The sequence below is a fragment of the Chlorocebus sabaeus genome, chromosome 20 (genome assembly GCF_047675955.1).
Source record: "Chlorocebus sabaeus isolate Y175 chromosome 20, mChlSab1.0.hap1, whole genome shotgun sequence".
Classification (NCBI taxonomy): Eukaryota; Metazoa; Chordata; class Mammalia; order Primates; family Cercopithecidae; genus Chlorocebus; species Chlorocebus sabaeus.
Window position 1 is genome coordinate 120,761,711 of NC_132923.1, and position 69,373 is coordinate 120,831,083.

Consider the following 69,373-nt stretch of genomic DNA (forward strand, 5'->3'; position numbering starts at 1 on the left):
GGGGAAAGGAGTTGGAAGGAACCCTTATGTGGATGCCATTGTACAGATGGGAACGCTGAGGCCCACGGTACCGAGGAAGCCAGTGACAGAGCCAGGACTCAAAGCAGGCATCCCAATTCCAGTATCCTTTGGAGACACCACCCGGTACAGGGGAGCCACTAACTGAAGGAATGGGTGGATGGACGAATGAAAGAAGTCAGGCTGAAGGACCCCATTTTGCAGTTTTGAAGAAACGGGCTCAGGGAGGTTAAGTGAGGCGCTTGGTAAATATTTATGGAATTGATCACACATGGTCAGAGGGCAACGTGCGCTAGCCAGGGGCTCTGAACCTGTAGTACCTTTAATCCCTGCCCCCGAGGGACAATCAGGACAGTTTCTTGCCCTGGACAGGAAGTTGTCATGATGGAGTAGAAAGAGACGCTAACTCTTGGCCTCATGAGGGAAGGAAGGCATTTCTTTGGCTTTGGTGTTAGACAGGCTCAGATCCGTCACAGATTCTGAGACACAGGAGGAGTCTTGCTAAGCTCTTAAACTTTCTAAGCTCCAGACCCTTCTGAGACGCTATAAATGCTGTGGCCTCCAGCCAGTGGTGAGCTGGTAAATGTTTAACAACCTGCTCTCTGAAAGGAAAAGAGAAAAAAAATAAGAAGGGTAAAAAGAAGGCCGGGTGTGGCGGCTCACGCCTGTAATCCCAGCACTTTGGGAGGCTGAGGCAGGTGGATCACTTGAGGTCAGGAGTTTGAGACAAGCCTGGTTAATGTGGTGAAACCCTGTCTCTACTAAAAATTAAAAAAAAAAAAAAAAAATTAGTCGGGCATGGTGGCAGGCACCTGTAATCCCAGGTACTTGGGAAGCTGAGGCATGAGAACTGCTTGAACCCAGAAGGCGGAGGTTACAGTGAGCCGAGATTGCACCACTGCACTGCAGTCTGGCTGACAGAGTGAAACTCCCTCTCAAAAAAAGGAAAAAGAAGAGTGTCACTGCTGGTTGCTGTGGTGTAAATACTCCCACTACAGTTGACTTCAAGCAGTCAATGAAACTTGCCTTGCAAAATGCATGAAAATAGAACAATCTACTCTCCCTGAGCCCACAAGAGCCAACTGGGCACACTGCTCAGTGTAAACTCAGACAAATGCTTCCTCTTTCTGTGCCTCATTTTCCCCATCTGTAAAGTGGGTGGTAATGATTGCTACCTTCAAGGCTCTTATAAGGAGTCATTTCCATGTTCCAAACTAGAGGTGGGAGGATCTTCGGGGACTGGTGAGGACAGGGGAAGGTCACATTTTGCAGCCCTTGGAGGTGCGTCAGGGGATGGCAGAAATGGGGCTGGTGCCTCACCCTTCATGGTCCGGAGGCTCCTGGGAGCATGTCTTTCTTTCCCTACCGGCAGAGGTGACCATGTGGCTCCCTGCCCTTCTCTTTGGGCCACTTTCAGAAGCCACGCAGTGGGGAGGTCGGAGTAGCCAGGCGCTGGTGACAGAGTTTGCCCAAATCTGGAAAGACAGGCTCTCCTGTCCCTACCTCACTAATCCTGCACACTTACCCTGACTTTACTGGTGGGGCTGTGGGAGATGGGGATGGAATGGGCCCCTGCCACCCAGGCTGCCCCTCCTATCCCTGCATGAACCCTGGCATGACCCCGGACACCCAAGAAAGTGCACTTTTGACAATGGGGCACCAGGTCATGGTGGCACCTCTCCCCTTGGTGGTGGCATCTGGGGCTCTTGCACACAGGGGACAGGGAACCCGAAGTGAAGGGGAATTGACCTATCAAGGCCACACTGAGGACAGTCCTTCTCACTTTGGGAGAGGAGATGGCACTCCTGGTCTGATGTTCCAGAATGCCTCTCCGTGGAAGGAGAGGAGAACACCATAACATATTAGAGCAGAAAGGGGCTCCGTGGCAAAGGCGAGGCTTCTGTTACAAAGATGGGGAAACTGAGGACAGCCAGGGGAAAAGTCATATTCACAGTCACACACAGACTCAGAGGTCGAGTTAAGACCTGGGCCCAGTGCATGGGTGGCCAGTGTCTCTTCTCTATCTCCTGACCTTGTGATCTGCCCGCCTTGGCCTCCCAAAGTGCTAAGATAACAGGCATGAGCCACTGTGCCCACCAGTCTCTCTTCTCTCTTCTCTACTGCCTGGCAGAAGGGGCTGAAAGGTGGGGGCCCAAAAACTTGGCTGTCCTGGGGGAGGGGCGACCAGCCAAGGCAGGACATTTTCCAGGGTGACCCTTGCGCTGGGTGACCACCTTAGGAGAGGGTACATCACCTCCTAGGAAGCAAACCATCCCTCTGAAAGATGCAGGGACCTGAGAAGTGCAGTGACTGTGGGTTTGGGGATGTCAGTAATGTCACTTGGGAGTGGTGGACCTGAGTTGGCCTGGCTTTGCCCCTAACCCTCTGTGCAGTGTTGAGCAGGCCATGACCCCCTCTTCGGCACCAGTCTCTGGCTGTAGATGGGTGGTTTGGGCCAGACCAGTGTTTTAAAACTTGTCTTAAGATGCAGAATTATTTTCTAGATGCTTAGTAGAGAAAACAGACACAGGAAGGGCAGATGCAGGGGCAGTGGGAGCTTGGAGGACGAGGACAGCGGAGGACAGAGCAGTCAGGTCCTGGAGACGCCCCCTCCCTCCCCCGGAGCGGCAGACCCCCGACATAGGGCTGTGGCACGCCTGGAGATTTTATGGCAGGGGCCTGGGCCACACCCCGAGGGAGGCAGTCTGGTACCTCTCCTGACTCCTGAAAGCTGCGGAAAAAGAAATAGAGAAAGAGACAGAGAAATCAAGAGATAAGAAAACAAAGAAAGAATGAGGGAGAGAGAGAGACAGAGGCAGAGAGAAAGAGAGAAAGACAGAGCGAAAAACAGAGAAAGGATGGTACAAAAAGAGAAATATTCCATGATGAGATGGAGAAAGATAGGGAGAGAGGGAAGGGGGAGAAAAAAGGAACACATGTTTCCACTCAAAGTTCTTTTTTGTTTAAAATAAAACCAACCCAACAATCTCTGCTGCTGACGGTTGGCCGGAGCCCAGGCCCCAGGCGGAGTGTGACCGCGGGCCTCCTGGCACCCGGCCTGGAAACTCAAGTCATCACTGCTTGGGGTTTGCTCTCCGCAGCCTCTGACATGGTGACTTTTCCCCAGACACTGGCTCAGGTCTGAGGGTCATAGGAGAGACTCCCATGCAAGCAGGGCCCCTGAAGCCTCTCCCAGGTCCCCCAAGGCTCCTACCCACCACGGGAGCATTTTGGCAGTTCTAGGCTGGAAGTGACCAGCCACCATGAGGCCCGAAGCAGAGGGCCAAGCAGAGAACTGTGCCCAGAAGGAGGGCCTGCCTGAGCAGGGACAGGCGCAAGCTCGGTTTTAATTTGAGACCTAATCAGCAGGGGGTTGGCATCCACCCCTCCCTGCCCCCCACCAGCTCAGAGGCCCCTCCATTCCTGCTCTGGAGAGGGACATCCCGGCCCCTGCTGCCCCAGGCCCAGGGCCCCCGAGGTGGGGACTGTGGAGGGTGGGATGGGAAGAAGAGCAGACCCGTAGGAGTCATAGGCCTTGCCTCTCAGCACACCTGCCAGGCCTGCACTGAGCCCCCTCCCACCCCCTCCCACCCCCTCACATATATTTTACACTCAGTCCCAAGATTGTTCTGGCCTAAGCCCCACATACCCAGGCAAGAAGGAAGCTGGTCTAATAGCAGCTGCCCCAGGCCCTGCCACGTACTGAGTGCATCATCTCATTCAAGCCTCCCGCACCCCGAGCGATTCTAACGTCCACTTTACAGATCATGAGACTGAGACTCCGAGGGCTTAAAACACTTGCCCGAGTCTCATGATGAATAGAATGTGAGATCTGAACCCAGGTTCGCCGCCCACCATAGCTCCACACCCGGGGGTAGCGGGGAGCTTCTGGGGTATGTGGCCAGCCCCGGTACCCCAGGGTCCATGGAGAGAGTGTGGCCACCCCTCAGGCCCAGGCTTCCATCCCTTCCGGAGCTGAGAGAGGCAGGCCTGAGAACAGCTGATCCCCCGGGTTTTGTTCTTGGCACAAAGGCGCCCGGATCCAGGCTTAGCAGTGAATGGCGAGGGGCCCGCAGCCCCCTCCCTCGGGCAGGCCTGGCAGGCTCAGCCCCTGCCTGCTTCCCCACAGCCCATGAGCCCTCAGCTTCCTATTCAGAACCCCGGCTCAGCCACCCACAGGAGTATCAAAGGCTGGCAGATCTGCAGGGATTAAAGGAGGCAGTGAGGGGCTGGGGGTGGTTGGGGGAGAGCTGGGGGCACGCATATGGGACTCCCCTTTTCCGAGAACCTACTATGTGCTGGGTAGATGAGAATGGGAAAGACCAGAGAGGGGAACGGACTCGCCCAAAGTCACACAGCAAGTCAGAATCAGGGTGCAAATCCAGATGGCCCTGCTCCCAGTCAAGGCCTGTTTTCATCAGACAAGTTTCTTCTGTGCTTGGGACACCCCTGTCCTGTGGCCTCTTCCTGGGATGAAGAGACAGAGAGAAAAAGACAAAGGCAGACAGAGAGGAGAACCTGGCTGGGCAGACACAGCGGGAGGGAGGATTTCCTGTGGGAAGCTCCTCCCCTGACTGCCTGATGGGGGCGCTGAGGGCCAGGGCTGGAAGGATGCAGGTCCTGCCACCCGCCAACCCCGCCCGCCCCCCGTCTGTAAATGCCTGGTTGGCTTGAGGGGCAGACGACAGGCAGGGTTCCCCACTTGGACAGAGCTCCAGGAAGCGGGGAGACGGAGCCCCAAGCAGGGGAATTGTGGAGCCTCCTGCACCAGGTCTGGCCCTGGCTGGTGGGAGTAGGATCTGGGAGTCCTCACCGACCTGGGGTACAGACTTGCCAGGGGGGATGGGGAAGTGCGGGTCTGGCTAGTGAGGCTCTGGGTGGGTAGACAGGAGGGCAGCCGTGATGGGCACTCAGACCCTGGGGCCTAGACCTGCTGTGTGGCCTAGGGGAGGTGCAACTGCCTCTCTGGACTTCAGCCCCACTCTAAGGCCCCAGAACCAGAAGACCCCCTAATTCTATTATAGGGGTTAGGGTCTGCTTCATGGAATCCTCATGGCGAGGCAGGCTGATGCTGAGCCCCGGACGGGCGCACTCTCATTCAGTCCTCCCCATAAGCCCACCAGAAGGCTACTGCTATTCTCCCCTTACCTTACAGGTGAGGAAACTGAGGCTCAGAGAGGTCTTGTTCAAGTCACATGGCTGGTACAGATTTCAAAGCCTCACGACCTCACTCCATCCCCCTGCCCTCAGGATGCTGGGCCCTGACTCCTGGCTCCCTTCTTTCTGCCTGTGGCAAGGTAGCAGAGGCAGGTGCCTACCTGCCCCCCATCTGCCCCCCAGCCACAGGCACGGTGCCACGGCACCCCCCAGGAATGTTGCTGCATTCCTGTGGCAGGGGTGTGGTTGCCGTGGCTCTGTTTGCCCGAGGCCTGGGCTGTTGCTAAAGCAAGCCCTACCCCCAGGCGCTGAGTCAGCAGGCTGGGCAGCCCTGGCACTCCCAGCCGAGCCCGACCCTCACCAGGAAGGTGGTGGCAGGACCAGAGGAGGAAGCTCCAATTCCCATGGAGGAGGGAGGGGTGCCTGGGGCAGGAGTGGGCCAAAGGCTGAGAGTAATGGGGGAAGTCAGGCCCAGGAGCCCAGGGAGGGGAAGGGAGATCCATCCCCCAGAGAAGCTGGGGAGCAGAGTGAGGATTTCAGACCTGAAGGAAGGCGACTGCTCCGCTGAGCACTGTCTGTGTGCCAGGCCCTGTGTCACTGCTTTGTCCAGCCGCCTTATCTCATGTAATAAAACTGACTCACTCTCCTCACCTTCTGTCTTTCATAAGGGGAACCTGAGGTGCGGTTAGTTCTTCTGCAAAAGAACACAGACAGGCCTGTGATGCTCAGAAAGGCTCTGCGTGCCCCAGGTGGGAATGGTGGGGACACGACTCCCCCACACCTCCTCTGTCAGGCTGGCTCTGGGAGCCTGGACTCCCACTCTGGGCCTCAGTTTCCAAGCTCTGCTGGGGTCGGCCAAGAGGGAGAGGCCCCGTGACCTCCTCCTCAGGGCTGATATACTTGATTAGGGACAAGTGACCTTGGCTGGCCTCACCCACTCCAGGTCAGACATCGATCTCCCAGCAAGATCTTCCAGCAGTCTCACAGAGGGTGCCTCCATGCTCAGATTCCTTTTTCTTTTTTTCTTTTTCTTTCTTTCTTTTTGTTTTTTTTTTACTGAGATGGAGTCTTGCTGTCGTCGGCCCAGGCTGGAGTGCAATGGCGCGATCTCGGCTTACTGCAATCTCCACCTCCCGGGTTCCAGCAATTCTCCTGCCTCAGCCTCCCAAGTAGCTGGGATTACAGGCGCCCGCCACCATGCCCAGCTAATTTTTGTGTTTTTAGTAGAGATAGGGTTTCACCGTATTGGCCAAGCTGCTCTCGATCTCCTGACCTCATGATCTGCCCACCTCGGCCTCCCAAAGTGCTGGGATTACAGGGGTGAGCCACCCCGCCCGGCCAGATTCCTTTTCCATTATGGGCCATGCCCCTAGCCTGCCGCCCTCACCCCACTCCATCCCCTGCCACTTAGAGATGCCGAGGCAGAAGGCAAAGAAAGCCACAGCCCAGGAGAAACAGTAGGGTGGAGGGCCCAGGGCCAGGAGGGGCTGGGGACCGAGGGGGCCTGGGCTGTTGGCCTCCTGGTGCCAGCTCTGCTCCCTTCTGGGTCTTCCCAGGAACAGAATTGGCAGGTTTGGGGCACTGGGTGCCAGGGTGGGAAGACGGGTGAAGCCGGGTGGGGCGTGGGGGTCACGAGGCCGGGAGTTTCGATGGCGGGTTTTGGTGGTTTTTGATAAGAGAACCAAGGGGTGGTCAGAGTCCGTGGGAGACAGGGCTGAAGTGATCCAACTCCTGGCCAGCCAAGCGCTTGTGCCCCACTGTCCAGGGCCTCAGCCCAGGTCTCAGGACCAGCTGCTCCCAGCCGTGGCTGCCCTCCCAGGTTTAGAGTCAGCGAGACTCCAATACCTGACATGAACCTGGGGACTTGGGGCTGAGACAGGCGGTGTCTGTTGTGCAGATGACCCTCCCTTGGAGACATTCACCCTAGAGCTGCTGGACTGAGCTGAGGTCCCAGTCTGATGGGGGAAGGTCACCTCTGCCCTGGGAATATCCCCACTCCGATGCAGGACCCACAGCCTCTGTCCTCAGGGAGCTCCTAGTCTGATAGCCGAGGCCTGGCCTCTGTCCTGCCTCCACTCTCATGGGGGAAGCCACAGCCTCTGCCCTCTGAGGAAGGGACATGTACTCAATTTCTGGAAGAGCCCTCCAATCTGCTAGAGGAGTCACCACCCCTTTCCCTCCGGGAGTTTGCGGTCTGAAGGCAGAGGCGGGCAGACTTAGCGCTGACTGGCAGGGCTGCCCAGAGCCCGGGACCTTCACCTGCTGGGCCTGCTGAGGCCAACTTGGAGGTGAGGAAGGCAGGGCAGGGCCCAGAGATCCCCACTCCTCCCAGGGATCAGCCTAGGGTCAGGCTTGGGCGAGGTCTGGCCCCGCTGCCCTGACTGGGGGGTGGTCTCTGCAGACAGGCCCCGAGGCACATTCTCAGGCTGTGTCATGAGGCAGTTCTGCTGGGCAAAACAGTTATTACCGCCGGTGGCTGGCGAGACAGGGAGGGTCTATTACAGGGTTGGAGCTGCAGGCAGCCCCCACTTCACTCCACCCCACCCACTGCACACACACACCTGCGCGCACACACACTCCCATGGGCAGACTCACTAGTTGCATGATTTTCAACAAATCCCTTCACTTCTCCAGGGCTCAGTTTCTTCATCTGTAAAAGGAGGATAATAACATAGGCTTGCCTGGACACGTGACACCTGTGTATGCCAGAGCCTCCATCCCTTACCAGGTTCCATTGCACAGGATACACACTCTCAGACGTGGACACATATACGACCTTGAACACTCACCTGGGAACTCCCATACAGTATGCACACATGTCCTGGCTTGCATGCCTTCACCCAAGTGCACACACACCTGTATAAGAAGTTAGAGGGGCTGGGCATGGTGGCTCATGCCTGTCATCCCACCACTTACAGTTGCCAAGGCAGAAGGATTGTTTGAGCCCAGGAGATCGAGACTGGCCTGGGCAACACAGGGAGACCCTGTCTCTATAAAAACATTTTTAAAATTAGCTGGGTGTGGTGGTGCACATCTGTGGTCCAAACTACTCGGGAGACTGAGGTGGGAGGTTCACTTGAACCCTGAAGTTCAAGGTTGCAGTGAGCTGTGATGGTACCACTGCACTCTAACCTGGGCAACAGAGTAAGACTCTGTCTCCAAAGGAAAAAAAAAAAAAAGTTGGAGGATTGGGGCAAAGACCGCAGGAACCCAAAGGAAGCTCTCATACGCCCTCCACCAGTAGCATTCTGTCTCTGGGGCAGCCTCCCACATCTACAGGCTCAGTGCCCCTTCCTTACCCTCTCTCCAGGGGAAATGCCAGGTTAACAGGGGGAGTACGAGCATGGTGAGAGCCACGCAGATCTGGCTTCAAACCCCAACTCTGCCCCTGAGTCTTAGTTTCCTCATTTATAAAATGGGGAGGTGAACAGTCTTTGGGAGATCATGAGGCAGCAGGTAGGGGTGAATTCCGTGAGATTATCTATATCAAGTGTGTTGCACATAAAGTGCCTAGGAAATAGTAAGTGCTCACTAAATGCTGCTTGGATTGACTTGGGAAGGCAGGACCTCTCTGGAGTGTGGAAGAAAACAGATAATTACCAGGTGTCTTCAACAAACTTGTTATGTCCCAGGACCTGAGCTGAGTACTGGTCCTCAGATCAAAAACAAAGCAAAAGCAAACCAAAGCCTGGTCCGTCCCTTCCCTGAAGATGCTTGTCCAATATTGGAAAGTTGTCAACATCCAGTTTTAAGTCAGCGTGAAATATGTTGGGAGACACGGCCAGGTGCAGTGGCTCAAGCCTGTAATCCCAGCACTTTGGGAGGCTGAGACAGGCGGATCACGAGGTCAGGAGATCGAGACCATCCTGGCTAACACGGTGAAAACCCGTCTCTACTAAAAAAAATACAAAAAACTAGCCGGATGAGGTGGTGAGCGCCTATAGTCCCAGCTACTCAGGAGGCTGAGGCAGGAGAATGGCGTAAACCCGGGAGGCGGAGCTTGCAGTGAGCTGTGATCCAGCCACTGCACTCCAGCCTGGGCGACAGAGTGAGACCCTGTCTCAAAAAAAAAAAAAGAAAAAGAAAAAGAAATATGTTGGGAGACACAGCAAGGCAGGAGGGCACAGGTCAAAGAATAGGGTTGCCACTTGCCAGGGAGTAATCTTAGTCAGTGACTTTCTTTCTTTAAGCTTCTGTTTCCCTCTCCATATAATGGGCATGAAATAACCACCTCCCTGCACTGTTGTTCATGTTCATGAGGTTTTGGGGACATGGCCGGGCACAGTGGCTTATGCCTGAAATCCCAGCACTTTGGGAGGCCGAGGCAGGCAGATCATTTGGAGTCAGGAGTTCAAGACCAGCCTGGCCAACATGGTGAAAACCCATTTCCACTAAAAATACAAAAATCAGCCGGGCGTGGCAGCGCATGCCTGTAATCCCAGCTACTCAGGAGGCTGAGGCAGGAGAATCACTTGAACCCAGGAGACAGAGGTTGCAGCGAGCTGAGATCATGCCATTGCACTCCAGCCTAGGTGACAAAGTGATACTCTGTCGCACATAGCCAAGATCACTAAGTAGAAGGGATGGTGACTGTGGTATTGCTGCCCCGGAAGTTGTCTCTGGGCCCCTTTCTCCTCTTCTGAGCCAGTGCTGGGAAGGGTCTGAAGGTCTAGGATGAGGCTCTCTTTTCATGGCAGAGCTGGAGGTTTCCCCGCCGAAAACCCAGTCCAATAGACCTCAGATCTCAGGATCAGGGCAAGGGACTGGGGCACCTTGGGGTGTGCTTGTGCTTGGAGAGACATGGTCAGCCTTTAGCCTGGATTTGGGCATTTCTAGTGATCACAGACCTGCGGGAGTAACAGAGGTGTCCTAACCCTTAGCAGTGTCCAGTCTGACAGGAGACACACAGCCCCTTGCCCCCAGGAGCATCCAGTCAGAGGAGGGAGACAGCACAAGAAGTCACCCTCTCGATAAGCTAAGATTTCACCATGGCAGAGCTGGAAGGCCCCTTAGAGATGTCTCTTGAGTCACTGGGAGCTTGGTCTGGAGAGATTCACTTAGGGTCCCAAGGGTGGGGACGCAGTGGGGGGACAGAGAGTGGGGGGGTGCGATGCAGCAGGGCTGAGGTGAACTAGAGCATGCATATCCTGACTACAGGCCTTCAGAGTCAGAATGCCACGCTCAGCCTCTGCTCAGACAAACCTACGCTCTCATTCCCACCCTTGTGTGGCCACTCGGCAAGCGCCTGGTGCGAATTTCCCTTTTTACAGATGGGAACACTGAGACCAGAATGAGGAGGGAATTTTCCAGGTGTGAGACCTTGAGCAGACCCCTACCAGCTTTAGTTTTCTCATTTGTAAGTATCAACAGAAGTGGCCTCTCTATACAGGGTTGGTATGAGGACAGAAGAAGATGGGGGTGAAGGAAGCACAGAGACAAAGCTCAGCCAAGCCTAGCTACGATGACTGTGATGATGAATTACTATTGTTATGAAGTGTCAGTGGTGCCACTGGGCATGGTGGTGGTGGCTGAAGGCTTCCTGGAGGAGGTGACTTTTAAAGGCAGGGGTGGCCGAGTGCAGTGGCTCATGCCTGCAATCCTAACACTTTGGGAGGCGGAGGTGGGCAGACTGCTTGAGTCCAGGAGTTTAACACTAGCCTGGGCAACATGGCAAGACCCTGTCTCTGTAAAAAAAAAAAAAATACAAAAATTGCGGAGCATTGCCGGGCCCAGTGGCTCATGCCTGTAATCTCAGCACTTTGGGAGGCTGAGGCAGGTGGATCATGAGGTCAGGAGTTTGAGACCAGCCTGGCCAACATGGTGAAACCCCGTCTCTAGTAAAAATACCAAAAATATTAACCGGGTGTGGTGGTGTGTGCCTGTAATCCCAGCTGCTCAGGAGGCTAAGACAGGAGAATTGCTTGAACCCAGGAGGCGGAGGTTGCAGTGAGCCGAGATCTGGCCACTGTACTCCAGCCTGGGTGACAGAGCGAGACATCGCTACACACATACACAAAATTAGCCAGGCGTGGTGGTGCATGTCTGTGGCCCCAGCTACGGGGAAACTGAGGTGGGAGGATCACCTGAGCCCAGGGAGATGAAAGGCTGCAGTGAGTCGTGATCGCACAGCTGCACTCCGGCCTGGGTGACAGAGCGAGACCCTGTTTCGAAAAAATAAATAAATACATTTTAAAATAAATTTAAAACAAATTAAGGCAAGGGTGATGGGTTTGGGGAGGAGGGGCAGAGAGAGAGGCGGGCCCAGCGAGGCTGGCGGGGCTCAAGGGGAGGAACCTGCAATGGTATGCAAAGTGCTTGGGGCTCCCCGGGCCGCGGCTCCCCAATCCCGTTTCCATGGTGATGGAAGTCGCCGCCCCCCAGGCCCGGACCCCTTTTACGAGATGCAGAGGCAGTTCCTCGCCGCGGGGAAGGGGCTCTGGCTCCGCGGTAAACTGCGAGGCGGCGACCCTCAAAGGCGGCACCTGCAGAGCCGGAAGCTGGGGCGGACCGGGGTGCGAGACTTGGGGGATGGGGGTGAGGCTGGGACAGGGGCCGCCCCGCCCCGCCCCGCCCCGCCCCGCCCCGCCCCGCCCCGCCCCGCTTTCTCTCGCCTCCTGCGCTAGCTTCCACACAGCACTTCCCACCCTGGGACCCTGGCTACCCCAGGACCCGCTCCCAGGGTAGGTGGGGCACCCCCCCCCCCCACTCCCAGCAAGCCCTGCAGGACCCGGAGTTCCACCCCCTGCCCCCCACCGCACCCCCGGCTTGCGTCCCTCCTCTAGTCCCGCTCCATTGTCCTGGCAGCCTTGCTCTCTCCTGCCTCCTCCCACCTCCTCCTCCTCCACGTGGCCCGGGCTCCTTCCTGGGCTTTCCTGGGCGCCCAGCATTCTTCATCTGCCACTGTGTCTCTGTCTCTCCAAGTCTCTTTCTGCTGGTCTCTTGTCTCTCAGCAGCAGGAAGAGGAGAGGGAGCGGTGGTGGGGAGTGAGAGCCCTTTGAGGGAGGAGACTGGATGACCCCAGGCAAGGGACTTCCAGGGCTGGGGGAGCCTAGGTCCCCAGCCATGCTGGTCATTAGTCAGGCCCCTCTTAAGGAATCAGGAAGTAAGAATGGAGGCCCGGCACAGTGGCTCACACCTGTAATTGCAGCATTTTGGGAGGCTGAGGCAGGTGGATCACCTGAGGTCAGGAGTTCGCGACCAACCTGGCCAACATGGTGAAACCCCATCTCTGCTAAAAATACAAAAATTAGCCTGGTGTGGTGGCTGGCGCCTGTAATCCCAGCTACTCCGGAGGCTGAGGCGAGAGAATCACTGGAACCCGGGAGGCGGAGGTTGTAGTGAGCCAAGATCTGGCCACTGCACTCCAGCCTGGGTGACAAAGCAAGACTCCATCTTGGAAAAGAAAAAACAAAACCAAAAAACAAAAATTAGCCAGGCGTGGTGGGGCAGGCCTGTAATCCCAGCAACTTGGGAGGCCGAGGCAGGAGAATCGCTTGAACTCGGGAGGTGGAGGTTGCAATGGACTGAGATCACGCCACTGCACTCCAGCCTGGGTGACAGAGCGAGACTCTGTCCCCCGCTCCCCACCGAGAATGGAGGTGGGAGAGTTTTCCAGTCGTATATTTCTTTTTGAGCAGGCCATTGATGCCTACGGTGCAACAGACCGCAGTGTGCCCCCTACCAAGAGGTTCCCGGTCTCCCTGTCCCCCATCCCTCCCCAGCTCCTCATCCAGGTCCCTGGCCCTCTGCTCAGCACAAGGCATGCTGGCGGCCAGAGACATATCTACTGACATGACGCATGCCCCCACCTCCATAGTACTGGCTGGGGGATACCACAGGGGCCCAACTAGGGAACATGTCAACAGTGACAAGAATGGACAAGTGGCCCGTGGCATGATGGATGGGCTGGCAGACAGATGGATGGATGGGTTGGTAGACAGACAGACAGATGGAGCTGCTAGGAGGTGACTACCTGGCTGGGGAGGGCTGTCTGGGAAGTGATGGATGGGATGCAAAGAGGGCTGAGAGGGGCTGGGCCAAGGTGGGAAGGAAGGAAGGACAGATTGACAGATGAAGGACACAGCTGAAGGGGTTGGGGGATAGATGGGTGGGGTCTGGACAAATGATGAGAGACCCTGCTGAGGACAGGGACAGGGTCTTGCAGGGGTGTTGTGGCAGAAATGATGGACAGGGCTGGGTGAGGATAGACTGCTCACTGCAGGGCTAGCTACAGGCAGACGACAGACAGATGGACCCATGTGTGGATGGACCGATGGGCAGACGGATGGAGGGAGAACAGGGAGGGAGTGAGCAGGGGCCCGCTGGGACTGGTTGATGAAGATGGATGGACAGACAGAGGGAAACAGGGCAGGAAGCGGAATGGGAACTGGGGGAGGGAAGACCATGTCCTGTCCCGAGGTGGTCCCTACAGAGCCCCTGAGACCTGGCCATTAGGAAAGTGTATGCGAGTTTTCATGGACAGGGGTGTGTGTGTGTGTTCGAGTGTGCACACAGGCATCTGTGGGTGCCCTGGCGTGGCTGTGTTCCTGGTACTTCCTGGTGTGTGTGGCCTTGTGAGGGCCCAGGCCTGGTGATGGGCGTGGAAATAGGGGCCTGGAGGAGTGTAAGCTCTCTCCCCTTCTCTCAGGGGCTAAGGGGGTCCTGGTGGGTTTATCCAGGGAGCATGGCAGCCAGGGGGCCTGGGGCAGATGTCTGGTGAATGGGGGCCTTGTGTGTTAGCGCCTGCAGGGAGGGGAGGGGGCTAGAGTTAGACTAGGAGGTTCTCAGAGACAGAAAACAAACAGAGGGGCTTCCCTGACCCCTTCCTCCCTTCCTCCCTTCTTGCTTCCAAGCCTCCACCCAGGCCTGCAGCCAAACTGTCAGGACTCAGGAAGGGGGTGGTACCTGACAGGTACTCTGCCAGCCTGGGGCCCCCAAATACGGTGTCAATGATAAAAATAATCCTAGCTGACATTTACGGACTACTTGCCATGTGCCAGGCACGTTGCCAGGTTTTTCAGGCTCCCATGTCTCCCCACAAGGTGGGTATTGTATTATTTTTATCCCCACTTGACCGAGAAGAAGAGCTCAGGGCAGTAAAGCACCTCATCCAAATCTCCCAGTAAGTGGTGGCCCTGGGAAGCCAGAAATTTGCCCTCAGCCCCTGGCCGACAACAGCTTGATCTTCCTCTGCACATCTGCCACGGGGACACGGGTTGTCAGGCTGACCCTCAGAACACAGTGAAAGGAGGAGAGGAGGGTGGAGAAAAGTTAGCAGTGATGTCCAGAGGCCACGTGGTTAGCTGAGTAGCATCAGGGCCTTTAGAGCTCAATGGCTTGGATTCAGAGCCTGACTTTGCCACTTCCTTGTGCAATGTCGAGCAGGTCACTTCACCTGTGTAAGCCTCAGTTTCCTTGTCTGTGAAATGGGGAGTGTGCTGCTCACAGAGGCTGCTGGGAGGATAAAATTAGGTAATATAAGAAAAGTACCTGGCAGGTTGGAAGGCCCCAGGGTCACAGAGGAGGATCCTGGGACAGAGGTAAGGGCACTTCCTGGGGGCCCCTGGGCACCGGTCGCCCCACCTTCTGCAGCAGCGGGAATCCCCCATTTGTCATTGTCTCTGGATTGTATCCTGGGCCTCTGGGCATGACGTCATGCTCTGTGCTTGGCATATAGTAACTTGTGCCATCGTCATACTGCTCTAAGAGGCTGAGCTACTGTCATCTCCCAAAGCACTGATGAGGAGAGGAAGGGAAAGACACCAGTGACTAGCCTAGATCACGCAGTGCAAGCATTCATCACCCGTCAGCTGGGAAGCCACCACGTTTATTTGCTCATTCATTTAACAAATTTGTAGGACAGACGGGGGTTGGGGATGGTTCACGACTCACAGAGCAGCAGCAACTCCAGCCCTTCTCCTGGAGCTTACACACAAATGGGGGTGGTGGGTGCAAGGGGAGACAGACAATAGACAAATGAACAGTAATCTCTGGAGTGTGGCAGCTGGTGGTGGTAATTGCTATGGAGAAAAATACAGCAAGGAAGGGGGACAGCGAGTCCAGGGGTGGAGTGAGGTGAGAGGCTGCTATTTTATTTTATTTTATTTTATTTATTTTATTTATTTTATTTTGAGACAGAGTAGCTGGGATTACAGGCATGAGCCACCACGCCCAGCTAATTTTGTATTTTTAGTAGAGACATGGTTTCTCCATGTTGGTCAGGCTGGTCTCAAACTCTCGACCTCAGGTGATCCACCTGCTTCGGTCTCCCAAAGTGCTGGGATTACAGACTTGAGCCACCGTGCCCGGCCTGAGGCTGCTATTTTAAATATGGTGGTCAGGACATATGGCACACATGAGCTGAACTTCAAACAGGGATCTGAAGGAGGCAAGGGAGCCAGCCCTGAAAATTTGGGGGCAGGGGCACAAAAAGATCCAGGCAGAGGGGACAGTACGTGTAAGAGCACTGCGGCAGACCTGGCCTATTTTTCAAAAAAAAAAAAATTTTTTTTCTGAGATGGAGTTTCGCTCTTGTTGCCCAGGCTGGAGTGCAATGGCGCGGTCTCGGCTCACCGCAACCTCCGCCTCCCGGGTTCAAGCTATTCCCCTGCCTCAGCCTCCAGAGTAGCTGGGATTACAGGCATGCGCCACCACGCCCGGCTAATCTCGTATTTTTAGTAGAGACGGGGTTTCTCCCTGTTGGTCGGGCTGGTCTCGAACTCCTGACCTCAGGCGATCCGCCCGCCTAGGCCTCCCAAAGTGCTGGAATTACAGGCGTGAGTTCCTGCGTCCGGCCCGCTTTTTCTTTATTTTATTTTTATTTTTTCACACACATTCCGTAGGATGAGATGCTTTTTGATTTTTTAAAGAACACCTCGTTGAAGACTGGCACTCAGAGGCCGGAGAAAAGCCTGTGGTTCCGATGGTCAGGGAAAGGCGTTGGGGGTCGAAGCTGAATTGGGAGAGAGGAGGATGTGGCCGGATGGGGAAGGCAAGGCCGAGCAGAATGAGAGGCGCCCTCAGGGAATCGGGGATGTTGGAAGGGGGCTGTGAATACAGGCGGGAGGTGGGCGGAACCCGCCGAAGCTACCAGGCGACCGCCTCCCCAATGCGGGCCCAGGCTGAGGCCCCGCCTCGCCCGGAGGCTCCGCCCGCATCCAGGCCCCGCGGGCAGGATTTACCGAGAACCCACTTCAAAGGCTCCCAGGAAGCGCGAGAGAGCCCCAAAGGAAGCGGCGCAGCCTCTAATCCAGCTCTGGGGGTGGGGGAAGCCCCGCAATTATTGGGGGGCTTCCTCCCGCGCTACCCCCTTTAAAACCCGGGAGCCCACATTTAAGTCTCCCCGCCCCCACCTCAAATTGCCTCCTTGTTGGCGGTGAGGCGGTGTTCAGCAAAACTTTTATTCAGACGAGTTCACCCCAGAACCTCACCTGAAAAGCTGAACAGTCTCTCTTTGCGGCTGCAACCGGGGAGTGCTTTCTTTTGAAAAAGATGGGGCCCTAGTTACCGCATGTGTGTGTAACACACACGTTTACTGGGCACCACTGTATGCCTGGCACCATGGGGGATGGCAAGATGGAATAAAATCAGGCCTCTGTCCTTCAGGGATCCCCCTGGCTAAAGAGGAGGGAGTGAGAGCTGGAATTATTTATTTGGCCTGGGGGAACCCAGTTGGTTCTTCAGAAGTGACTTTCCATCCATTGTAAAGGTAGATAGCTGAGATTCAATGCACATTCACTGTGTGCCCAGCACTGAGCGAAGGGCATTAGATACATGATGGTCTCACTGAGTCCCAGGCAGCAGCCCTGAAGGGTGGAAACCAGGATTATTGCACCCACGTGGCTCCACCAAGGCCACACAGTGGCTTACATGGCACAATCCAGGTCTGCTGGTACTGTTCATTCATTCACCAAATCTGTGTTGGGCTCACACTATAGACCAGGCACTTTCCTACCCTTTGGCACTCTGTTCTCCTGTGTTATGTATGCCAAGGCAGGTCGAGTAGGAGCTGCTCAGATGGAAGGGGCATCCGGGGAGAGGGCACAGCTGGGACAAAGGCATGAAAGCCCAGGATGTGTTCAAAAAAGAGCAGGTCGACTCGGCTCTGGGGGAGACACACTTAACTTCTTAGTTCCATCTCTGCCACGTACCACTGTGTAATTTTAGTCATTTCTTCTCTCTGAGCCTCACATTGTTTCTGCAAAAATAGAAGAAATATTAGTTTTTCCTTCCAGAGCTAGAGAGGATTGAATGAGTTCACAGAGGTGAAGTGGCCTGGCATAGAGCAGGCCTTCAAGAAATGTGGATTGAAATGAATGGAGGAGGCTGGGCGCGGTGGCTCACACTTTGGGAGGCTGAGGCACTTTGAGAGGCTGAGACCATTCAGAGGCAATGATCCAGACGTACCCATGACAGTGTGTGCTGGATCTAGCCTGTCTGGGCCAGAATCCCAGCTCCAAATTTTACTTCCAAATTTGCTGTTCTGTAAAATGTGTACAGGAGCAGTGCCACCTCATTGAAAGTGTCATGAGAACTAAGTGGATCGCTATCGAGAAGTGCCTAGAACTGGGTCCGGGACACAGTAGTGCTTTATAAGTATTGGCTACAATTCTTTTCTTTTCTTTAAAAAAAAATTTTTTTTTTTTGAGACAGAGTCTCACTTGGTTGCCTGGGCTGGAGTGCAGTGGTGCAATCACAGCTCATTGCAGCCTTGACCTCCTAGGCTCAAGCAATCCTTCTGCCTCAGCTGCCCGAGTAGCTAAGACCACAGGTGCTCACCACCATGCCCAGCTACTTTTTTTTCTTTTTTCTTTTGTAGAGATGGGGTCTCACTGTATTGCCCAGACCACATTATTTTTTTCTGATGCTCTTGGCCAAAGGCAGGCACAGATCAAAGGTGGGTTAAGTGAGGCCATGGCTTCAGCATTCACCTTTGTCATCTCCTTGACCCCAGTCCCCAGCTCCAGCTAAGTCCTAGCAAAGGTGGGCCCTTAAGCAGACTGGTGGGCTGGAGGCAGGGATTGGTAGGGGAGGCAGTCACACACAAACACACACTCACTCAAGTTCCACCTGCCTGTACAGGAACCTCGTCTGCTGCAGTGGTGCTGAGGCCCTGAGGGCTCCTTGGGGCCTTTATGGGGTAATTCCATCTCCATTAGGGCTGATTGTATCACTGTAAATACCACGTTTTGGTGCCGCTTTATAAGACTCACTGAAAAACTTTCCTCCTTAGCACCCAGTCACCTAGAGCGGGAAGGACTCTGAGTCGGACAGGAAAAGAAGGAAGGGTGTGTCATTAGATGGGTGACTAAAAGCCAGGGAACGGCCCCCACCCCATACCCTCTTGCTGCCACCTGACATACCACTCCTTTCCATAGGCCTCTGCTCACGTCACACGCTGCAGATGTGCGACACCCTGCCCTATGTTCTCAGCCCTCAACTTGTGCATATAGTGCTGGGCACGTGGCCCACAGCCATCAGGGCCTGCCTGCACCCCACCATGTGCGTGTGCTTGGATCCAACCTTTTGAGGCCACACATGGAAACCCACACTTGTCACCGGAAGGACCGAACAACACTATAACACTACGTACAGAGAGTTTCATGCAACACAGAACTTGCAACACTGTCATTCACTCAGTTCATTATTTAGCGGAGGCTTGCTGAATATCTAGTGTGTATCAGGCACTGACTGTTTTCTTTTTTTTTTTTTTTTTTTAAACTCTCACTCTGTCACCCAGGCTGGAGTGCAGTGCCGCGGTCTTGGCTCACTGCAACCTCCGCCTCCTGGGTTCAAGCGATTCTCCAGCCTCCACCTCGAGTAGCTGGGATTACAGGCGTGCGCCACCACGCCTGGCTAATTTTTGTATTTTTAGTAGAGATGGGATTTCACCATGATGACAAGCTCGGTCTCGAACTCCTGACCTCAAGTGATCTATCTGCCTTGGCCTCCCAAAGTGCTGGGTTTACAGACATGAGCCACGGTGTCTGGCCCAGGAACTGCCTGTTTTCTACAAACATCCCTGTCCTCCTGCAGTGTGTCCTCTAGTGACACATCTGACAGATGGAGCCTGCAAATGGCATATAACATACATGTACAAGCAGTGGCTTCCACGCAACTCACATGGAGTCTTACACACACCAGTACCCCTAGCTCAGAGGCTCCAATACAACATGCAAAACACTTATCCAAACCACACACTACACACAGGCTCACACTCATCCACACACCCCATGTGCCTGTCCGCAAAGCCCCGGGCACAACACATGCCCGGCTCTCCACGGATGTGGCTTCCTATTGCTGAACTGTGCGTAACCCAGTAACAGCTGAGATTTCATGCGTGCTTTCTGTAGTTCTGGCCCCTGTAGTTTACATGCATGACTTTATTTGATCTTTACAGTAACTCTCCGAAATAGGCTTTACATCTTCCCAGTGAGCAAACTGAGACTCAGAAAAGTGAAATAACTTGTTCAGAAACTCGCGGACTCACTCCACAACTACTGCGAAGTATGGCACACTCACAAATACATACATACACAAATCCACACTCGCATGCACTCATACACAAATCTCTCACACCCACATGCACATTCATACACACATCTAGACACATCCACATAATCCACACATTCAAATACACACTCACACACACTCATACCTAAATCCTCTCATGCCCATGCACACACACTCATACACACATATACCAATTTTTTTTTTTTTTTTTTTTGGAGACCGAGTCTTGCTGGCCCAGGCTGGAGTGCAGTGGTGCAACCTCAGCTCACTATAATCTCTGCCTCCGGGGTTGAAGTGATTCTCCAGCCTTAGCCTCCTTAGTAGATGGGATTACAGGTGAGTGGCACCACGCCCAGCTAATTTTTTTGTATTTTTAGTAGAGACAGGGTTTCACCATGTTGGCCAGGCATATCTCGAACTCCTGACCTCAAATGATCTGCCTGCCTCGGCCTCCCAAAGTGCTGGGATTACAGGCGTGAGCCACCATGCCTGGTCACATACAACACTTATGTCCATACACACACACACAGTCATACATACATCAACACGCTCATGTCTACACACATGTATGCACATTCAACACAATCTCACACCGTCACACACATGCACTTATTCTCACAGGCACTTGCACACTCACAGGCTCTCAGAGGACCAAGGCTCTCCTATCCTCTTGGTCTAAGGCTTTAATTAACCCCAACACCTGTAATCAACCCTTCCTCTCCTCCTGCAGAAGAGACGTCTGGACCAGCTTCCCAAGAACAGGCACCAAGGCAAGAGGCCAAGATGTCCACATCCAGCAGAGAGGACCCAGGTGCCTGGGTAGCAGGTCCCGGACATGGAAGCAAGGATAGGGTCAGAGAGGAAGAGGTAGGCAAAGGGATCTGGGGCCTCCCAGGAAATCAGGCCTGCCACAGTTGCTCTTCCTAGACTGGTCAAATGGTGATTGGCCAACAGGCAGCCGTGGGTGGCCGGGCAGGCTGGCCAGAGCACATTTGCCGTTTGTTTCACTCACACTAGCCGCTTCTGTCAGGAAGGGAGATGAGCTCATGTCTGAGGAAGTTTTGTGAAGAGGCCTTATCAAGGGGCAGGTGGTAGGCAGGTGTCCTCCAAAGTGTCAAAACCTATCAACCAATCCTGCCATGCCAGGGTTGGGGGCTAGGGGTGCTCTGCACGGCCGCCCCTTCCCCAAAAGGAAGCAGTGGTTCAAGCAGAGACCACCAGGATTCAAATCCTACTTCTACTACCCATGAACTGTACACCCTTTGGGCATGTTGTTTCTGCTCTTGGAGCCTCAGTTTCCTCTTGATGACCCCTGCCTCCCAGATGAGAATGATTAATAAATAAGATAGTGCATGTCTGATCCATTGCCAAAGGAAATGAACGTACTCTTAGATCATAGTAGGCTTAGAGGCTTCTGAATAGAGATACTCTTCTTGACCATTAACAGCTTGGTACACTCTTCAAGGGTTTTAGGAAGGAGGGCATCCGGGTCTATTTCTGGGCCACTCTCCCAGGCCTGCTGCTTAGAAGGCAACTGCTTACTGGACCCCCAATCCATTTCAGCTCAGGCCTTCAGGCCAGCGTTGAGCTCGGTCGCATTGAGCTCAGTCTCAGAGGTGAAGGACAGAATGGGTATGGCTCAGCGCAAAACCATTCCACGTTTGCAACGAGGATCCCAGGCTCAGAGATCCCTGGGGACTAACCCGTAGGGGCGCTGGCGCTTTGAGACGCTCAAATTCTGGAGGGCCTGCGGAGAGCCCGCGAGTCCAGAGGCCCCCAAGGTGCTCCTCCAAACCCCTTCGGACTTCCCCTCCCTCTCCTCCGGGTGCCAGCCCGGCCCCTTTAAAGACATTCCTGAGGGCGTGGCCTCGGTGACGTCACGCGGGGCATGAATGAACAGGAGTCGGTTCTCACCCAACTTCCATTAAGGACTCTGGGCAGGAGGGGCAGAAGTTGCGCGCGGGTTGGCTGGCGGGAGCGGACACACAGGCCGGCGTGCAGGCGTGCGGGTGTGCGGGCGCCGGGCTCGGGGAATCGGATCGAGAGCAAGGAGCGCGGCATGGAGCTCTGGGCAGCCCGCGCCTGCTTGGCCCTGCTGTGGGGCTGTGCGCTGGCCCCGGCCACGGCAGCGCAGGGCAAGGAAGGTGAGTGCGCGCGGCGTCTGGCCCCCTGGCCCCCGGGCCCCAGTGCCCCCCAGGGCCCGGCGCGTCTTCACCCGCGCAACTTTGGAAACCGACCTGGTGCCGCCCAGTCCCGGCGAGCTGGAGTCTGGAGGGCGCACGGGCTGCGATCGAGGCGAGCCCTGGCCCCCAACCGGGGTCATAGGGGCTCCGGAGAATAAGGGGTTTCAACTTGGTCGCACGGGCCTCGGAGGCTGCGGAGAAGAGGACGCGGCGCAGGCCACGCGGTTGCAGTCCAGGCGGCGGCTTTGGGAACGCGTCCCGGCGGGGGGCGTGGGGAGTGCCCTAGAGAAGGGGGTGTTTGGGAGGCTTTCCGCGGACTCAGCTTCTTAGTGACCTGAATTTACTAACCCACTTGCCGGGGTTTTGCGGAGAAGGCATACTGTGCAGGCCTTGCAGTTTGAGGAGGGGGCTCGGGCGGACGGGAGCTCCCTGGCGAAGCCCGTGTTCCCTGAGATTTTCTCCATGCCCCCCTTCACCTCCAGTCCCGGGGGAGAGCGTGGAGGAAGGTTCGGGCCAATCCCTGCTCACACACTCCTTTCCCTCCTTCCCAAGCCGCACTCCCGGGCTCCCGGGGCAGGTTAGGGGCAGCGAGTGCGGACAGGAAGTCCCAAAGTCAAGCGTTCTGAGCAAGGGTGACTCAGAACGAGGAAATGCGGCAGGTGGGGGCGCGGCCTCCCTACGTGTGGAGCTGTCAGCCCAGGGCCACCAGGGAGTCAGGACACCCGGGGGTGGGGGACTGAATCATCCACCCCCGCCCCAGTGTTCCCGGAGCCGCGCAGGGTGAGGGGCCGAAGACTTTGCTCATGGCGCGGCGGGTGTGTAGTGGGGGTGTTGTCCCTCCGCTAAGGTCGCGGTGAGGATGGGGGCTCCTGCCCTGGCCGAGGACCTTCCTGTCCACCCAGCCGAGGCCAGCTTCAATTTCCAACAGTGAGGGCAAGGTTTCCCCGCCTGCCTGGGCAGAGCGAGGTTTCCGCAGGCTCCACAAGGGGAAGCGGGTGAGAAGTTCCCTTTTTTTTTTTTTTTTTTTGAGACGGAGTTTCGCTCTTGTCGCCCAGACTGCAGACTGGAGTGCAGTGGGGCAGTCTCGGCTCACTGCAACCTCCACCTCCCGGGTTCAAGCGATTCTCCTGTCTCAGCCTCCTGAGTAGCTGGGATTACAGGCGCCCGCCACCACACCCGGCTAATTTTTGTGTTTTTTAGTAGAGACAAGGTTTCACCATGTTGGCCAGGCTGATCCTGAACTCCTGACCTCAGGTGATCCACCCGCCTCGGCCTCCCAAAGTGCTGGGATTATAGGCATGAGCCACTGTGCCCGGCCTGTTTCCTTCTTTTTCTGCCTCCCAAACTGGGTTTGAAGGTTTTGCTGTTCCGTGTTGGGAGAAAAAGAGGCCAGATCTGGAGCCGTTGTGCAGTGGCAGGTGTTGGCGGTGGCATCCTGTCTCAGTCTCTGGAGTGACAGGACCCGGGTCTCAACTGGGACCTCTGGTTGCAGGAGGCGCTCATGGTAGGGATTTCTGCCACCCTCAATATCCGCCCCACCAACGTTTGGTCCTCCCCCTTCCTGAGGGACTGTGGTTGGAGAGAAGGGGAGAGACAGCTGGAATCACTACAGGCCTTTCTCCTCGGCTGCCCATGGGGAGTGGGGGATTAGGCGGGTGCTTTGCTGCTGCAGCCCCGAGCTGGCCTGGAAGCCTGGAGCTGCCTTGTTCTTGTCCCCTGTGTCCACCTCTCCCCAGCCTGTGGTTAAACCCCACCCCCACACCCCGTGGGGTGCATGAGGAAAGGCTTGTGTATTGCACTGGGGTAGGGGTACATTTTTGCTTCGACTCTGAGTCCCCATGAGAGACTCCCTAGAGAAGTGTGCCTAGGTGGGCGTGGGCATGATGGCCCAGCTGGCAGCTGCTGGTTTCAGTTCCTGGGAACCAGGCTGGATGCGTTGTGACGGCCTGGGGTGGCTTAGGGGGCAGGCAGGAGGACACAGGTGCCTTTTTCACCTACCCTCAGGCTGCTTTGGACTTCTTTCTTGCCCCCTTGCCTCTAGGCTGTACTTGGTTGCCCACGTGGCTCCTGTTAGGTCGTCAACAGCTACTGAATCTGCCCTCTTTTTTACAAATGGGGAAACTGAGGGAGGCCCAAGTCCTTGCCAACCAGGGACCTCTGAACAGAGGACCAGACCTGAGCATCCCGCTTCTCGGCTGCTGGAGCCAAGGCCCTGCCTGCCTTATGGTTGGTGTCATGGTAGATTTCCTGGCATAGCTGGGCAGAGGCCTGGGCGGGTGGCAGGGGGTGCTGAGCTGGGGTGCTGCTGATGGGAAGAGGGCTGGAGAGTGCCAGAAAGTCCCTGGTTTCTGGTTCTGCTGGGGCCCAGTCTGCCCTCTGTTCCCTTCCCCTTTTCTTTCATGTTTTTCCTGGAGCGCCCACCTCCCCACTTCCTATAGGGCTCAGCTAGTCTTGGTTAGAGAGGAATGGGGGGAGCAGGGAGGGAACCACAGGGCAGTGGGTGGTAGTCCTGCATTTGTGGAGGAAACTGTGGAGCAATGTGGACCCACAAAGATGGCACTTACGATGGAACTCATGGCAAAGAAGGAGGTGTTTTTTGCTTTTTTTTCCCCACAGAAATGGGAAGGTAAGGGGATAGAGGGCTCATGGATAAGCCCTGCTTAGCCTAAGCCTCTCCAGGAAGCCGTCTGGGGCAGCTGAGGGGCTCCCAGGCTCCCACCCTTTCCAGGGAAGTGGGAGCCTCTGTCCCTGGAAGAACCTGGGGAAAGAGCCGCGCCCGTGTCAGGGCGGAGGGACCCAGCGCTGGGCGCCTCCTGTTCCTGGTGGTTGGTTTGAGGGAATTTCCCTGGGAGGGGGCCGGGGTTGGAAACCCGGGGCTGGGGGGAGGCTTCTTCCTGCGTGAGGGCTTCTTTTCTTCTCTGATTGAGCCCTGTGCTACTTCTAGAGCCAGGCCTAGGCTGGAAAGAGAGGGCCCTCCATGCCAGGTTAACCCTTCAGAAGCCTGGTAGCAGTGAGCCCTCTCACTTGGGCACAGACCTCAGCCTCCTGTCAATCTGAGGGGGGGGCTGCAGGACTGTGAGGAACCTTTGTCCTACCCACCCAGCTGAAATCAGGAGCCTCCAGATTCCTTCCTGTGTAGCTGGAACATTCCATTTGCTAGTGGGGTTAGTAAGTTTCAAAGCCCCGGCCCTGGGCATGTCTGAACAAATCCCTGCCCCTGCCCACCTCGCTGCCCCCAGCCACCCTCCTCTATCCCAACAGCCTCTGCCATGGGGCCGGTGCCACATTGGATTTCCTCTTGCCTGTCTGGGCTGCCTGACCCTTCTTAGAGCGGTCTAGCCCAGGTCAGTAGTGGGGGTGGCAGCATTTCACGCCCCAGCCTGGGGCCTTCAGCCCAGGTAGGAGGGTCATGTCACTTCAGGAAGGGGTTTCCAAGACCACCCTCAGAGCCCAGCTCCCATCTCCCCAAACCAGTCCATCCCTGCTCCCAGCCTGCCTGGAGCTCTGTCCACCCTTTGAGTCCTTCTCCGGTGCTGGCCTTGAGGAATGGGGCTTCTGAGGCAGATCCCTCATGCTCCAGGGCCCAAAGGAAGCATTGACTTGGTTTCTTTACCCCCACCTTAGGGCTTTACCTTCTGAATCCATCTTGCATGGGTTCTGTGCCTCAGTTTTTCCATCTCCTTACCCTCTAGGGAGGGCAGCACTTATTGGCAGCTACCTGGACTTTACTTGGAAATGGAGCGGGGGCAGTACCTAGGGTCTTAGGTTTTGGCTATGGCCTCTGAGCCTGGCAGAGAACCTGGGGTGGATCAGTGGGAGGTGCCCAAGGGCAGGACTGGTCTAGGGAAGCCCCTGGGAGTGCATCCCTCCGCCAGGCTCCAGTTGCCTCTCTGGGAACAGGATGGTCCTAACACCTGGCCCCTCTGGGCCTAGCCTAGAATGTCCCCTACAAGGGCTTTCATGCCTCATTCCCCAGGAAACTCTGGCACCCCTGGCAGGGCAGTGGTCAGGATGTGAGGGGCAGGGGTGGTGGGAGTGACTTTCCCAGGGAGGGAACCTCACCAGCTGTGTGTATCTTTGGGCCCCTCTTAGGGGCCGTATGGGTTCAGGGATTTATCCTGCCTGCTCTGTGGCTTTTGTGGTGAGAAGATCGGTTTCCAGATACCCCCTTCCCTCCTCCACCCTGGAGCTGTTCCCACCTGTTAACAGGACTCTCTTCTTGGAGTGCCACAAGATGCACGTGTACATATAGGTGCATATGTGTGTGCCACGTGACCTGAGTGGGCTTGGTGTGTTTCCTGCTGGGAGGAATGTGGCAGAAGCAGACACCAGTGTCCCCAAGGCCCACATGCATGTGAAGTGCTGCCGAAGGGCCTTGTTCAAGGAAGCAGACGGGGCGGTGTGGTGTCATTTAATACCCTGCTCAGTCAAGCTCTCTGCCCAGCTGCTGTTCTCCTGCTGAGCTGAGCTCCCTGGCCTGCTCTGCCCAGCTGGGAACTAGCAGAGGAGGGCAGCATGGCTGGAATCCTGGCCTGGGAGACAAGAGGTCCAGTCCTGACCCCAACCTGCTGTGTGGCTTCAGCTGGGTTCCATCCCTTTTCTGGGCCTGTTTCCCTCATGAGTCAAGGGATGGTTTTCTTGGATATGGTGACCCTGTGTGGTGGGGTCTCTCTCTCTCTGTCTAAGAGTTGGGGTTCCTGGAGGGATCCTCACCTTTTCTGCCATGGTCTGACTCCTGAAGACACCCCCAGGCTCACCCCCTCTCCCTTCTCTCTTTCAGTGGTACTGTTGGACTTTGCTGCAGCTGGAGGGGAGCTTGGCTGGCTCACACACCCGTATGGCAAAGGGGTACGTAAGCCTTCGGGGTGGGGAGGGGTGTGGGAATGGAGCTGCTGGTCCCCTATAGAGATGGAGAAACTGAGGCCCAGGGAGCATGGGGCATGGCTTCAATTCAGTAGCTCAGCCAGGTCTCGGGCTCAGGGTCCAGCTTCTCACACCAGACTCAGAGGCAGCTGGCCCAGGCCAGGGGTGGATGGGCATGGGAAGGTACTGGGGGCGGTGGGTGTAAGCCTGAAAGGTGGGGGGAACTGGGGAGACAGAGAAGGCCCTAGTGGAGCTGGGCCTTCCATGTTCCAGAAAGGCTGACAGTCAGAGGGATCTCTAACATCCCCCATCCACCTCTTGGGAGGGAAGGGGTTAAAGGTATCCCCTGTCTTGAGATCTCAGCCCAGGAGGTGAGAGGTGAAGAAGAGACAGGGAACAGGAAAACCTGATCAAGTTCCTTCCTGCCTGCCCCTTTCCCACCTCCAGCTGTTGCTTCCCCTTCCTATAGGGGGCTGCATTTCTCTGCCTCATTCTCACCCAGGTCTTCCCCTCTATGCTGTCCTGATGTGACCAGGAATGGGGGCAGGGACTGGAGGCTTTTCCCCCCAGCTGTGTGTGTCTGCTGTGTGATCTTGGGGAAGATGCTGCGGCTCTTGGAGCCTCAGTTTCCCTCTCTATACAGTGGGCCCTTGCTGAGTTTGTCCTGGGGCCCTGAGCTGAGAGAGGGGACTGTCTCCCAGGGGCTACTTGGAATAGTCCCCACAGCTGGCCAGATCTGCATGAGTCAGGTTCTTGTCCCTAGTCACCCTAGCTCTGGGCAGGCTTGGCTGGGGTGTAGCCCTGAGCAGGTTCCTAGGATCCTGGAAGTCTATCTGGGAGGGAACATGGGTCACCTAATACAACCCAGGCATTATACAGAGTGGGAAACTGAGGCCCAAGGGCATGTAGGGCCTTGGCCAATGTCCCACAGTATACTGGGCCTCTCTCCTCCTCCCCTGTGCTTTCATCCATTCTTTTGTTCATTCATTCAACAAACGCTTCCCTGAGCACCTACTCTGTCTCAGGCAGGCTCTAGGGACACAGGTGAATTAGATGCAGACCCTGGCCAAGGAGCTCAGAATCTGGTCTGGGAGCCCAGATGTTGGTGTCCCCATGTGGCGTACCAAGTGCACCTTGGTAAATGGCAAGGGGTACAGGGCAAGGGGAACATGGGCAACTGTGGGAGCTGGGTGGCAGGGAGCACTTGGCCCAACTGTGGCTTAACCTGGGAATTCTTTCCAGAGAAGGCTGAGTTGTGATCCAGGGAGGGAGGAACGTGTTGATCTGCTCCAAAGCCAGATTCTAAATGATGGAGAGGATCATCTGTTGTTTTTGACTTAATGCCACTCCTGTGCTTGTCAACACACATGCGTGTGCGTTGAATAATACTAACGGTAACAATAATCATACTATCTGCCCATATGCCTATTACCTTGTGCCAAGCACTGTGCTTGGCCAGTGTAGATATTCTGTCCTCTATCCTCACAGCAATTCCGCGAGGTAGGGGGTCTTGCTCCCATTGTATAGATGAGGAAATTGCGGCTTAGAGAGCATAACCCACCTGAGGTCACATGGAGCCCCGGACTCCACCCTCAGGCTCACAGTCTAATAGAGAGGTTCAGCTTCCAGACACGTGTGAGAGAGACCAGGGGCCAGATTCTGGCTCTGCCACTTATGGATACATCCCCTACCTGCCCCAGGCCTCAGTTTCCTTCACTTTAGAACCGGGAGAGCACGTACCAGAAAGTGTCTTCCTAGTGCCCCGCTGTGCCACCTGGGCCTCAGTTTCCCTAGGCGCCTGCGCACGCTAACCTGTGTCTTCCCCTCACAGTGGGACCTGATGCAAAACATCATGAATGACATGCCGATCTACATGTACTCCGTGTGCAACGTGATGTCTGGTGACCAGGACAACTGGCTCCGCACCAACTGGGTGTACCGAGGAGAGGCCGAGCGCATCTTTATTGAACTCAAGTTTACTGTGCGCGACTGCAACAGCTTCCCTGGCGGCGCCAGCTCTTGCAAGGAGACTTTCAACCTCTACTATGCCGAGTCGGACCTGGACTATGGCACCAACTTCCAGAAGCGCCTGTTCACCAAGATTGACACCATTGCGCCCGATGAGATCACCGTCAGCAGCGACTTCGAGGCACGCCACGTGAAACTGAACGTGGAGGAGCGCTCCGTGGGGCCGCTCACTCGCAAAGGCTTCTACCTGGCCTTCCAGGATATCGGTGCCTGTGTGGCGCTGCTCTCCGTCCGTGTCTACTACAAGAAATGCCCCGAGCTGCTGCAGAGCCTGGCCCGCTTTCCTGAGACCATCGCTGGCTCTGATGCACCCTCCTTGGCCACTGTGGCCGGCACCTGTGTGGACCATGCTGTGGTGCCACCAGGGGGTGAAGAGCCCCGTATGCACTGCGCAGTGGATGGCGAGTGGCTGGTGCCCATTGGACAGTGCCTGTGCCAGGCAGGCTACGAGAAAGTGGAGGATGCCTGCCAGGGTGAGTGACGGTTCTGGTGGCAGGGAAGGGGTTCTGGAGTGACAGGTTGCATTCCCAGGTTCTGGTCTTTAGCTTTGGAATCGTGGGATCTTGGTAGGCTCATCCCTGCTTTGACACACATTAGTTCTGTTAGTGGAAATTATAGATCCCTCCCAGACATCAGTTTCCTTATTAAGGCTGGATTAACTCATTCGTTAAGAATGAATGAATTGTGGCTGGGCGCGGTGGCTCATGCCTGTAATCCCAGCACTTTGGGAGGCTGAGGTGGGTGGATCACTTAAGCCCAGGAGTTTAAGACCAGCCTGGGCAACATAGTGAAACCCTGTCTCTACTAAAAACACAAAAATTAGCCGGGTGTGGTGGCATGCACCTGTAATCCCAGCTACTTGTGAGGCTGAAGCACGAGAATCAATTGCTTGAACCCGGGAGGTGGAGGATGCAGTGAGCTGAGATCGCACCACTGTTCTCCAGCCTGGGGTGACAGAGTGAGACTCTTGTCTGAAAAAAAAAAAAGAATGAATGAGTTGAGAAACAGTAGAATGTGGATTTTATGACTGTTGACTCTAGAACAAGAATGGCTATGTTCAAATCCCAGGTCTACGTTTTTAGCTGTGTGGCTTTAGGCCATTTCCTTGACCTCTCTGTGCCTGAGTTTCCTCATCTGTAAAATGGAGATGATCATAGTGTCTATCTCGTAGGGTGGCTGTGATAATCAAATGACTTAATAGTAAAGCGCTTAGGTCAGTGCCTGCCATGTAAGTACTTTTAAATGTGGCTGTTATTTTTGATTCATTCCACGAATGTATACTAAGTAGCTCCTGTACAGCGGCACTGTGGTCCCATGGTGGAGTACCAGGAGCGAGTTCCATGTCTGTTATCAACTCACTATGTGGCCTTAAGCAAGGTACTTAGCCTCAACCTCCTCTTTTGTACATAGAAGTGACTGAGTCTGACCCGGGGTGCACATCTCCTGGCTGCATTTCAGGATCACCAGTGGAGCTTTTGGGAAATGCTTTTGTTGAGGGAGAGGTTGGAGGGGGGCCAAGGGTCTGCCTTTCTTGTCTGAATCTCCCCAGGGCCACAAACTTCCCACTGGGGCCTCTATTGATTTTCCATTGGGGCCTCTATAGATGACACACTGGGCCCAGAAAAGGGCCAATTAAATCAGACTCTCCTTGGGGAATGAGGCTTGGGCATTAGTGAGTTCCCATGGAGGAAGCTGTGGTGTGGTGTGGCCAGGGCCAGTGACAGCGGAAATCTCCACAGCAATGTGGATTTTCAATGGGTGAGTTTTTCTGGAAATTGCCATGAGGCAGAGCATTTGTGGAATGCAGGCGGACCTTTGGAGGGCTGGCTCATCCCCTCTCTCTGGCATCTTCTTTGCTGAGATAAGCGGGACGTTAAGGAATTGGAGGTTTAGTGGCTGTGATGCACACACCTTGGCTAAATCCCCCCTCATCTCTGGCCTTGGGTTTCCTTTGAGTCAAATGAGAAAGTTCAACAGCACCAGCAGACTTTATGCTTGTTTTCTAGCCATAGATCCCACAGCCCCTGGAGGGGGTTGAAGGGTTGGAGGACCCTGAAGCCCTTTGTGATAGGCCCCACTTGCCTCCCAAAGCAAGTCCTCAGAACCTTACTTAACACGGTCTGTAAGCCCCAGATGAGAAGTTCCCTACGAGCCTTTCTGGCCATAAGCCTGTGGTGTAGGCTCTGCTCCGGCCCATCCCATTGCCCCCTTGTCTTCCCAGCTCCCCTCTGCTGAGTGAGCCCCCCTTCCCCAAGTGGCCCCTGCTTTTGGTGACCTCGAATGCACACTCCCAGTTTCAGACAATGACTGCGGGTTGGGGGGGCCCAGGATGAGGCAGCCCAGTGGGGCGAGCAGGCTCCTCCTACATGACATCCTCGCACAAGAATGCGGGGGTGGGGGTGAGGGGCAGCTGAAAACTTTCCACAGGCTGGTGAGACAGGCCCCATAGAGATAAGCGGACGGTTGGGGTGGGGGTGTCTCTCCAGGAAGGGGGGCAACCTTCCCTCCTCTAGAGGTGGGGGGTCGGGGTTCTGGCAGATTTTGTTTGCAGGGAGCCGAGCAGCCCCCTGTTGGAAGATCAGCCCAGCAGGAGGACAAGTTTCCAAGAGCGAAATTTCCTACTTAGTTGGTGGGACCCTGTCAGTCGCTAGTCACCTATTGCCGGATTGTTCCTCCTCAGGCTCCTCCCACCAAAATTCCTTTCAGTGTGGATGGGTGCCGGTGCGTGAGATGCCAGGAACACCCAGCTGGCTCCTCTTTATGCCTCTAGACTTTTCTCAGCAGCCCCTGGCCATGCTGCTGCGGGAAGTGATGACAGTCGCTACCGCAGACAGGAGCCGTCGGAGGGGCAGGCGCTGAGCCAAGCAAGCACTTTATCAGACGTGCGAGTGGAATCCACACTGCCTTTCTGTGCGGCAGGGACTGTGATCAATCCCATTTGATAGATGAGGAAACTGAGGTTCAGAGAGGTAAAGAGGCTTGCCCAAAGTCACACAGCTAGGATGTGGCTGCATCAGGATCTGAATCCAGGCAGCGCAGCGGTGCCCAGGCTGCAGGATGCGTCAGGAAACGGGGCGGGAAGTGACCAGTTCCTTTGGAATCCCTGACTCAGCTCCTGGCCCTGGGGCAGGCTCTCTGGCCAGTCCTGGGGATGGCAGGGTCTGTTGCAGGGGCTTGGGGGCTCTGTTGGAGGCAGGGGTCCTGGAGAGGGCACTGCTGGGCACATTGAGGGAGAACCAGAGGGAGGCACAGGGTCTGCCCTCCCTGCCGGACCCTCCCCAGGCCTGGAGACCCAGATTCTTTCACTGGGGCTCCTCCTGGTGACAAACCAGACCCAGAGCAAGGCGGGGCACCCTGAGGTCACCTGACACCTTGTCTAGGTTATTCCCAGCTTGTCCGTTTCTCCTCAGGGTTCTTTCCCCAGGAAGCCTGGAGCTCAGGAAAGAGTTAAGTGGACAGAGGAAGGGAGGCACCTCCCAGGTGCTGTGTGCGGCAGGTGGGCACGCTGCCCGGAGCACTCCCGTGAACTATGTCAGGAATGAGCCAGCTTCCCTTGGTTCCCCCTCCCCGCCTCTGGCCCTGCCTGTGGGACGGACAGTGGAGTCACTCGGGCTGACCGCTGTCCCTGGGGGCTGCTTTGTCTCTCTGTCTCCGCTTCCTGTGCTGGCTTCAGCAGCTGAACTGGCGGGGCCCCTGCTGGTGCCTCAGCCCTGGGGACCGCTGGCCAGGTGAGCAGGTGGCCAGCGGTCTTGGCCAGCAGCTCAGCTGAACAGCTGGGAGGCCAGAGCTGGGGTTGTGGGGGGTTGGAGATTCCCTCCTGAGAGGCTCCTGCTCCCTCAAGGGGCCCAGCCCCTTGGGGATGTCCCCTCCCTACTGTTTCACGATTCCCCAGTTCATAGGGACGCCCCATTCCAGGCACCATGTTGGACATCTCATAATCAGGGCTTTCTTCTTTCTTCACACACAACCCGGAGAGGATGAGGACTTGATCCCCATTTTACAGATGAGGAAACTGAGGTCCAGAGAGGAAGCAGTGAACAGTCACCAAAAGAACGGGGGCCTGGCACAGGAAGGCAGTTGCCCCTGATGTGTGTCCTTCCACCCACAGGCTGTATGACCATAGCAGGTCCCCTCGGGTCCCACCCCAATCTGTAAAATGAGTGGGCTGGACCTGTGGCCCTGAAGGACGCTGCCAACCTGGTGATCCGAGCTTCCCTCCTGTGGTTTCCCACTGGGGCTCAGTCTGAACCCCGGGGAAGCTGTTGACTGTGTGACTCAAGTGTGGTGAGGAGAGGTCCCACTGCTTGCAGTCCAAGTGGCCTAAGGTCCACAGCTGACAGGGAGGAGCCCCTGGCCAGGGTATGGCTCTGGTGAAGGCGGTCTTTAGACAGGGTGGTCTCGGGCTGTGGCAGGGGCTATGGCAGGATTCCTGTTTCATCACATCATGGGTGGTTCCCCAGGTGGGGTACTCTGGGAGCTGCTGACTGTGGCTCGCAGGCTTGTCCCCTCCTTGGGAAGTCCCACTGGGCCTTATTTCTGTAATGTTTCTTCTGGCCTACAGAGGTGGGACCATGGTGGCATCACCCCCAGTCCCCCGTGGTATCTCTCACCTCTGTGCCCTGTCTGCCCCACCCTCAGCTCACACTGGGGGCAAAGCTAGGTGCTGGCAGCTCTGCTGGGCGGGCACCGGCTTCTCCCTCCCTCTCACCCTCCCTTTCTCCCTCCTGGAATAAGTGGGTCGCCAGAACGGAAGGAAGGAGGCGAGGGAAAGCAAACAGAAGATGAAAGGCTGGTGGCAGGACGGGAGCAGGAGGCGGGGACTGAGGTGGGGAGCGGGGGCTGGGGTGGGGAGCGGTGCTTATCAATGGTGGAGGAATGTGCCTGCAGATAGCTCCTTAGGGTGTGTGTGAAAGGGACAGGGTGCTGGCAGCCATCGGGCCCTGGGGGCAGCCCCCCTTCTGCAGGGACGACAGGGCCTGCTGGGAACAAGAAGCCACCAGGGTCTGAGGCTGTCAGCTCCCTTATTTGCTGGGTCAGTAACCCATAGGTCGCCATTTGCCGTCTGTCAGGGCCCAGAGACAAAGTCCAAGCTCCACATCCTTGGGCCAAGGTGGTTCCTGCGGTCGCCTGCTGGGCCGGGCTTGGGCGGTGACTAGCCCTAGGTGAATTGCCACCATGACCTCTTGACCTCACAACCTTGCTACTGCCAGCCTGGGAGGTGGCTGTGCCTTGGGATGAGGGGCTTCACTAGGGGCTGGACTTGCGTCACAATAAGGGCGTCTGTCCCTGAGTCACCTCATGCTGCCACCTGAGGGGCGGGCATCAGGAACTGGAAAAACCAGGGTATAACCGGAGGTGTAGCCACTGTGCCCCAGTTCCCCTGCTCGGAGTGGCCCAGGCCTGCCAGACAACCGGGGCCAGAACAGCGCTCCACAGGTGTGCCACAGGTGTGCCAAAGTTAGGCTCTTGTGCAAGGCAGGTAGGCATCCTGGTGGACCTTCTCCACAGTGTCTCTCTGGGCGCTGAAACACTGCTCACTTCTCTGGCCCTGGAGTGCATATTTCATGTGTACATGGTAGGTTTGCCACCCATTCTCTCTCCCACTCACTCTTCCATCCACCATCCATCCACCCATCCATCCATCCATCATCCATCCATTCACTCATCTACCTGGCAACCCACCAAACTACCCATCCACTTGTCCATTCATCTGTCCATCCTCCACATCCATCCATCCATCTGTCCACCTCTCCACCCATCCATCCATCCTTCCATCCACCCACCCACTCATCCACCCGTCCACCCACCAACCCAAACATCCACTTGTCCGTTCATCTGTCCATTCATCCACCCACTCATACCCTCTCCACCCATTCGTCCATTCATCCACCTATCCATTCATCCATCCATCCATTCATCCACCTATCCATCCATCCATCCATCCATCCATCCATCCATTCATCCATTCATCCATCCATCCATCCGTCTGTCCTTCCATTCAGCAAACAGTAACTGAGCACCACTGGGCCATGGGATACAGATAAACTGGTCTCCATTCCTGCTCCTCAGGAGCTGCCACTCTCACAGAAGCTCCTGATACATGCAGGAATAATTTCTTTTTTTTTTTTTTTTTTTTGAGACGGAGTCTCGCTCTGTCACCCAGGCTGGAGTGCAGTGGCCGGATCTCAGCTCACTGCAAGCTCCGCCTCCCGGGTTTACGCCATTCTCCTGCCTCAGCCTCCCGAGTAGCCGGGACTACAGGCGCCCGCCACCGCGCCCGGCTAGTTTTTTGTATTTTTTAGTAGAGACGGGGTTTCACCATGTTAGCCAGGATGGTCTCGATCTCCTGACCTCGTGATCCGCCCGTCTCGGCCTCCCAAAGTGCAGGGATTACAGGCTTGAGCCACCGCGCCCGGCCATGCAGGAATAATTTCTAATGGAGCATGAAAGCCAAGTTATGAATTCCCCTGGAGCTGAAACGGTGTTTATCTGTCTCACCATCATATCCTAGCACCCAACATTGTGCCAGACACATATGAAGTGCACATTTCTATTTGGTAAACATAAGATTAATAGATGCCCTAATGGGGGCCAGGGGGGCCAGGAATTGGGCAGTCTGGGAGGGCTGTGTAGAGGAGCTTAAGCTGGGTATTAAAGGATGCATAGGAGTTTGCTGGTTGGCTAAGGAACAGTAGGTATTTGCTGTATGTGGGTGTGTTTGAGTGTGTGTGACCCCTGTCCCCACTTGCCCGCCCAGAATGCCAGGAAATCCAACTAGATAAAGTCAGGAAGAACACAGGGGCTTGCTGGTGTCCTACTCATGAACTCTGGGACCCCTGAGTACTTGGAAACTCTGGCGGGGTCCTGGAGACAGTCCCTGGTAGCTCTGTGGTTGGAGGAGGGGAAGCACATCTCGTCGGGCAGGCACATGCCCTGTTGAAGCTGCCTCTCCACTGTATTATCTGGCACATCCGCAGCGGAAATCTCTCCAAATTCCCTCTTTCCTGGCGGCAGCAGGCAAGCCACCCCCGGGCGCTGGGGCCAAAGAGCCCGTCTCTTCCCCCACTTCCTCCTCTTGGCATAGGAGCAGCCGCACAGTGGGGAGTGGGGGCATTGTGAGGGTTTGCTAAAGCCTTCAGTGGGTCCGAGCCTGGGCTGTGGGGGTTTATGGCCCCTGCCTGGCCTGAGAGCCTGAGCTGGGAACGCCCCCGAGCTTCCCAAGTCTGCTGGCCCTGGACCACCTGGAGCCAGCACTTAGCCAGGTGAAGTCTCCTCAGCAGACAAGTCAGGGCATTTGGGGGAATTGAAACCCCAGGATAAACATGGCCCGGCTTTCTGGAGTCTCAGTTTTGCTCAAAGATCTGGAGGAGGAGAGAGCTATTTTTGTATCATGCAGATACGTTATGGGGAGGGATGCAATATACTCATGGGTTTCCAAATACAATAGGAGACTTGAAAGACATTTGGGGCTTGAAGAAGACCATTTTAGCCACCCAATCAACCCCCTGGGCTGGATTCCACACTTCTCTGCTCACAGACACAAAAGTGCCCAGATCTGTGGTGGGCAATGCCCTTCCCCTCCCTCCACAACACAGAGACCCACAGCTGCTCTGAAATTAGTCGGGAGCGTCTGGCTTTTGAAGTGCGTCAGGCCTTATCTCCTGTCTCTTTAGGCTTGTTTCAGAATGTTGATTGCTCTTTGCCCCAAATTGAAGTGTTCCTAAGAACAGAAGTGGGAAAAGAGGCCCAGTGCGGTGGCTCACACCTGTAATCCCAGCACTTTGGGAAGCCGAGACGGGTGAATCACTTGAGGCCAGGAGTTTGAGACCGGCCTGCATCTCTACTAAAAATACAAACGTTAACCAGGCGTGATGGCGGGTGCCTGTAGTTCCAGCTACTCAGGAGGCTGAGGCAGGAGAATTGCTTGAACCCAGGAGGCAGAGGTTGCAGTGACCTGAGATCCCACCACTGCACTCCAGCCTGGGCAACAGAGGAGACTGCATCTCAAAAACAAAAAAAGAAAAAAGAAAAGAAAAAAAAAAAGAAAAAGGAGTGGGAGAGGAGAGAGGCTGAAAATCAGACATCCTAAGTTTGAGTTCTGATTTCCTGTCTTGGGAGCTTGGTGACTTCAGGCAAGGTTTTTTGTCTCTCTTCACCTCCAAAATGGAACGAGTGCTAATAGTGCCTGTATATAGCAGGTCTATTGTGAGGACTAAATGAGTGTAAAGTGCTCAGCCCGAGCCCTGCGCACAGTAGGTGCTTATTTGCGGTCACTGTCACTGGGACTCCAGGCTCTGTGCAGAGCAGGAGTCGGGCCCCGGGCCGCCTCTGTCCTGCTGCGTGACCCAGGACAAGCCCCCTTCCCTGGCCTGTGTGCTTGAGCTCTCGCAGGGCCAATGCTGAGGGTCTGCAGAAGCAGGATGGGCCGAGGAGGTGAGAGTGGCTGTTTGTGTGGTCCCTGGGCCAGGGTGGGGAGGGGACAGGGATGCAGCCTGGTTCTGAGAGCAGAGTCATTAGCAGGAAGTCACAATCTGGCACCTTACGGAGCTGGGTGTCCTTTGAGTCCTGTTCCCCTGACTCCTGGTCCCCCTCCCCACCTCTGCTCACACAGGGGACTGGACGAAGACAGTCTTCGCTCCAGACTCCACTCCTGAGAGTTACCCGGCCTGCTTGGGCCAGGGCACTTGAAATTGGCTTCCCCGGAGAGGGTTGTCCTTAGGCCATTAGGAGCCAGGCTGTCCCCAGGGTCTTGGACAAAAGCTGCCTCCAGGCACAGATTTTTCCTGAAGGCAGGAATCTGACCTCCCCACATCAGACCTCCAGCAGCTTTCCATTGCCTCCAGGATAAAGTCCCAGCTGCTTGGCCTGGCATTCAAGGCCTTTCTCAACTGCTTTATTGCTTGTTGCTCCCCACATTTGTGCCCACAAACCCACTCATACCTTCCGTATTAGTCACGCTCTTTCTCACTCCTAACTCCCTCTCCCAATAGCTATCACTTCCCTGCTGAACTCTTATGCAGCCTCTGAACCCCAGCCAAAATGTCCCCTGTGACTTCTCAGACTACTTGGTCAAGGTTGTTTCCCCTCCTCCACCCCCTTAGCTCTTAGCTCATTTCCTCCCTGTGTCTTACAGACCTTGTCAGGTGCTTCTGCTCCCTGAGATCAGGGGTTTGTTTTCATCTTGGTGCATACCCAGCACTGGGGCTGGGCCAGGCACGGAGCAGAGGATCATTGTGTGTGTGGTGAACGTGGTGCCGAGGTTGGAGGTGTCTCAGGACCCTCTCACCAGAACAATCTGAAGGATTAGAATTGTAGGGTTGTTGGGGGAGCTCCCTAGGGTGGTCTCTACCCACCCTGTCCACTTCAGCAGCTGCCCAAGCCCTGGACAGCCCTGCACCATGAGCCCTGTGTCTGGGCAGCTTCCTGCCTGTAGGGCCAGGAAGGAGCTTAGAGCAGGGGTGGGATGAGACAGGATAGGGTGGTGGGAGGAAGAAGCCCCCGGAGTCAGGTGCCTGAGCCCCCAGCCTGCTGGGCCAGGACAGGACTGGCCACTGGGGGAGGAAGAGTCACTTCCTGGCTGTCCTTGTGAGTGGCGGATATGACTCGGTCCTGGAAGCAGAGCCAGAGAAAATGCCGGGGGCTTGGCCTTTCCTGCTTCCTGGTCAGCCCCGAATGGAAAGGCGGGCAGGTCCTGGGCTGGAGGGAACACCTGCAGGAATGGCATCCTGCACTGATGAGGCTGGCCAGTGAGTCAGGGTGGTGGTGACAGTCGACAAATACACATGATCAAGAAGAGGCAGTCATTGCCCTGGGCAGCTCTCCGCTACCCAGATGGGGACCTGACAGGCTAGTCTGCACGGATGAATGGGAATGAGGCCGGTGGGCAGCGTGCTTGGTGAAGTGCTTAGCTAGGCTGTGATGGGATTCTTGGTTAGCTGAAAGGCAAGGTATGGCCTTAAATGCCAGGCTCAGGGGTGTGGTGCTTCTTGCAGGAGCCAGTGGGGAGTGAAGCAAAGGTTTGCACCATGTGTGTGAAGCACTTCCTGGGTGCCTGCTACATGCTAGGCTCTTGCCATGCATTTTTCCATCACAAGACATTTTGCCAACGAGAAAACAGGTCCATAGAGATTTATTGACCTGTTTGCAGGGCAGGGGCCCCTGGTGAGGGAATGAGACAGTCACATGGGGTGGAAGCAGGTTGAACTGATGTCCTCGTGCTCTGTCTGTCCTGTGCCCACCAGCCTGCTCGCCTGGATTCTTTAAGTTTGAGGTGTCTGAGAGCCCCTGCTTGGAGTGCCCTGAGCACACGCTGCCATCCCCTGAGGGTGCCACCTCCTGCGAGTGTGAGGAAGGCTTCTTCCGGGCACCTCAGGACCCAATGTCGATGCCCTGCACACGTGAGTCTTGCAGTGGGTCAGGGTGGTGTGACTGAGGGTGACGTGTGACATATCCGCCTGGGTCCAGCAGAGCACTGACTCCTCCCGTCTGTGCAGGACCCCCCTCCGCCCCACACTACCTCACGGCCGTGGGCATGGGTGCCAAGGTGGAGCTGCGCTGGACACCCCCTCAGGACAGCGGGGGCCGTGAGGACATCGTCTACAGCGTCACCTGCGAACAGTGCTGGCCCGAGTCTGGGGAGTGTGGGCCATGTGAGGCTAGTGTGCGCTACTCAGAGCCTCCACACAGACTGACCCGCACCAGTGTGACAGTCAGCGACCTGGAGCCTCACATGAACTACACCTTTACTGTAGAGGCCCGCAACGGCGTCTCAGGCCTGGTGACCAGCCGCAGCTTCCGTACTGCCAGTGTCAGCATCAACCAGACAGGTGAGGTCTAGGGGTGGTAGCTGTGCCCTATGGGGCCTGCCCAGGTGGGGCTTAAGGAGGACGGCCACCTGGGGCTCGGGTGTGTTTAGAGAGACACAACAGAGTATGTGGTTAAAGGCACAGTCTCTAGAGCAAGCTTGTCCAACCCATGGGCCACAGGCAGCCCCAGCCGACATTGAATGCGGCCCAACACAAATTCGTAAATTTTCTTAAAACGTTATGAGATTATTTTTGCAACTTTTTTTTTCCTTTTTTTTTTTTTTTTTGAGACAGAGTCTCGCTCTGTTGCCCAGGCTGGAGTGCAGTGGCTCAATCTGAGCTCAGTGCAATCTCTGCCTTCTGGGTTCAAGCGATTCTCCTGCTTTAGCCTCCCGAGTAGCTGGGATTACAGGCACGTGCTACCACACACAGCTAATTTTTTGTATTTTTAGTAGAGACGGGGTTTCATTATGTTGGCCAGGCTGGTCTTGATCGCCTGACCTCGTGATCTGCCTGCCTCAGCCTTCCAAAGTGCTGAGATTACAGGCATGAGACACTGTGCCCAGCCTGCAATTTTTATTTGTTTATTTTTTTTAGGTCATCACCTGTCGTTAGTGTTGGTGTATTTTATGTGTGGCCCAAGACAATTTTTCTTCCATTATGGCCCATAGAAGCTGAAAGATTGGACATCCCTGCTCTAGAGCTGCTTCTGAGCTCTGTGACTGTGGGCAAGTTACTTAACCTCTCTGGGCCTCAGTGTTCTCGCCTGTAAAGTGGGATAATAATTGAGGATTGAGGCCGGGCACAGTGGCTCACACCTGTAATCCCAGCACTTTAGGAGGCTGAGGTGGGCAGATCACCTGAGGTCGAGAGTTCGAAACCAGCCTGACCAACATGGAGTAAACCCCATCTCTACTAAAAATACAAAAAATTAGCCAAGTGTGGTGGTGCATGCCTGTAATCCCAGCTACTTGGGAGGCTGAGGCAGGAGAATCACTTGAACCTGGGGAGCAGAGGTTGCGGTGAGCTGAGATTGTACCATTGCACTCCAGCCTGGGCAACAAGAGCAAAACTCCATCTCAAAAAAAAAAAAAAAAAAAGCAAGCATGCAGCAAAAGTTAGTTCTTCTTTAAGAAAAAAAAAAAAAGATAGCATTCAGCAAAAGTTATTTCTTCTTCTTCTTTTTTTTTTTTTTTTGAGACAGAGTTTTGCTCTTGTTGCCCGGGCTGGAGTGCAATGGCACGATCTTGGTTCACCACAACCTCTGCCTCCTGGGTTCAAGCTATTCTCCTGTCTCAGCCTCCCGAGTAGCTGGGATTACAGGCATGCACCACCACACCCAGCTAATTTTGTATTTTTAGTAGAGACGGGGTTTCTCCATGTTGGTCAAGCTGGTCTCGAACTCCCAACCTCAGGTGATCCTCCTGCCTCAGCCTCCCACAGTGCTGGGATTACAGGTGTGAGCCACTGCGCCTGGCCTTTTATTATTATTATTATTTATTCTCTCGTAAATATGGGACGCCTCTGATGTGCCAGCCCCTGTGATGGGGACAGGGTGGAGGCCTGGGACTCAGGTCCTGTGCTCCGGAACTGGAAGTTTAGGATCCTAGACTGGGATCTAAAGAGCCTGGGAGCTGGGTGTGGTGACCACGCCCATAATTCCAGCATTTTGGGAGGTTGAGGCAGGAGGATTGCTTGAGCTCAGGCATTTGAGACCAGCATGGGCAGCATAGGGAGACCCCATCTCTACAAAACATACAAAAATTAGCCAGGTACAGTAGCACGTGTCTGTAGCCCCAGCTACTCAGGAAGCTGAGGCAGGAGTATCACTTGAGCACAGGAGTTCGAAGCTATAGTGAGCCGAGATCGTGCCACTGTACTCGAGCCTGGGTGACAGAGTGAGATCCTATCTCAAAAAAATAAAATAATCTGGGCTGTGGAGGATCTGGCTCCACGTCCACTTGTCCCCCACAAACCCTGCCTGCCCGCAGGCAGCTTCTTACCTGCTTCCCCCACTGCCTGTCCTGCCCAGAGCCCCCCAAGGTGAGACTGGAGGGCCGCAGCACCACCTCACTTAGCGTCTCCTGGAGCATCCCCCCGCCGCAGCAGAGCCGCGTGTGGAAGTACGAGGTCACCTACCGCAAGAAGGTAACTCCCAGAGGGTCGGGGCTGGCTCTAGCTGGGCCAAGAGCAGGGGACAGGCTGGTCACATAGATGCTCACCAAACCACCCAGCCATCTGAAGAAGCACTCTTCTGCAGATGGGGAAACTGAGACCTGGGGTCTGCCAGGGGGTTACATCTCCCTAGGCAGCACAGCAGAGATTTGTAGGAGAGAAGACATGGTGTCCTTGGAAGAGGCAGTCAGGGTGAGGACAGGGGCAGAATTTGGGGACCCCACACGGCTCGGTTTGAGTCCTGGGTCATGCATTTAGTGGTTCTGACCTTGAGTGAGTCACTTAATTCTGAGTCTCAGTTTCCTCCTCTGTAAGAAGGGCCTCAAGTTTGCTAACAAAGGCAAGCCACGTTGCTAGCTTAGGGTGGTCTCCAGCGGGCTGAGCCAAGGCCCCTACCCCGCCCTGCCCTCACTGCCTGCTCCTCTGCCTGCCACCCACCCACAGGGAGACTCCAACAGCTACAATGTACGCCGCACCGAGGGTTTCTCCGTGACCCTGGACGACCTGGCTCCGGACACCACCTACCTGGTCCAGGTGCAGGCACTGACGCAGGAGGGCCAGGGGGCCGGCAGCAAGGTGCACGAATTCCAGACGCTGTGTGAGTTGGGGGACCCTGGGCATGGACTGGGCCAGGGCCCAGAACCAAGCAATTGAGACATCTTGGGAAAGGAAGTGAATCAAAGAACTTAGAAATGCCCCTTTCTCGGTCAGCCCTTTGGGGACTGCCCGCAAGCCTGGGGACAGGGAAGCATGGAGAGCTGAGGGGTGGAGGAGCTGGGATGTGAATTCACGACAGTGATGTGAGGAAGTTCAAATCCGCATCGCAGAAAGAGCCAGAGCTTTGAGCCTCACACGCCTGCAGTACCACCTGTGAGACCTTTGGGAAGGCCTCCACTTGACCGTCTGTGAAATGGGACTAAGTACCCTCTGGAGCCTTCCCAAGTGCAAAGTGCAAGCACTCAGCACACAGTAGGGTCCCAGGTGTCTTGGTGCAGCGCGGGTGTTGCTGAGATTTGTGATTTGTCATCACCTGGTTTCTTCCACCAGCCCCGGAGGGATCTGGCTCCTTGGCGGTGATTGGCGGTGTGGCTGTCTGTGTGGTCCTGCTTCTGGTGCTGGCAGGAGCTGGCTTCTTTATCCACCGCAGGTTCGTCAGAGCCCACACCCTGGCTCCTCATGGGCTTGGGTGGGAAAATGGGGCAGGAACCTCCGTTTCCTCGTCTGAACCATGGGGCCCATAGGACGCTAGTCGAGTCTAATCCTTGCCTCTGGATGGTGCGAGGATATACGAGCTGGAGTGAAGTGCCTGGAACGCGGCGGGGCCAGGACACGGGCTTCATTACCTCTGCTCTTGTTTTTAGTGATGTGTCCGCACTTCCTTTGGACACGCAGGCAGGAAACCCCGAGTAGCTGTAATGGGAATGCCTTTGTCACCGCTGCTTAAGGGGCCATTCTGGGGCCTAGATCCTGGGGAGGGAGTCCTGGCTCTCTCCGCCCGCCTTCTCCACACCCTCGGCCCTGAGAGTGGAGCTTGGGCAGCAACAGCGGGGACTGGGCTGCGTTCTGAGCACCCCAGGTCCCCCTTGGACCAAAATAGGGTCAGGAGGCTTCCCTGGCCGGAGCAGACCTCACTGACCTCCCTGCATTTGGTTCCCTGTGGGGCTGTTTTAGGAGGAAGAACCTGCGCGCCCGCCAGTCCCCGGAGGACGTTTACTTCTCCAAGTCAGGTGAGATGCAGCCCCCGCTCCAGGCCCAGCCCTGCCGGCACCGTCCCCAGCTCTGTGGGGGAGGTGGGGGCAGCCAGGATGTTCCCAGGGCACTGAGGTTGGGCCACAGGCTTCCGTGGGCAGCTCTGAGGGGTCCATCCCCCACAGCCTCGTCCAAGTCTCTGAAGATCATGTGACCTTCTCTGACTCCAGGGCACCCCCCATGGGGCCCCTCCTGAGCTGCCTGTGACCCCACCTCTTCTCCTTCCAGAACAACTGAAACCCCTGAAGACATACGTGGACCCACACACATATGAGGACCCCAACCAAGCTGTGTTGAAGTTCACCACCGAGATCCATCCGTCCTGTGTCACTCGGCAGAAGGTGATCGGAGCAGGTGAGGTCAGCCCCCTGCTGAGGGGCCCTGAGGAGGCAGTGGTGGTGACACAGGGTGGGAGCCCTCGTGCCGGGCCTGACTGGGGCGCTCCCCTGACCCTGCCTGCCCACAGGAGAGTTTGGGGAGGTGTACAAGGGCACGCTGAAGACGTCCTCGGGGAAGAAGGAGGTGCCCGTGGCCATCAAGACGCTGAAAGCCGGCTACACAGAGAAGCAGCGAGTGGACTTCCTCGGTGAGGCCGGCATCATGGGCCAGTTCAGCCATCACAACATCATCCGCCTGGAAGGCGTCGTCTCCAAATGTGAGGCTTGGGGCCTGCCCACATGGGGTGGAGAGGGACCACCTAGCAGAGGCTCTGTCTGTGACTGTGCCCACCTCTTCTATACCTGTGCCCACCTTCCCCCCATACCTGCACCCACCTCATCCACACCTGTGCCCACCTCTCCCCATACCTGCACCCACCTCCCCTACACCTGTGCCCACCTCTCCCCATACCTGTACCCACCTCCTCTATACCTGTGCCCACCTCTCCCCATACCTGCACCCACCTCCTCTACACCTGTGCCCACCTCTCCCCATACCTGCACCCATCTCCTCTACACCTGTGCCCACCTCTCCCCATACCTGCACCCATCTCCTCCCCAACACCTGTGCCCACCTTCCCCCATACCTGCACCCACCTCCTCTATACCTGCACCCACCTCCCCAATACCTGAGCCCACCTCTCCCCATACCTGTGCCCACTCCTCCACCTGTGCCCACCTCTCCCCATACCTGTACCCACCTCCTCTACACCTGTGCCCACCTGTCCCTGATACCTGCACCCACCTCCTCCCCAACACCTGTGCCCACCTCTCCCCATACCTGTGCCCACTCCTCCACCCATGTTCATCTTTCCCCACACCTGTGCCCTCCTCTCCCCATACCTGTACCCACCCTTCCCCACACCTGTTCCCACCTCTCTCCACACGTGTGCCCACCTCTCCTACACCTGTGCCCACCTTGCCCCATACCTGTGCCCACCTCTCCCACACGCCCGGGCGCACTTACCTCTTGCCTGTACCCACCTCTCCCACATGCCCGGGTGCACTTACCTCTTGCCTGTACCCACCTCTCCCCCACGCCCGGGCCCACTTACCTCTTGCCTGTGCCCACCTCTCCCACACGCCTGGACCCACTTACCTCTCACCTGTGCCCCCCCCACAGACAAGCCCATGATGATCATCACTGAGTTCATGGAGAACGGGGCCCTGGACAAGTTCCTTCGGGTAAGAATATGGGTTGTGGGGCGGGCATGCCTGGCCATGGGGCCTGGGGCTGGCCTGGCAGTTTCAGGGCTGGCCTGCAGCTGAGTGCCCATGCTCCGGCAGGAGAAGGATGGTGAGTTCAGCGTGCTGCAGCTGGTGGGCATGCTGCGGGGCATCGCAGCTGGCATGAAGTACCTGGCCAACATGAACTATGTGCACCGTGACCTGGCTGCCCGAAACATCCTTGTCAACAGCAACCTGGTCTGCAAGGTGTCTGACTTTGGCCTGTCTCGCGTGCTGGAGGACGACCCTGAGGCCACCTACACCACCAGTGTGAGTTGGGGAAGGGGACCTCAAGGGAGAAGCAGCCTTCGCCCTGCCTAGTGTCCTCTCGCCTGCATGCCTGGGCATGGGCTTCAGGAGGTGGAACACCTGTAGGAGTCCAGGGAGGGGTCGTGGGGCCTGGTTGCAATGGTCCTGGGGCCAGCCAGAGGGGATAGTGGTGACTGGGCCTGGGTTCCCTGCAGGGTGGCAAGATCCCGATCCGTTGGACGGCTCCAGAGGCCATTTCCTACCGCAAGTTCACCTCTGCCAGCGACGTGTGGAGCTTTGGCATTGTCATGTGGGAGGTGATGACCTATGGCGAGCGGCCCTACTGGGAGCTGTCCAACCATGAGGTGGGTGCCCTTACCTTCCCCAGACCTGCCCAGACCTGAATTCAAGCCTTTACTCATCTCAAACTCCAGGGGCTGGGCAGAGGAGAGTTTAGACAAACCTCCTTAGGTTTGCTCCATAAATGTTTCTTTTTTTTTTTCTGGAGACAGAGTTTTGCTCATGTCACCCAGGCTGGAGTGTAATGGCATGATCTCGGCTCACTGCAACCTCCACCTCCCAGGTTCAAGCAATTCTCCTGCCTCAGCCTCCCGAGTATCTGGGATTACAGGCATGCGCCACCACACCCAGCTAATTTTTGTATTTTTAGTAGAGATGGGGTTTCACTATGTTGGCCAGGCTGGTCTCTATCTCCTCACCTCAAGTGATCCACCCGCCTGCACCTCCCAAAGTGCTGGGATTACAGGTGTAAGCCACTGCACCCAGCCCCGTAAATATTTCTTGAGGATCCAGGAAATATTCCAGGCCTTGTGCTCGGTTCCAGGAGCTGGGTCAGAGAGTACAGAGATGAAACAAGGAGTAGAGTGTGCGTGTGTATCTGTGTGTCAATGCGTGTGTGTGCATCCATGTGTGTGCACATGTGCATGCATGCATGTGTGTGTGTGTCTGTGTGCTTGGTGCCTTACTCAGCCTGGTGACCTGGGAAGCTTCTCAGAAGAGGTCACGTCTCTGCCAAGACCAAGGGCACTATAAGGCAGCCAGATGAAGAGAAGGAGGAGAAGAGAGATGGGAGGGAGGCTGGGCTGAGGGCACACAGTGTGGCTGCTACCTGGTGCTCTGTGAGGGAGCAGGGTCCCTTCTAGCTGGGAGCCATTAGGATTACTGGCACATGCCTGTAATCCTAGCACTTTGGGAGGCTGAGGCAGGAGTATCACTTGAGCTCAGGAATTCGAGACCATCCTGGACAACATGATGAAACCCCACCTGCACAAAAAATTTAAAAATTAGCCAAGCGTGGTGGCACGTGCCTGTAGTCTCAGCTACTCAGGAGGCAGAGGTGGGAGGATCACTTGAGCCCAGGAGGCTGAGGCTGCCGTGAGGTTTGATAGTGCCACTGCACTCTAGCCTGGGTGACAGACTGAGACCCTGTCTCAGTCAAAAAAAAAAAAAAAGAAAAGTCCCTTCCAGTGAACTCTGGCCACAGCCTCTTAGGCATTTGCCCTTTGGGCAGCTCTGAAGGTTGGGTGTCAGCTCAAGAAAGACCCTTCCCATCTGTTTCTGGGATGTTCCTGTTTCCCTTCCCTCCGCTGCGCACTTCCGTAGGCTGGAGGCTGTATAGGGTTTCAGTGGCTTTCTGCAACAGCGCCCCTGACCTTCATGCCCCTCCAGGTGATGAAAGCAATCAATGATGGCTTCCGGCTCCCCACGCCCATGGACTGCCCCTCCGCCATCTACCAGCTCATGATGCAGTGCTGGCAGCAGGAGCGTGCCCGCCGCCCCAAGTTTGCTGACATCGTCAGCATCCTGGACAAGCTCATCCGTGCCCCTGACTCCCTCAAGACCCTGGCTGACTTCGACCCCCGGTAAGTTCTGTGCCCTCTGCCTATGATGACCCCAATTTCCCTTCTGCAGACTCCTGAACCACTTCGGTAGAGTGGCCACCCAGGGGAAGTTGAGGGGTGCTGGGGGCTCAGAGGTTATGTGTGGACTTGACTTAGACTGGACACAATGACCCCGGAAATCCTAATAGGAGCAACCAGCTTATGTTGAGGGTGCAGGGCACTGTGTGAACAGTTAATATCTTTTCATTCATTTAAACAACGTACGAATTGAGTCCTCTTCTACAAAATTATCCTTATTTTGTAGAAGAGGAAACTGAGACACAGGGTCATTGAATATCTTACATGGCTGGAAGTGGTCAGGCTGGGATTGTGACCTCGGGATCCGGAATCTGCTCGTAGCGTTTTTTGATCTGGTAGTTATTGGTGGTGGTCCTGTTAGTAGGCATGGAGGGGCAGCAGTAGTTACAGACGCTGAGCGCTCCCAACATGCCAGGAGGTCTCATTGAACCCTACGTGACTGGGCTTCCCCGTTGCCCAGATAAGGAAACTGAGGCACGGGGCAGCTGAGTCAATCATCCAGGTTAGGGAGCAGCAGGCGCGGGGCCCAGGGTGGACTGGGTGCTGCAGCCCCTCACCTGCAGTGCTTCCGGTTGCAGGGTGTCTATCCGGCTCCCCAGCACGAGTGGCTCGGAGGGGGTGCCCTTCCGCACGGTGTCTGAGTGGCTGGAGTCCATCAAGATGCAGCAGTATACGGAGCACTTCATGGCGGCCGGCTACACTGCCATCGAGAAGGTGGTGCAGATGACCAACGAGTGAGTCAGGCCCCTTCCTGTTCCCCCACCTCCCCTGCTGCCTCCCACTCCAGAGGCTGCCTCCACGCCCCCCAGCCCTCTTCCCTGCCCCTCAATGCTCCTCTCTTCGTTCTTTCTCTTCTGGTAAGAGGCTCCTTGGAAGGCAAGGGCAGAACTCCGCCAGCAGCTGGCAGTTCTGGGCGCCCACTCAGCTCCCTCCTCTTCCTACATCCTTTACCAGAGTGGGGAAATAATAGTAACCGTAATCATAATGGTAACTACTGTTTACTGAGGGCTGTGTGCCGTCTCTGCTTGAGCACTTTGAATGAGAACCCAGCAGGGTGAGTCCTGTTAGTTAACAGGTAAGAAACAGGTGCAGGTGAGAAACAGGTGCAGAGAAGTGCAGTGACCCTCCCAGGGTCCCACAGCCACCAGGGGCAGAGCAGGATTCCAGCCCCGGTCAGTTGGGGTCCCAGAGCACGGGGATCAGAGAGGTCACTGGTAGACAAACTGGCTGAGATGTTACCGGCTTGCCTAAGGTCACACAGCCAGCTTGGGGCAGTCTTCTCCAAGATGCCCTGCTTGCTGCCCAGGGGAGAGTTGAATCCCTGGCCTACCCCTGGCACCTCTCTTCATTTGGTTGGCTCTCAGCCTGCAGTCCTACCTGCTGAGAAGTGCCCCTTACTCCCTGCTGGCCCTGGGTTTGGCCCTTTGTCGAGCTGCCCCATGGGAGCTCTTCTCTCCTTCCCAGCTCCAGCACTGAGACTTTTCCCGGCATGGCCTTGGCACAGACACCTCCTCCTGTCCCAGGAGGGGGAAGACACTATCCTCTTAGCCTTTTGTGCCTCTAAAAATAGTGGCGGGTTTCAACAACCCAGCTTGTGCATGGCCCAAGGTCATGGCGGGAGCAGTCCCCGAGGCTGGGAGGTTTTGGGAACTATATGGATGGGATGACCTGGGCCTCCCATGGTTCTGGGTCACAGAAGTTCTGGGATTTGAGCCTGTTCATGAACATTCTCTAGGGCCTTTGGAAACTGCTCAGCTGGGCTTCCAACCTGCTAGCCAAGGCCACAGTCCCTCTCAGGGGACAGTCCGTGATGGGAAGCAGGCAGGGACAGAGCTGACCAGAGGGAAGCAGGGAGACGTAGGGAGGAGAGATGGATCACAGGATATCTTTTGCTGCTGACCAGCGCAGCAGGGCCACAGACTTGGGCTCTGCACACATGCCTGGGTTCATCTGCCGCTTCCTAGTGGGTAACCTTGATCAAGTTTGATGGGATTGCATGGGTGCAGTGCAGATGACACGCCTGGTATGCAGTAGGTGCTAAATCCTTGTTGCTCTCCTCTTTTCCTCCACTCCCTTGCTTTCCTCCTCTAGTGCTGTGCAAATGACCCCTCCTTTTCTCCTTTTCCCTGGGAGCATCCACAAGACCCTTTGCCCCTTCAGGGGCTCCCACCAAGGACAACACAGCCTCTGTTCTGGTGACCAGAGCTGAGGGCAAGGAGAAGTGCTTATAGGAAACACATGTTCTTAGAGGCTTCCCTAAATAGCTCGGGGTGCTCCTCGCCAATTCCTTTCCCACAAGCAGGGATGGGGCGGTCTTGGATGGATGGAGGCTGTGTGTGTGTGAGTGCTGCAGTGTGTGTGTGTGAGTGCTGCAGTGTGTGTGTGTGAGTGCTGCAGTGTGTGTGAGTGCTGCAGTGTGTGTGTGAGTGCTGCTGTGTGTGTGAGTGCTACAGTGTGTGTGTGTGAGTGCAGTGTGTGTGTGAGTGCTGCAGTGTGTGTGTGAGTGCTGCAGTGTGTGTGAGTGCTGCAGTGTGTGTGTGAGTGCTGCAGTGTGTGTGAGTGCTGCAGTGTGTGTGAGTGCTGCAGTGTGTGTGTGTGAGTGCTGCAGTGTGTGTGAGTGCAGTGTGTGTGTGTGAGTGCTGCAGTGTGTGTGTGAGTGCAGTGTGTGTGTGTGAGTGCTGCAGTGTGTGTGTGATTGCAGTGTGTGTGTGTGAGTGCTGCAGTGTGTGTGAGTGCTGCAGTGTGTGAGTGCTGCAGTGTGTGTGTGTGAGTGCTGCAGTGTGTGTGAGTGCTGCAGTGTGTGTGTGTGAGTGCTGCAGTGTGTGTGTGAGTGCTGCAGTGTGTGTGTGAGTGCTGCAGTGTGTGTGTGTGAGTGCTGCAGTGTGTGTGAGTGCTGCAGTGTGTGTGTGTGAGTGCTGCAGTCTGTGTGAGTGCTGCAGTGTGTGTGAGTGCTGCAGTGTGTGTGTGAGTGCAGTGTGTGTGTGTGAGTGCTGCAGTGTGTGTGTGAGTGCTGCAGTGTGTGTGTGAGTGCTGCAGTGTGTGTGAGTGCCGCAGTGTGTGTGTGAGTGCAGTGTGTGTGTGTGAGTGCCGCAGTGTGTGTGAGTGCTGCAGTGTGTGTGTGAGTGCTGCAGTGTGTGTGAGTGCTGCAGTGTGTGTGAGTGCTGCAGTGTGTGTGAGTGCAGTGTGTGTGTGTGAGTGCTGCAGTGTGTGTGTGAGTGCAGTGTGTGTGTGTGAGTGCTGCAGTGTGTGTGAGTGCTGCAGTGTGTGTGAGTGCTGCAGTGTGTGTGTGAGTGCTGCAGTGTGTGTGAGTGCTGCAGTGTGTGTGTGTGAGTGCTGCAGTGTGTGTGAGTGCTGCAGTGTGTGTGTGAGTGCTGCAGTGTGTGTGTGTGAGTGCAGTGTGTGTGTGAGTGCTACAGTGTGTGTGAGTGCTGCAGTGTGTGTGTGAGTGCTGCAGTGTGTGTGTGTGAGTGCTGCAGTGTGTGTGTGAGTGCTGCAGTGTGTGTGAGTGCTGCAGTGTGTGTGTGAGTGCTGCAGTGTGTGTGTGTGAGTGCTGCAGTGTGTGTGTGAGTGCTGCAGTGTGTGTCTGTGAGTGCTGCAGTGTGTGTGTGAGTGCTGCAGTGTGTGTGTGTGTGAGTGCTGCAGTGTGTGTGAGTGCTGCTGTGTGTGTGAGTGCTGCAGTGTGCGTTGTTGTGAAAGGGCCTGGATAAAGGCAGGAAGTCATTTGCTCTCCCCGCCACCAGCCGCTAGTGCTCAGAGCTGGGGCCCGCAGGCCTCCTCCTTCTCCTCTGTCTCTTTTCAAATAAATGGGGATCTCAAAGGACTTTTTAAAACTTGAAGTCTTGGTCTACACACGCCATGGGTCCCAATGGGAGGCTTCGAGCTGGTTGCAGGGGAATGTGTGCCTTTCCCATTGGGATCAGGATTTAGGCTTCAGTGTCCTATCCCCTCCCCTTCTGAACCTCCTGCCTCCTTGAGTCCCTCCCAGGGGACCAGCTGCCTGTTCCCCTGGGGTCCCACAGCCACTGTCTCTTCTCCATTTGTGCTATTTTGGAGTCAGTTGGGTTTCTAGCTAGACTAGTGGTCCCAGATGTTTTGTGAGCAGCTGATGAAAGGGGTGGATGTTGCACCCCGGAAAAATAGCCCAATCCCAGGCTCTGTCTAGAGCTGGGACTACAGCATCCGCATCCTGTTGGGGGTCGAGGGCACAGGTTGTAGATCTTAGGGTCTCCAGTGTCCTTGGCATAGGCTTGGCATGAAGGAATGCTTGCTGAATGAATGAATGATCTGACGCGTGAGGCTCCAGGAGCCATTTCTCACTCCCGTCTCCCTGCACCCAGGGCCAGAACACAGTAGGAACTCACTGAGTATATGGCCTTGGAGTTTTCTACACAGGGCTTCAGAAGCAAACTGTGTTCCCGTCCTGTGAGATTAACCACTGCTGTTTGCAAGAGGGACCAGAGGTGGCCCAGCAATGGCGCAATCTCTGCTAAAGCATTCATTCGCTCCTTCATTCATGCAGCAGACACTCCTTGGGGACCTACTATGTGCCAGGTCTATCCTGGACCCTGGGCAGGGGTGGGGGCGGGAGCAGGGGCTGTGGGGCTGATGGGCCCAGATGACGAGGTCTCAGCACTTGTCCTCCTGGAGCTTACAACCCACTGGTTCTTAAACCGGATGTCAGGTTTCTTCTGGGATTCAACCAAATGCAGACTCCCTGCTCCACCTGCGGAACTGCAAATCTGGGGTCGGGCCAGGGTCCTGTCTCCTTCTCCGTGGTCTGAGCGCTTGTCCAGGGGCCATAATTCAAGACCTTCACGTGTGTGGGAAAATGCTGCTTTTTCAGCACCTCCAACTATATAGGTTATAAACGTCCCGTGCGGGTAGCATAGGAAGTTCTCCCAAATGTCCCGGCCTTCCTGCTGCTGAGGGAGCATCAGCCTCTGCTGGAGGTCCCGGAGTCCCCCCAACTCACCTGGGTCTGCCCTTCCCTGCTCTGTGCCTGTCCCGGGGCTCCCGGAGCCTGTGGGAAAGTCATGTCTGCAGAACTGCAACTAGAATCTTGCATCATATAATTAGCTCCCTTTACAGCCAAAAGACGGCCTGTAAAAACCTGGGTGTTTTCATGGGTTTGGGCTAGTGGGTGAGGACGGTGGAGGAGAAAACTCCCAAAGTGAGTAATAAATGCCCTCCTCACAGGTTCCTGGGAGCATAAGTGATTTCATGAGGGGACGGAGGGGCATGGAAGGGGGGCCCAGGAGAGTGTGTACCCTGTGGGGGTGGGAAAGCAGGGCTGTGGGCTCCTGGGCACATCTGTCCACCTGGAACTGATGCTGCCTTCCCCTTCAGCCACTGCTTTTGAGGCCTCTCGCCCTCCAGATGGACAGTAGCTCCCACTTTACACGGGAGGAGACTGAGGTTCCCCCAAGGGAAGACATCTTCCTAGTCACTGGATCTGGTGACCTGCAAGCTTCACCCATGGAGACTCGCAGAGTTGAACCCTTCAAGTATTTCCCGAGTCCTTCCTTCATGACCAGCAGTGGGAACTCGGAAGGAGTGAGGGAGAAATGAGGCAGCGGGTGGGAAGAGACCTTGGGCAGAGAGGCTTTGAGCGACATCCCTAGAGAGTTCCTGGGAAGGAGGCCTGAGCTGGGGGCACTGGGGACAGACTGGGGGTGAGGGGAGGGGAGGCATTTGTTCATAGCTGGTTTGATTCCCAGCTCTTCCACCTCCTAGCTGTGTGACCTTGGACAAGTCACTTCACCTCTCTGACCTCAGTTCTTTAATCTGCAAAATGGGGATGAAAAGAGCACCTGCCTCACAGATAATTCAGAAGATTTGATTTATTTTTATTTTTTAAAGCATCGTACAGAGTTGAGGCTTCTGTCGTTTTCCTAACTTTGTTGATGGTGGGCCACCTTGGCAAGCTTCTAGGCTGTGGCTTCTTCTCCCAGGCCTACCTAACCAGAGCTCTCTTGCCCTACAGGTCCCCAAGGCCCCCTCTCCACCCTCCTCCTCTGCTTCCCTCCACTCCCCTCCCCTGCTGCCCACCGAGTCCTGTCCCTGCCCAGCCCGGCCCCCTCCCCTGCTCTAGCCCCTAACTCTCCCTCTCTCCCTCCGGGCCCACAGTGACATCAAGAGGATTGGGGTGCGGCTGCCCGGCCACCAGAAGCGCATCGCCTACAGCCTGCTGGGACTCAAGGACCAGGTGAACACGGTGGGGATCCCCATCTGAGCCTCGACAGGGCCTGGAGCCCCATCGGCCAAGAATACTTGAAGACACAGAGTGGCCTCCTGCTGTGCCATGCTGGGCCACTGGGGACCTTATTTATTTCTAGTTCTTTCCTACTGATACCCCCTGCAACTTCTGCTGAGGGGTCTCGGATGACACCGTGGCCTGAACTGAGATGACCGTGGATGCTGGGCCGGGCCCTCTTTCCCTGCGAGGCACACACAGCCGAGCACTTAGCAGGCACCGCCACGCCCCAGCATCCCTGGAGCAGGAGCCCCGCCACAGCCTTCGGACAGACAGAGGATATTCCCAAGCCGACCTCCCCTTCGTCTTCTCCCACATGAGGCCATCTCAGGAGATGGGGGGCTTGGCCCAGTGCCAAGTGAACAGGGTACCTCAAGCTCCATTTTCTCACACTAAGAGGGCAGACCGTGAACTTGACTGGGCGAGACCCAAAGTGGTCCCCGTCCCTCTAGTGCCTTCTTTAGACATTCGGGCCCCGTCCTCATCCCTGACTGGCCAAACCCTTGCTTTCCTGGGCCTTTGCAAGATGCTTGGTTGTGTTGAGGTTTTAAAATATATATTTTGTACTTTGTGGAGAGAATGTGTGTGTGTGGCAGGGGCTCCCGTCAGGGCTGCGGACAGAGGGTGGCCTGTGTCAAACATTCCTGAGCTGGGGACCCGGGGGCCGGTGCTGCAGGAGCGTCCTGCCCATGCCCCAGTCGGCCCCATCTCTCATCCCCGTAGATAGCAGGTTCTATTCTGTCAGTGTTAATAATTTTGTTTTGTTGAAAATTTTTTTCGAATCTTAATTTATTATTTTTTTTATATTTATTGTTAGAAAATGACTTATTTCTGCTCTGGAATAAAGTTGCAGATGATTCAAACTGATCTTGGCTCTCAGTCTTGGGAAAAGCAGTGGGGTCTCAGAGCTTCCTGGGTGGGAGTTGAGGGGTTGAGAGTTCCCCCCAAACACCAAGTGTTTAAACAGAGATTCGTGCACAAGGCAGACACATCACTTAACCCTGGGAGCAGGGGTGGGTGGGAGGTGGGCAGGGGGCCAGGAAGCAGGTTCTGCCGAGCCCAGCCTCCATGCCAGCAGGCCCCAATCACCTTTGATCTCCAGGCTGCTCAGTCTTCTGGAGGATTGGGAGGTAGGAGAAAGCAAGAGCCGCCATCAGCTTCCCTCCCACGGCTGCCCGGAGCTGTCGAAATAGATCCTTCAACCATCCACGTATGGCTCTGAGGTTTACACAAGCTTTTCACAGGTTTCGGCTTGTTGGAACCTCAACACTTTGTTATGAGTTTTGTGGGCGGCCCCATTTCACAGAAAAGGAAAATCAAGCTGCAGCCCAGCAACTGGACTTGCTCAAGGCTACACAGCAAGTTAGGGGCAGAGGCCAGAATTGAAAACAGGGTCAGAAATCTCAGTGGGATGCTTTTCTCTTAGATGAGGAAATGGAGTCTCAGAGACACGCAGCGACTTGCCCAAAGTCACACAGCAGTCTCAAGAAAAGTCAGAGTTCTAATTTTTCTTTTTTTTTTTTTCTTTTTTGTTTTTGAGACGGAGTCTCACTCTGTCGCCAGGCTGGAGTGCAGTGGCGCGATCTTGGCTTGCTACAACCTCCGCCTCCCGGGTTCAAGCGATTCTCCTGCCTCAGCCTCCCGAGTAGCTGGAACTTTAGGCACGTGCCACCACACCCAGCTAATTTTTGTATTTTTAGTAGAGACGGGGTTTCACCGCATTGGCCAGGATGGTCTCGATCTCTTGACCTTGTGATCTACCCACCTCTGCCTCCCAAAATGCTAAGATTACAGGCGTGAGCCACTGCGCCCGGCACCAGTGTCCTAATTTCAAACCTGAGCCTTCTCCACTCTACCGGGTTGCAGCCCTGCAGGTCAGAGGTCATTCATATCGGGGGTTAGTTAGGAAGGTGTCAAACACAGGTCACCAGGAACGTAACCAGGGAGCAGAGATGATCTGAGGCCCAGGAGGAAGACTTCCTGGAGGAGGTGGTCCCAGAGCGGAGACCTCAGGGACTACTAGGAGTTAACCAGCGAAGCCAAGGGAGGGTGATGCAGAGTGAGGCGCGGGGGCGTGAAACCGCATGGTTGTGCAAGGGAACCACAAGCAATTTGGTATTATTAAGGCATGACGTGAGGTGCTGGAGAGGTCTCTAGGGCCTTGTAAAGCAGGCCCAGGAGTGGAGATTTCAAGCTGAGAGCAATAAGGAGTCATTGAAGGTTTCAAGCAGGGAGTGGCATGATTGTTGTCACTGGTAGAGGCAGGTCTGGAACCCAGAGCTCCTGACTCTCAGCCTGGAGCTTTGGGGAGATACAGGAGAGGCGCTGGCGAAGTCGGAAGGGTGTTCGGCCTGCCCTGGGGTCTCAAGGCTGGCACGCTCTGCCCTGACCCCTGCTGCTGCAGGAGAGCTGCTTCCCTCTGGGTCTTGGTCCACTGGGCATCCATGAGACATCTGACCGCCTGTGTCAGGTGTGGCTGGGGTTGGGTGAGCCATGGGAGTGCAGGGAGCACCTGGCTGGGCCTTCCTCCCATTAGTGTTGGGCCACCTGAGTGTACTGGGCATGATGGCTGAGTCAGGCCTTCCTGGTGCCTGACCCTGGCCTGGCCTGACCCAGGTGGCCACAGTAGCTCTGTGGCTGGGCTATGGCTACTATCGCTACCACTGACAAAGCTGTTGGCCCAGCAGGGAGTAAGCCTGCAACTTGCAAACCCACAGCAATCTGGGCTATGAGGGCACGTCAAGACCAGGCCTGAGTCCCATTCCCAAAGCAACTCGGCCATGGCCCTGCTGATGAGCAGGAATGAACACAGGAAGTGGCTCAGCATTGGGGGAGGTGGCCTCGTGTGCTCTCTCCCTTGAAGTCCTGGACATAAGGCCCTTCCAAGGGCATGTGAGAACGCATAAACCTGTGGGCCACAGACAGGTCCGATGCTCAAAATCCAGTAAGGAGCTGTCTGCAGTCTCCAATGGACCCTGCGATTGGCAGGAGGGGAAACTTTATTTTTAAATGAAAGCAAATCCAGAGCTGTCTCCTAGAGGCCTAAATGCAGGAACAGCCCTGTAGCAATAAGAATACCCAGCCCACAGATCTTGGTTCCTGAAAACCATTCTCCAATAAAAGGAACCAGGGCTCCTTACAGAAATGGCTGATTCTGGGGCTGAAGCAGGGAAAATACAAGATGAGCCGGGAGCATCTTGGAGCATCAGAGCGTAAAGAAGCGCTCAAAAATAAACAGGTGGGGCTGTGCCAGAGAGACACAGGAGCCAGCCCTAAAGAACTCCCAAGGGCCAAACCTAGAACAAGCTGAGAAACAAAACGATGAGGTATTAGATTAAATCCGAAGTCGAAAATAAATATTCACGAGTCCATACTGACATAAATACATGATTAAAGGCTGGGTGCAGTGGCTCACGCCTATAATCCCAGCACTTTGAGAGGCTGAGGTGGGTAGATCGCTTGAGCTCAGGAGTTTGAGATCGGCTTGGCCAAGATGGCGAAACCCCATCTCTCTCAAAAGCACAAAAAATTAACCAGGCATGGTGGCACGCGCCTATGGTCCCAGCTACTCAGGAGGCTGAGACAGGAGGATCGCCTGAGCCCGGGAGGTAGAGGTTGCAGTGAGCCGAGATTGTGCCACTGCACTTCAGCCTGGGCAACAGAATGAGATCTCATTTAAAAAAAAAAAAAAGCTTGAATAAATAAATAAGTCGGCGGAGACTAGACAAATCTTCCTTACAGATGAATTTCAAAGGGGTGGATTCTTTTCCCTCTAGTGAGTAAAGCTTACTTCCCCACTGCCTGGACTGTGGACTGGACACCCTTCCAAAGAAAGGCAGTAGGGAAGTATAGAAGGGGTTAAAAAAAATAAGAAAGAAAACGAAAAGTAACTTTACAGTGGAGAAACCTGGCAAACACCACCGTAACCAAGTGATCAAAGTTAACATCATCAGAGAAAAAACAAACAAACCACTCAGAGCAGAAGGAACATTGAGCTTGAATTGAAGATCAGGTATCAGCAAACACTTACACAAGGCTTTCTGGGCACCACCCACTGTTCTAAGCACTTAGCCTGTGCTTACTTATTTAATTCTTCCAACAGTCCTTCAAGGTAGATATTATTAATATCCCATTTTACAGATTTGAACACTGAGGGGAGGGAGGTTACATAACTGGCCAGAGACGTCCTCTCCCCTCTCTGCCATCATGGACACTTCCCTAGATAAGGTCTGAGAAGCACTGGATCTGGGGAAACTGAGGCACCATAACCTGCCCATGGTCTCCAAATGCCACCACATCCCACACCCCAGGTATCCAGATGGTTTGCTCCTCTGTCCCTTCTCTCAGTGGCCATTTCTTGCTCTATGCCAGGCTGGGGTCCACAAAGAAGGATAAGGCCTCTGTCTGCCCTCATGGGACTCTTGGTCTGGTGGGGGCAGCAATGGTAATACAGTAGGACCCAGGCTAAGAAGGGGCAGAGCTGGGTGTTATAGGAGCCAGAGGTTAGGGCGGAGGGGCACCTGACCCAGCCTAGGAAGTCCAGGCAGGCTGCCTGGAGGAGAAGCCATCCAAGCTGAGGTCAAGGTCAAGTGGGAGTCCACCAGATGGGGGAAGAAGTGTCCCAGAAGAGCCTGGCTCTGACTCCAGACCTCTGTGGGTGGGGCTTGAGTCTCCCCTCCAACATCTGGGTCCCATTTGACCAAGACAAGCTTCCTCCACCTCCTAGGCCACTGTAACCCCTGGCTGTTGTGTCAGGAGCAGCGTAGGACAGCAACCATGCCCTCATTCCCACCCTGACCAAAACCTTCATTTCCGATTTTAGTTTTCTCTGCTGAGAAGTGGGCCTGCAGCCCTTTCTGGGCTCTGAGCTGCAGGAACCTTGGCAGGCCTTTGATGTATCAGCAAAGCCCAGAAGGAGGTGAAAGGCAGTGGTGATGGGGGCATTGGGTAGGGAGGTAGGTGCCTGCTTTCTCTGCTGCTCCCAGTCTGCATGGCAAGTTAAAACCATGTCACCAGGCACCAGCCTGAGATTTCCTAATTCATTAGCAAATTCTGGAGGGACAGGCAAGCTCTCTGCTCGCCTCCCCATTCACACTTCCTCAGCTCCAGCTGCAGCCCAGGGCCTGGGATGGGGCCTGGGGCACCATAGATGCTACTAGAACAGGGGGCAAATGAATGTGTGCGGGAAGTGCTTGAGTCCTTAGCTCGGGCCCTCTGTGCCTTCACCCATTCTGTGCATCGAGCCTCCATCGCCCCTCCCCAGAACTATGTCTGGTGCCCAGTAGGCCCTCAATAAACATTTGTTCAATAAACAAATGAACTGGGGGGACAAGAACTGGGCTTTTGAGATCCAAGGGCCCTGTGGAGCCGGATATGAGTTCTGGGAACACGGTAAGTGCTGTGCAATGGTCCTGGGCTCCCTCTGGCTGGCCAGGAGGAACCTCAAAAGCCGGTAAGGAGAAGCAGTTGAGTGTTTCTGAACACCTGCCATTGTAGGTGGTGGGTGTTCCTTTAGCATTGCCTGTTCCTAGAGGAGTTGCTAACGACTTAGGAAATCTAAGGCTAGTGCCTGGCGACACGGTTTTAGCTTGCCACGGTGCCAGTGACTCTGCCATGGCAGTGCCCAGTCCAAGACCCACACTGTCTTATGCAAGGGTCACAGTGACCCTGAGAGGTATACATTTATCCCCATTTTGGGGACCCTAAGGCTCAGCGAGGTTACAGTATTCAGACCAAGTTCCCACAGCTAGGAGGTGACAGAGCGGCACAGGAGACAAGAAGCTCATCCCACTGCCTGCTGCTCGGCGACACTTGGGGACCTTGGGCTTCTTTTTAGGAAATGGCAAAGATCCTTGGACTGGAAAGGGAAGACAGAGGTTCGGTTGGGCGCCTCCTATTGACTTGGCTGTGGACTCCTGGGCATGTCCCTTGGTGTCGGAGGGGCTTAGTTTGTCCGTCTGTAGTGAGGAAGGTTCCAGGAAGTCTGTCCTGGCTGAGATGAGGGGCCCCTGCCCCCACCACAGAGTTGCCCCCTCCTCACTCCTGGCACCCTCTCCCCAGGCAGCCCTGGGCAGCCCCAGGTAGCCCGGCCAGCAGGCCCCACTCCAGCCCTCTGGGTCTGGCTTTTCAGTTCAAACCGTCAGCCAGTCTCTGTCGGCAGAACCAGACCTAGTTTCTGGGAAGCTGCAGCCACATTCCACCCCTGCCCGGGGTGGGGGCCTCGTTTCTCCCGCTGGGCCCGGGCCCCATTTCAGCAGCCTCATCACATTCCCCACGGCCTCAGCAGCCTGATGGATGGACGGATGCAGTTTCCACACTGGGCTGGCAGAGCAGGCGGCTGCATGATCAGGTCTCCTGCTGAGCGGAGGGGCCTTTTCCCCCAGGACCAGGCCTCATGGGCCCCACCAACCAATCCCAGCATCTGGCCACAGGACACACTTCCCCAGACTCTGCACCCCTCCCCTGTACTCTAATGTGGTCCAGACTCTTGGACCTGCCCTCAGTTCACCATGAGCCTTCGTCCACCCCCGCACACATCCCTCCCTATTTTTGTCTGCGGAAAATGCACCCACCCTTCCAGGCTCAAATCAAATCACCCGTTCTCCAAGAGACCTTTGCAGGCTGAATGCGGTGGCTCACGCCTGTAATCCCAGCACTCTGGGAGGCCAAGGTGGGTGGATCACCTGAGGTCAGGAGTTTGAGATCAGCCTGGCCAACCTGGTGAAACCCTGTCTCTACTAAAAATACAAAAGTTAGCTGGGGCCGGGCGCGGTGGCTCAAGCCTGTAATCCCAGCACTTTGGGAGGCCGAGACGGGTGGATCACGAGGTCAGGAGATCGAGACCATCCTGGCTAACATGGTGAAACCCCGTCTCTACTAAGAAATACAAAAAATTAGCCGGGCGCGGTGGCGGGCGCCTGTAGTCCCAGCTACTCGGGAGGCTGAGGCCGGAGAATGGCGTGAACCCGGGAGGCGGAGCTTGCAGTGAGCTGAGATCCGGCCCCTGCATTCCAGCCTGGGAGACAGAGCGAGACTCCGTCTCAAAAAAAAAAAAAAAAAAAAAAAAAAAAAAAAGTTAGCTGGGTGTGGTGGCACATGCCTGCAATTGTAGCTACTCAGGAGGCTGAGGCACTAGAATCGCTTGAACCCAGGAAGTGAAAGTTGCAGTGAGCTGAGATCGATCGCATCACTGCACTCCAGCCTGGGCGACAAGAGCGAGACTCCATCTCAAAAAAAAAAAAAAAAAGAGACCTTTGCAGAGTGCACTCTGCTGCCAGGCGATGGGGACACATCAACCCTGCCTCCCCCAAGCTCCTATCAACTGCTGCTCGGCGACACTTGGGGACCTTGGGCTTCTTTTTAGGAAATGGCAAAGATCCTTGGACTGGGAAGTGAAGACAGAGGTCCGGTTGGGCGCCTCCTATTGACTTGGCTGTGGACTCCTATGGATCACATAGGGCTTGAATGGATCACATAGGGCTTGAATGACACTCAGGTGTGTCTGTCTGTCTGAGCCTCTCCCCTGAGATTCTGCGTGTGTGTGTGTGTGTGTGTGTGTGCGTGTATGTAATAAAATGCTAATAGCTAACAATTATTAAGCGCATTACATGTGCTGCCGCTGTTCAAAGTGTTTCCCATAGATTTACTCATTTCATCCTCCTAACAACTTTGTGACCTAGTCCTACTATTACCCCATGGGCTGGGGGCCGTTTCTCCCTTCCGTCCAGGCCAGTCCTGGCTTTGGCCTGTCGTCCTGGTATAATTGGCTGTAATAGCTCCCCCTTTCACCCTCTGTCTTTAATTAGACAATAACTGATCCAGTCACCCTACCACGAAGTGCAGAGAAGTGAAGGGTTTGCCCAGAGCTCCACTGCTAGCAAGTGGCAGCGCCAGGATTGGAGCCCAGCCCCTTGCCGCAGGGCTTTGCTCTAAGCTATCAGTGAATTTCCCAGTGAGTGAGCCTAGGTCTCCTTGTGCTTTTCTCTCCACCCTCCTTTTATTTTGCGAGATTCTTTCTTTTTTTGTTGTTTTTTATTTTTTCTATTTTTTTCACATCTGACTCAGTCTCTACACAAGATCCTTGAGATCTGCTAAATGCCACCCACTGCCTGGAGCTCTTCCCCACATCCTCAGCACGATCTTACCAGCTCATGAGCAACACCCAGGAAGAGGGTGCCCCCATCACCCTTTTTTTGTTGTTGAGACGGACTCTCACTCTATCGCCAGGCTAAAGTGCAGTGGCATGATTTCAGCTCACCACAACCTCTGCCTCCCGGGTTCAAGCGATTCTCCTGCCTCAGCCTCCTGAGTAGCTGGGATTACAGGTGCGCACCACCGCGCCCGGCTAATTTTTGTATTTTTAGTAGAGATGGGGTTTCACCATGTTGGTTGGGCTGGTCTCGAGCTCCTGACCTCGTGATCTGCCCGCCTCGGCCTCCCAAAGTGCTGGGATTACAAGCTTGAGCCACCGCGCCCCACCTCCCATCACCCATCTTAAAGGTGCATCCAACCTGTACTACGTTTCATTTGTGCCACTTTGGACTTTGCTGCTGTGGCCCCATGTGGTGAGATAATTTTCTGTCACTGATCCCTGCCTCCCACTCAGTGGCCAGCTCCATGAGGATGGGGACAGGCATGTTTTTCCCTTAGATCCCCAGACCTGACACCCAGTGGGTACCCCCACATATTTGATGAAGGAGTCAATGGACTCAATGAATGCTGCTCCGTGCTGGGGAGACAGCAAGGAGCGGGAGAGCCCAGGCGGCACTGTCACAGAACTCCTACTCTGTCGGAGAGAATACTCCAAAGATAAATGTTGTGATATGATAGGCGTGGGGGCTGCGGGACCCAGGAATTGAACAACATGCTCAGCCTGTGGAGAGTCAGGAAGGCTTCCTGGAGGAGGTGGTGTCTAAGCTGAGATTTGAAGGAAGAGATGGTAGGGAAGGCTAGGGAACAGCAATTGGAAGGAAGGCCAGCATGGCTGAAGGCTGTCGCTGCAGGGGGCCGGGTGGCAGGGAGGGACAAGGCTGGAGGGGTGGGCAGGGTCTGAGCCTTGTTGCTCTGCTGAGGATTTTATTTTTATCCTAAGGGTGGGCACCAGGAAGCCGCTCAATGCTCCTTAACTGACAGGTGGTGGTGGTGAGCCAGAATAAAGGGCAAGAATATCTCAACTTTTACTTTTTTCAAAACGGCGCTGTTCCCTTTTCAAAAAAAATGGTCTAAGTGTTGACTCACACCAAAGAAAAGTCAATTTATTTGCCTGTCCTTAGTGGCACTGCAGCCAATGCTGCCTGGCTCTGCCGGCCTGTTCTTCAGAACCACGGCTGGCCTGGCCCAGACTGAGCCACCGAGGATGCAGGTGTCCTGGCCCCGCCCCCCATGACCCCCGCCCCAGCCATCTGTCCCACCCCCAGTCTGGGCGGCTGGGAAGGTCCATTGTGGCGGCCTCTGACATCACAGCAGGGGGCAGCATGATGTCACAGGGCCCCATTGTGGCTGCGCAGGAGGGTGTCCCCCACCAGAGGCCGGCCCCCACCCCCAGCCTCCAATCCTATTAAGCACGGGCTGGGGACAAAGGAAGGCGCTTTGTGTTTTACCCATGTCTGAGGGAAGGGACGGCAAGAGGTTGTGCATTCCAGAGCCTCCTCCCCCCGCCCCCACCAGCTGGGCCTCCAGGTCAGACTGGAGACCCTGCTGCCACCCCCGTGGCTGTCTCCAGGCCCCAGCCCTCCTGCCTCCCCATCCCCCGCTAGGGAGACCACAGAGATAAAGGAGCTCCAGACCCCCTGCCTCCCGCCCCGCACCACTGTCAAATCTAGGGCCAGATCCCAGGCAGAGGAGGCTGCAAGCAGAACCTGTGGGGTGAGGAGGAGAGCCCTGGGGGGCCTCCCAGTGGGGAGCCATGGGCCAGGAGAAGGAGGCCATGAATCTGCTGGAAGATAAGAAGATCCCAATCCCTGATAGGCAGGCCTGGGGGAAGCAACCTCAGGGCACAGGTTGGGGACAGAGGCCTAGAGAGAGACAGGGACCTGTCACCCAGGGCACCAGTGAGCACTTATTAAACACCTGCTGAGAACTACACTGCTCTGTGCTGGGGTCATTTAATCTCGAAAGCCTGGAAGGTGGTGTCTGGCGTCAGCCTCAAGCCTGGCTGCTCTGTGCAGGCACTCAGAGAGGGAAGCCCCTCACGGGGACAGCTTGGGGACAACTTGGCAGCCCCCTCCTTCTCCCAGGTGTCCCTGAGTCTCCAAGGTTGGAGCTTTGGGGGCACAGGACTGATTTGCAGCTCCTCCTCTGCCACGAACTTGCATGCCCTCCCTTTGCTGAGCATCTGCTTACTGGTCTGTAAAATGGGCCTGACGGTACCTCCCTCGCGGGGTGTAGGGAAGACTGGATGAGAGTGCATGAGCACCCGGAATGCTACTCACGCCTCACCCCTTCCTTAGCTGGGGCGCGGGTATTTCCCTAGTCCTGACACCAACACTCCAACCACTGTCTCTCCTTGGACTCCAGTCCCCAGCCAAGCCCCCTCCCAGGCTGGCATCAGCACCGTTTAATGGACCCATCTGGGCCCTAGGCTGGGAGGAGGGAGCGACTGACCAGGGGCACGCGGGCCGGGGCAGGCTGAAGTTTCAGGAGAGGCCTCGGCAGCCCCGCCTGTACCGTGTGGGCTTCTCTATCTTTGGCCGAGTGCCTGGGCATGCAAGGAGACCGGGGGCGGCTCAGTTTCGGGCAACAAAGCCCCCTTTCTCCCCAGCTGAAGGAATGCCTGGCACCCCTCCCACCCCTGCCTTGTTCCATATCTGCTCCCCGGACCCAGACCCCAGTGTTCACTCTGTGGAGCCCAGGCTGGAGCCCGAGAGGCAGCCATGGTCCTTTATGGGGTGGGAGCACCACCACCCTCCTCAGCACGGTTCCCCCCACCTTCACATGTCCCACGACATGCACACACGAGGGCATGCAGCCCTGGCCCCCCAAACAGCTCGGCCCTCGGGTTGCAGCCCCAAGGTCCATCCACAATCAAAGCAGTCTAGGGCAAAGTTGTCCCCAGCTGGCTGGGAACCAAGAGGGGCCCATGGAGAGCCATGTGGTCAGTGCCCACCTACACCTGTCCCTGATTATCATTATTATTATTTATTTTTTATTTTTTTTGAGACGGAGTCTCACTCGTTCACCAAGCTGGAGTTCAGTGGCATGATCTCGGCTCACTGCAACCTCCGCCTCCCAGATTCCAGCGATTATCCTGCTTCAGCCTCCTGAGTAGCTGGGATTACAGGCGCCCGCCACCATACCTGGCTAATTTTTGTATTTTTAGTAGAGGCGGGGCTTCACCACGTTGGCCAGGATGGTCTCAATCTCTTGACCTCATGATCCCCCTGCCTTGGCCTCCCAAAGTGCTGGGATTACAGGCGTGAGCCACCGTACCCAGCCCTATTTTTTTTTTTTTTTTCTGGAGACGGAATCTCACTCTGTCACCTTGGCTAATTGCAACCTTCACCTCCTGGATTCAGGCGATTCTCATGCCTCAGCCTCCAGAGTAGCTGGGACCACAGGCATGCCCCACCACACCCAGCTAATTTTTGTATTTTTGGTAGAGATGGGGTTTCACCATGTTGGCCAGGCTGGTCTCAAACTCCTGGCCTCAAGTGATCCACCTGCCCCGGCCTCCCAAAGTGCTGGGATTATAGGCATGATCTAATGCACCTGGCCTAGGCTAGATTTTTTTTTTTTTTTTTTTTTTTTTTTTTTGAGACGAGGTCTCACTCTATTGCCCAGGCTGGAGTGCAGTGGCGTGATCTCAGCTCACTGCAACCTCCGCCTCCCGGGTTCAAGCAATTCTCCTGCCTCAGCCTCCCTAGTAGCTGGGATTGCAGGCATGCACCACCACACCTGGCTAATTTTTGTTCTTTTAGTAGAGACAGAGTTTCACCATTTTGGCCAGGCTGGTCTGGAACTTCTGACCTCAAGTGATCTGCCCACCTGGGCCTCCCAAAATGCTGGGATTACAGGTGTGGGCCATTGCGCCCAGCCTGTCCCTGATTTTTTGGATCAGTATTGGCTTGAGAAATTCCAGAGCGGGAGACCCTGAGTCTGTCCAAGCCCCTCATTTTTACCAAGGAAGGTGTGGAGACCCAGAGAGCAGGGGTTGCCCAAGGCCACAGAGCCTGACTGGGCGGGGACCAGAATCGGGGAAGGCTGATGAAGGCCACCCAAGTGCTCTGGTGGGGCCGCACCCCCAGCTCAGCTCAGGGCAGGAAGAAGAACTGGCCTCCCCAGTGATGGTGGCACCCTTTGTGTAGATGAGAACACTGGGACTCCAAGAAGAGAGGTCCAGGGTCTCCCAGAGGAGCAGAGTGAAAATTAAAGCTCCAGTCCATGGATGGGGAGGGGGACAGTGAGCCCCCAAGTCTCCCCCTGGGTACTACACACCCAGCACAGCTCCAGGCCTCAGCTGGAGACTGCTCGGTGCTCAGGCCCGGCTGCTGCCCTGGCCTTGACCCCTGAGTGGGGGAGCTGCCCCTCCTGCCACAGCCCTGCCGGACTCTGCCCAGACACCTCAGGAATGCAGGGGGAGGGGGACTCAGGGAAGAGGGACCTGGGGTCCGGGTTGGACGGAACAAAGAAGCCTCGTGTCTGCGCTCTCTCTGCACCCCCAGCTGGACCACAGGTGGCAGAGGGAGGCCCGCAGGGGTGGCTCAGGCACGTGCCATCGTGTGCTGTGTGACCCTTGGGATGTAGCTGCCCATCTCTGCTTTCCTGGGATGCAAAGTGGAGCTCCAGAGCCTGGGCTCTAAGGCAGAGGAGCCTATTGAAGCTCTGAGGTTGGGGCTTCTGGCAGAGGGAGGAAAGAAGTGGGGGCCCAGCCCTGTGGCGGGCTCCTCTGCCTGCCTCCTCCTGCAGCCTCAGGAATCGCCTTAATTACAGCGTCAGCCTTGCTGCGCTTCCTGCCATAAACCCAGGAATCTAAATTAGAAGGCAGGAGGTCGGCTCCCCCTTCCTTCTGACCCCCGAGTCTGCCGGGAAGTTCTCCTGGAGACAGGCTGCCAGCAGGAGCCAACCTCAGAGAGAGACTGGGGGGCCCGAGAGCCTAGAGGAGGGTGGGAGGCTGTCCACAGAATCTTCATGCCTGTCACTGTCTGGTGCCCACTTTGTGTCAGCAATACTGCAGAACTGATGTAAAGGTTCCTGTTGACAGAGGAGGAAACTGAGGCATGTGCCCAAGGTCTCCCAGAGTGATGGTGGCTGAGCTGGCTGGACCCGGGTCTCTGGGTCTCTGGCCAGGGTTGGCTGCCTTTGCAGAAGGCAGACTAGCGTGTGGGGGCAGAGGAGACGGCCCGTCCACATGGGGCAGGGTGAGGGGACCCTGAGCCACGAGTAACCCCCAGCTCCAGGGGGAGATGGGAGGGAGACTGGCAAGGAGTGGGTCGGGTGTGTCTGAGCAGAGAGCTTGATCTCTGCAAGCCCTGCCTGGGCTCCCTGCTGTGGCTCTGCTCACTCCTCCCTGGGACCTGACTAGATGGGCCAAGCCTGCACAGAGGCCAACAATGGGCAGGGCCACGTCAGATTTAGAGAGAAACCCAGCCAGGGACCCGTGTGCATGGGTCTGAGCATATGAGAGTGTGTGCTGGCGTCCTTGGGCGTGTGCACCTGTAAGTGTGTTTCCATGTGTATGTAAGCGTATGTGTCACTGTGTCTTTGTGTGAGTGCGTGCGTTTGTGTGGATTGGTGTGTGACAGTGAGCGTGTGCGTGTGTGTGTGTGTGTGTGCACGTGGTGGGGAATGAGGTCATCTGGGCAGAAGGGAGCTGAGCTTGTCCAAACCACTGGAGCCACTGAGGGAGAGAGACAGACTCGGGAAGGGGGGCAGTGGGTGATGAGGCTGGAGAGACCAAGACTGAGGCTGAGGGTGGGAAAGAGATCAAGGCAGAGAGGACAGATGCAGCCAAGGACCGGGCAAGGGACGAGGTAGGGGTGAAGCAGACAGACAGACAGACAGACAGGATGATGGAGGATAAGGGGGCAGATAAGGTGGGAGACAAGGAGAGGCCCAAGAGAGGCCCAGAGAGAGCATGCTTGCGAAAGGGGGTGCCAGGCTCATGCCTGTAATCCCAGCATTTTGGGAGGCTAAGGTGGGAGGATTGCTGGAGTGCAGGAGTTCGAGACCAGCCTGGGCGACAGAGTGAGACCCTGTCTCTACTAAAAATAATTTTTTAAAGAGTGCATGCCTGTGGTCTCAGCTACTCTGGAGGCTGAGGGGGGAAGATTGCTTGAGCATGGGAGTTCGAGGCTGCAGTGAGCTGTGATTCACTACACTCAAAGCTGGGTGACAGAGCAGGACCCTGTTTCAAAAAACAAAAACCTTGAGAAATAGGGACCCAGAGACCTAGAGAGCTGAGAAGAGGGAAGATGGGCCCCCAGAAGGGAGGGCAGCTGTTCAGTCTAAGGAGTTTCCTGACCCCCACTACCCTGAGTGGGGGATGGAGGGAGGACCCTTTATGGTTATTTGTATTTCAGGTTGAGGGCAGTTTCTGGAGACCCTGATAGCTGCATCCCAGGGTGAGCCTACCTAGGGAGCAAAGGCTCAGTGGGGGCCAGGGGTGGCCCCTGGATGGCCTCCCGGCTTGGTGTGGGTCGGGGAGGGAGCCCTGGGGGCGCTTCCAAAGGAGCTGTGGTGGAGGGGAGGCCAGTACAGAGACCCCATCTGGGCAGGCCTAGGGTAGGAGTGAGGTGTCCCCTTCTCCTCAGTCATGTCCCCGACCCTCTTTGATCTTCCCATCATCTGACCCCTGGAAGGGGCTTGCCAGGCCCTGCTGGCCCTATGATCTGTCCGCCTTGTCATCTGTGCTCTCCCCGACCCTGTGGTCTTCAACCAGGGGCAATAACCCTCCCCACTGCCCACGCAAGGGACATTTGGCTCTTTCTGGAGACACTTTTCTTTGGTACAGTTGGAGGGATGTCACTGTTGGTATCTGATGGGCAGAGGCTAGGGAAGCTATAATCATCCTGCAACAAACAATTTTCCGGCGCACTCACCTTTCTTTTGTTCCTAGCGCATGTCATGCATGTCACGTTCATTTCTGCCTCAGGGCCTTTGCTCTTGCTGTTTCCTTTGGCTGGAATGCTCTTCCCCTCAGATCATCACACAGCTGCTTCCTTCTTACTTTTTGAGAATCTGCTCAGAGCGGTTTTCCCGACACCCCCAGCCTCCCTGCACTCCCCATTCCAAACCTCTGGTTCTTTCCTTCGCAGCACTCATCCCCAAATTGTAAGAATCTTGTTAATTCATTTAAATCCTTATTTACAGTTGATCTATCCTCCACTTGGCTCTGGGCTCCTTGAGGGCCAGGGACTTTGTCTGGCTCTTGGTAGCACCCGCACACACCGAGTATTAAGTGACAAGATCGAGACCTCACTTAGAACAGCCAGGAAGCTTTGCTTAGGAGACTTTGCTTGTTAACTCGTTTCAGTCCTATGAGGCAGGCACTGTAGTTATGCCCATTTCACAGATGGGGAAACTGAGGTTCAGAGACAGCAAGTGATTTGACCAAAGTGACATAGTTAGTCAATGCCTAAGGCGGGATGTATGCCCAGGCACGCTGACTCCAGGTTCACTCCCTCACCACCACACGACAGCCTTGTAGAGAGCTGAATGTATGTCTCGCCATCAGAAAGCATGTCCTGCAACCCAGGTCCCTGTCCCTCCCTCTCCCTGGAAAAGCCTCCCCACTCTGGGCCTGAAGCTCTGCTCTCAGCAGAGCTGTGGCTTCCAGATAAAA

At 55.7% G+C, this 69,373-nt stretch overlaps 1 protein-coding gene and 1 long non-coding RNA gene across 3 annotated transcripts; one reads left to right on the top strand and one right to left on the bottom strand.

Moving 5' to 3' along the window:
* Positions 1-16,553: 16,553 nt before the first annotated feature.
* LOC140709293 (uncharacterized) lies at positions 16,554-22,464 on the bottom strand. Its single transcript, XR_012089775.1, has 2 exons — positions 21,924-22,464; positions 16,554-17,371 (listed from the first exon to the last, which is right to left on the bottom strand). It is a non-coding gene; the product is annotated as an uncharacterized lncRNA (long non-coding RNA).
* On the top strand, positions 21,599-54,458 carry EPHA2 (EPH receptor A2). 2 transcript variants are annotated; one of them, XM_007980379.3, is made up of 17 exons: positions 21,599-21,830; positions 26,650-26,717; positions 28,564-29,233; positions 39,002-39,157; positions 39,254-39,586; positions 41,598-41,713; positions 42,185-42,338; positions 42,788-42,887; positions 43,412-43,467; positions 43,718-43,843; positions 43,956-44,144; positions 45,050-45,111; positions 45,214-45,423; positions 45,618-45,767; positions 47,092-47,285; positions 47,921-48,076; positions 53,469-54,458. In XM_007980379.3, the coding sequence occupies exons 1-17, from the start codon at positions 21,746-21,748 to the stop codon at positions 53,572-53,574; spliced, it is 2,931 nt and encodes a 976-aa protein (XP_007978570.2). In that variant the 5' UTR covers positions 21,599-21,745; the 3' UTR covers positions 53,575-54,458. The 2 variants fall into 2 exon arrangements, with proteins under 2 accessions (XP_007978570.2, XP_007978571.2); XM_007980380.3 differs by lacking the exon at positions 21,599-21,830 and adding an exon at positions 22,877-23,373.
* The last annotated feature ends 14,915 nt before the right edge of the window (positions 54,459-69,373 follow it).

Bases quoted from the DNA above. Each gene is read 5' to 3' on its own strand.
- EPHA2 (XM_007980379.3), top strand. From the start codon at position 21,746: ATGGAGCTCTGGGCAGCCCGCGCCTGCTTGGCCCTGCTGTGGGGCTGT. The intron at 29,234-39,001 runs GTGAGTGACGGT...TGTGCCCACCAG, and splicing joins AGTGGAGGATGCCTGCCAGG to CCTGCTCGCCTGGATTCTTT. The intron at 39,158-39,253 runs GTGAGTCTTGCA...CCGTCTGTGCAG, and splicing joins AATGTCGATGCCCTGCACAC to GACCCCCCTCCGCCCCACAC.